Source organism: Carassius auratus, unplaced genomic scaffold (genome assembly GCF_003368295.1).
Source record: "Carassius auratus strain Wakin unplaced genomic scaffold, ASM336829v1 scaf_tig00014789, whole genome shotgun sequence".
NCBI lineage: Eukaryota > Metazoa > Chordata > Actinopteri > Cypriniformes > Cyprinidae > Carassius > Carassius auratus.
Genome location: NW_020524526.1, coordinates 287,156 through 359,244, shown reverse-complemented (window position 1 = coordinate 359,244; position 72,089 = coordinate 287,156). Strand labels below are relative to the sequence as shown.

The 72,089-nt window shown below is 36.9% G+C and overlaps 7 protein-coding genes across 7 annotated transcripts in view; 5 read left to right on the top strand and 2 right to left on the bottom strand.

Moving 5' to 3' along the window:
• Window positions 1-4,664: 4,664 nt before the first annotated feature.
• On the top strand, window positions 4,665-6,304 carry LOC113074491 (gastrula zinc finger protein XlCGF8.2DB-like). Its single transcript, XM_026247329.1, has 2 exons — window positions 4,665-4,849; window positions 5,177-6,304. Exons 1-2 carry the CDS (start codon window positions 4,795-4,797, stop codon window positions 6,115-6,117), a joined length of 996 nt encoding a protein of 331 aa, XP_026103114.1. The 5' UTR covers window positions 4,665-4,794; the 3' UTR covers window positions 6,118-6,304.
• Window positions 6,305-16,574: 10,270 nt separating this feature from the next.
• Window positions 16,575-17,388, top strand: LOC113074487 (gastrula zinc finger protein XlCGF49.1-like). The gene has a single exon (XM_026247323.1). It carries the CDS (start codon window positions 16,575-16,577, stop codon window positions 17,373-17,375), a length of 801 nt encoding a protein of 266 aa, XP_026103108.1. The 3' UTR covers window positions 17,376-17,388.
• Window positions 17,389-18,944: 1,556 nt separating this feature from the next.
• On the top strand, window positions 18,945-21,377 carry LOC113074486 (gastrula zinc finger protein xLCGF3.1-like). Its single transcript, XM_026247322.1, has 3 exons — window positions 18,945-19,253; window positions 19,922-20,020; window positions 20,601-21,377. The coding sequence occupies exons 2-3, from the start codon at window positions 19,966-19,968 to the stop codon at window positions 21,326-21,328; spliced, it is 783 nt and encodes a 260-aa protein (XP_026103107.1). The 5' UTR covers window positions 18,945-19,253; window positions 19,922-19,965; the 3' UTR covers window positions 21,329-21,377.
• Window positions 21,378-33,010: 11,633 nt separating this feature from the next.
• LOC113074485 (gastrula zinc finger protein XlCGF8.2DB-like) lies at window positions 33,011-36,299 on the top strand. The gene is made up of 3 exons (XM_026247321.1): window positions 33,011-33,093; window positions 33,962-34,139; window positions 34,645-36,299. Exons 2-3 carry the CDS (start codon window positions 34,085-34,087, stop codon window positions 35,433-35,435), a joined length of 846 nt encoding a protein of 281 aa, XP_026103106.1. The 5' UTR covers window positions 33,011-33,093; window positions 33,962-34,084; the 3' UTR covers window positions 35,436-36,299.
• A 14,297-nt stretch (window positions 36,300-50,596) lies between these two features.
• Window positions 50,597-55,911, bottom strand: LOC113074484 (NACHT, LRR and PYD domains-containing protein 3-like). The gene is made up of 8 exons (XM_026247319.1): window positions 55,835-55,911; window positions 55,527-55,732; window positions 55,337-55,373; window positions 53,481-55,257; window positions 53,022-53,369; window positions 52,358-52,519; window positions 52,009-52,055; window positions 50,597-51,681 (listed from the first exon to the last, which is right to left on the bottom strand). Exons 2-8 carry the CDS (start codon window positions 55,698-55,700, stop codon window positions 51,128-51,130), a joined length of 3,099 nt encoding a protein of 1,032 aa, XP_026103104.1. The 5' UTR covers window positions 55,701-55,732; window positions 55,835-55,911; the 3' UTR covers window positions 50,597-51,127.
• A 5,004-nt stretch (window positions 55,912-60,915) lies between these two features.
• LOC113074472 (CD48 antigen-like) lies at window positions 60,916-66,505 on the bottom strand. Its single transcript, XM_026247313.1, has 4 exons — window positions 66,469-66,505; window positions 65,899-66,228; window positions 61,418-61,744; window positions 60,916-61,067 (listed from the first exon to the last, which is right to left on the bottom strand). The coding sequence occupies exons 1-4, from the start codon at window positions 66,503-66,505 to the stop codon at window positions 60,916-60,918; spliced, it is 846 nt and encodes a 281-aa protein (XP_026103098.1).
• A 2,557-nt stretch (window positions 66,506-69,062) lies between these two features.
• The window catches only part of LOC113074471 (uncharacterized), an 8,371-nt gene continuing 5,344 nt past the window's right edge, over window positions 69,063-72,089 (top strand). Inside the window, exon 1 of the mRNA XM_026247311.1 lies at window positions 69,063-69,164. Coding sequence (XP_026103096.1) covers window positions 69,119-69,164 — 46 coding nt within the window. The 5' untranslated portion in view covers window positions 69,063-69,118. The remainder of the gene's footprint in view (window positions 69,165-72,089) is intronic.

Genomic DNA, 72,089 nt, shown 5'->3' with positions numbered 1-72,089 from the left:
AGACCGGATAAATGTTATTTAATTAACGCGCGGTATACAGTTGGAAAAATATGAGATGGACGGTTTTATTCGAAAATTTATTTTGCCAGTGGATTCTACTCGATTCCTCTAGCCTAAGACAGTCAGGAAAAGACTGCTTTTACTGTAAACAACAAACATTATGTTTACTGACGTTTGTTGATGGGTTATTAAACTTGCCTGTAACTTTTCAATTGGTAAGGTGTGAAATTCTGAAAGAGTTAGACGTTGAACTTTATATAGACAACATATTAATCGTGTCAAATGGAGAACGAGAACATTAAACATTGGCACAGAATTGTTGTAAACGACTTGCGGAGGCAGGTTTGAAAATAAATATAAAAAAGACCCAATTAATGGCTGATATAGTTGAACTTTTGGGATTTTAACAGGTAACAGAGGGGTAACTTCGTCCATGAAAGTCAGAGTAAATCAACTTGAGACCCCAAAAACAGTTACACAGAGCCAGCAAACAATGGGGTGACTGGGTTATGTTAGAGACTTAATCCCTCGCTTTAGCCAGATGTCTAAACTTATTTATGAGACTATCAAAGGTGGACGCTTGAAATAGGACCGGAAAAGCTAAACACGCGTTGATAGAAATTAAAACAGCTATGTTAAACTCAGGACAGCTGGAAGGAAGAAATGATGAGAAAAATGTAGAAGCTGACTTGGAAACAGACGACACAGGTTACCAATTAACAGTGAGAAATGGAAAAAATGTAACATACCTGTTAGAATTATGACTGGAGGCTGGGAGATCCCAGAACTTAAATTTACTGGTGTGGAGAAGCAGCTGGCAGCACTTAGCAAACGATATTCCGAGTTGAAAGGCCTGGCGCGGGGCCAGAAAATATTTATTTACACAAAACAGAGCAACAAGGTCATAGCTTCAAAAGAGGGAGTAGTGCAAGGCACAGAACAGTACGCAGAACTGGCAGTGTTCCAGGCTTTGAAAACACTGAAAAACTTGGATATTTACAGGCCATAATAGTGACGGATTGCAGTTGCAACAGGAATTAATGACAATTTGCAAATCTGGAATGAGAACGGTTACACCAAGTCAAAAGGTAAGCAAATTGAACACGCAACATTATGGCAAGAGATACAAAAAATAATAAGTGATTTTGACGTTACAGTGATACATCAGCCAGGATATTCCTAGGCAGACGAAGGAAATAATGAAGTTGATAAATTAGCATGCATGAGACGAATAGTAGTGATTAAAGAAACAGAAGGAAACGTAATACAGAAAATACATGACCAAATTATGCACCCAATTGTAAATTTAGTTGGCAAAGGTGTGACAGATAATAAAATACATATTTCTAACTGGAGATAGAAATATAGAAACATAAAGTTAAATTGTGAACAGTGCATGCGTAAAGGCTATAATAAAACAATACGAAGTGATTCTGTACCAGACAGAGTTAACCAGGAATGGTCTTTGGACATCGCTGGACCTTTGATCCCAAGGTCTAAAGATGGTAATAAATATCTATTGGTGACAGCAGATGGGTTTACGGGCCGAATTTGGGGAAAGCTTTTAAAAGAGACAAAAGAAAATGCAATTATTAAAGCTTTCAATGAATTACTGGTAGCTTGGGAAGGAAAAAAAAAAACGGGGTTGACAACGGCACATATTTTATAGGAAAACAGTTTGGAGACTTTGTAACTGAAAAACATATGGGTTTAATTAAATCTATAAGATACTGCCCGGTGTCAAACGCAATAGCTGAGATATCTATAGGGATTTGAAAAAGCTGGAAACGGGCCAATTGTAATCATGATAGATGGGATGAATATATGGAAGATTTAATGTTTTATGTTAATCTTACAGAGATCAAACGAACAACTATGTCAAAAGACCAGCCAGAAGACTTTTGCCGTGTAGGAGACCACGTCTGGATCAGGTTAGACAAACATAAAAATAAATGTTAAAGATTTAATTACTAAGAAGGATAAAATAATTAAAGTAGTTGATAAACATACTGTGGAATTAGCAGATAATGGCCTCTGGAGTAAGAGGAATTTGGTCTTGGTTAAAAACCATGGACGAGAAAATTGAATTCAAACAGGAAGATTATCAATGAAATTTGGATGAGCTCGTTAAATTGGTTGAGATTAATTACCAGAGAGGTGTGATTAGAATTGAAACTAATCTAATGACAAGATGCAACGCTAATTATATAGCGAAGGATATTGAGCATGAAAAAGCCAGACAGACAGGTAGATTGCATAAACCTGTTTAAACTGACTTTGTTTGATCTCTGCCAAGAATGGAATTAGTTTCCCTAAAGTTGAAGTAATAATGACACAGCGGCTTGGAGAAAAGTAAACCATTTGTGATTGTTTGTGGACAGGGAATATGTGATTAAATGCGATGTATGTCTCGATGACATTAAACACCGTAAATTGCTGGTACATGGCAGACATAACGTTTGGTCTTGGAACAAGACCTTTGGTGATTTATCTAGTTAATGCAAAATTGAAGGTTCAAGATTGCACGTTGATAACATGACTTATCAACAACAGCTGGGAAATTCAGGTGTCGATTATCTATGTAACTTTGTAATGGGGGATTTATGCCAGGAATGTTTTTTCAAGAATACATTCATTATGTGGATTAATGACTATGATGAGGCAGAATATAATGTTGGATCTTATGAATTGATGACTGGAGTGCATGTAGACATTTGAAAAAATAAATAAATAAATAAATAACTTACAGTCTTTTTGAACGTAAGGACTGGTACAGATTGGAGATCAGGGGATTAGATTCCTGTGCACTGCTTGCATAGTAAATTTACAGCTGAAGTTGTTAAAGTGGTCAAACTTGATGAACTGCTTTTAATTATAGGCAGAGAAATTTGTGGAGTTCCTGGAGAAGGAGGATTTAACTCCCACGTTTAACTTCACGTCCCAAAGTGCTAAGAATCAAACAAGCGGCTCGCACACCAGAAGGTATGCCTGGAATGCCAGATCCCCCTCTTTTGGCTTCTGAAGAGGATGTCGGAGAGGGGGGAAGAGCCGCACGTTTCTGAGTGAGGACCCCTGGGGGTGTCTTATTGGGGCCTGTGTACACACATTTACGAACTGACAATTTTTGAGAGCAAGATTTGGACAGTATCTTAGCATTGTCAAGCAGAGCACAAAGATTTGACCACCTGATACTATTGTATCTGGAAATGAAAAAAAAAAAAAGAGTGCAAGGGGAAAGAATGCTTGAGTTTGGGTTGAAAACTATATGGATGTGTTACATACCAGCTTACTGATGCATGATGGCACTGTGTATATAATGCTTGCAAAATATAACAAGTTTAAAAAACATCTGAAACACTACTTTAGCTTGAAGACGTTAGGATGAAATCAGCCAGCAAAATTGCAAAGCAGTGGGTGTTAATGGAGATGATGATTTTGCAATTGTACTGTCTTGATTAATGCTTAATTTGCTATAAACAGATGTACTGTAACCTAAGTAGTAATAATGCTTTTGCTTAAGTACAAAGATGTAACCCTGTGATTAATGCTTTATGGAAAATGTATTGTGTAACTTCACTAACATTAAGAAAACTGCTTACTTGCATGAAATGTATGTAGTGACTGATTTAGAGTAGAAACACGTATGTATTAGAAATAGTTTTTATGATAAATGGACAATATAGTAGTTAAGGTGTATTTCACAGATGGTTAAGAGGAAAAAGAACAGGAAAAGGACTAAAGCAAAAGTTAAAAGGTGTATAGATAAAGGAGACACCATAAAACAAAAGCTAAACAGTTGTTTCCCTTTGTATAATAAGTTACAGAAACTGTTAAACCCACCGACTTACACTTACCGGTTGTGGTCCAAAAACAACGCCTTCTCCAGACAAAGAGGGAACTGCTCCATCTTTCAAGAATCTTTCGGGAAACATACTCTTCAAACGCTACTCTTCCTCCTCCTCTGTGCGAACGCAACAAGACCACGCCCCCTTTTTGTGTATTCCTGTGGGCTGAGGTTAGTCAAAAAACAGTTTTAGTGACGTCATTACTGCAGGAAGTAGAGGGATGTAGTTCAAAGGGGTCGATTATGCTGATGTCTTTAGATGTAAACTTTCAGTTAAAGCTTATTTTATTGGTGTCATATTGAGGCCAACTTTTCATACCAAGATATATATCTTTAAATAAAATATATTTAAAAAAATTATAGTCTGTGAAAAATCAAGTTTCACGTAAAAACAAGATAAAAAACAACAACAACAATTAACAAAACCTTTTCTGAAACAGGGTTTCTTCAGATGTTAAAGGTTCTTTATGGAACCATTTAGACAAAAAGGTTCTTCAATGGCATCGTGAAGCGCCTCTATTTTTAAGAGCACCTCTATGTTTTATTATTCATAGTTTATATTTTGATTATTTTAATTGTGGTATGAATGCATATTTTTCTAAATCTCTTTTCTTTTGTTCATACGGTTGGTAAAAGGATAAAAATGGAATGAAATGTTTAGATTATTCACACATAAAACAGAAATGAGTCATAACTAAATGTTACATCTTCATAAATTGATAGATAAACTTCTTGTGATATACAAAACATAAATGCTTAAACTGTGTCAGTAACTCCTTTATTTTGTATTTTGGCAGATCTGCTTTTCATGCACAAGCCATCCAGCTTTTGTGAGTCTCCTCCCACAGCAGCTCACCAGTGAAGCTCCACCCACAATTCCCTGATGAATGTTGGAATATTCCCACCAGTCTACAAGTGAAGAAGACAGTTTCTGAAAGAACACTGAGAGCATGAGTGATCCAGAACCCTGCAGAATGGAACATGAAGATTCTGAAGAACAAAGAGGTTGGTGTTTAATCTTGATTCTACATTTATGATGCTGAAGAACATTTATATTATAAAGCTAAAAAAAAAAAAAAAAAAAAAAAAAAATTATGTACTGGGCACAAACTGGAGCCTGATTTATTTTTTTGCAAAGGATCAGTGAAAGGAGCAAACATTCATATTCATTAGAAGATCAATATATCCAATTAAAGTTCCAGAAACATTAATTTATATTATGTTATATTGACTTATGAAAACAATCATAAATTTCTGTAATGAATATTATTTCCCTTTACATTTTTGTCTTTGAATTTCTGTTTTGAAATTAAACTTTTATTTTCAATTTAGACATGATGGAAGAGAACGAGGAGAGTGAAGATCTGAGTGAAGCGGAGCAGAAACAGACTGAAAGCAGTTTCTTACAGAGAAGAACAGCAAAAGGGCAAAAAAAGCCCATTTGTCATCTGTGTGGAAAAAATTACAGAAACAAACTAGGTCTTAAACTCCACATGATAGTTCACACCGGACAGAAGCCTTACACGTGTGATCAATGTGGACGGAGTTTCACTCAAAAAAATGCCTTAACGGATCACATGAGAATCCACACCGGAGAGAGGCCTTTTAAATGTAGGAAGTGCAGGAAGAGTTTTGCCTACAAAAAAATTTTAAAAGTTCACTTGAAAGTTCATAGTGGAGTGAAACCATACACATGTGATCAATGTGGGAAGAGTTTCACACAGAAAGCGAACCTTACTGGACACATGAGGATCCACACTGGAGTGAAGCCTTATGTGTGTGATCAGTGTTGGAAGAGTTTTGCAAATCTAAGCAACTTAAAATCACATCTGATCACTCATTCTGTAGAAAGACCATATAACTGTGATCAGTGTGGAAAAAGCTTTTCTGGGGCAAAATCCCTGAAAAACCACATGATAGTTCATTCAAAGAAGGAACATCACAAGTGTTCTTTGTGTGAAAAGAGTTTTGCTCAGCTGCTACATTTAAAAAATCACCAGAAAAGACACAGCGGTGTGAAGAATCATATGTGCTTTGATTGTGGGAAGAGCTTTATTAGAGATGTTGAACTCAGACATCACCAGAGAATCCACACTGGAGAAAAACCTTACAAATGTTCACACTGTGACAAGACATTCAGTAGTTATGGATCTTGTAAAAGACATGAAAGGACCCACACTGGAGAGAAGCCGTATTACTGCTCTTCATGTGGGAAAAGTTTCACTCAATCATGTTCTCTTCTCCGTCATACAAGAAACATATGTCAGAAATAGGCATTTATGTATTCATTTAAGTGTACGCTAAGTATGTGTGTTAGATAAATAAGTGTATGTGCATATAAATGTAAATAGTGTTGTGTGTTCCTCATTTATTATAAAGTCTTCACCATAGTCTCAAGTATAAGATTTGTATCTTATATAAGAAGAATCTCAAGTATGAGATTAACTCAAATATTGATTATCATCCTATATATATATATATATATGTCATTTTGGTGTAAGGTATAAAATGAAAACATTGATTGTCATTATTAATTGTATCAACCTTTCACCTTTTATTGTGTTCTGATTCCATGGAGCTTTGATTTGTTATGAGATAGAAAGAAAAATGTGCTCCTCTGTCCGTTTCAAGCCTATAGACAGAGAAGCTCCTACAGTTATTGCAAATTGGTCAGAGGTTAATGAATAAAGCAGGAAAATGAAAACTTATCTTCTTGTATTGTCTATTATTTTCCCAGACTGGCAGACATCAAAAGGAAATCTTTTTTTTTCTCTTGTTCCATTGATTTTACCGTGTACCTCCATTTACACAGATACCTTGACAAAGGTGTTGTGCCTAAACGGTGGTAAAATCAAGAATCACCTGCAAGTGAGTGTGCAGTTTTATGTCTCTTATGCAACTTTTATGTCTTTTGACCGACACCTCGTACGGTGTGCGTGTGCTTAATCATTTTATTAAAGGTGCTATGTGTAAGTTTTTGACTCTGATAAACCATAAGAATACCTTAATATGTTTGCAGATATTTAAAAAACATGCTAAGTTAACATACTTGTTTACCTGAAGAACAATGTTACAATCAGTTATTTTCCTTTTAAAATGTGCGTTCTGGATCAGAATGTAGTATTAGTTTTGGTTTGTGAAACCCGCTATTATATATCTATGGGAGTAAAAATAAAAACGTAAAATATAGAAAATGCTAATAAACATCTGAAAACAAGCTGTGACGTTCATGCACCAGGAAAACACAAGGAAAGGGAGAGATCCAATTGCAGGTACGTTTCTTAAACAAAAAGGGTAATCCAAAACAACCAGTCCAAAGTGACAAACAAAACAAAAGAGGGAACCGGATGAAACTGAATGGGAACTCAGAGGACGAGATAGCAAGGGTAAGTCTCAGGAGACAAGAACATCGGTAACATAAAGGGTAAGGACTCCATACAAACAACAGGGAAAGACAGGTATTTATAGGGAGACTAATGGCAATAGATTGTCTGCACCTGTGCGATTAACTGGAGTGCAATAACTGTGAAGACAGGACCAGACTAGAGGAATTATAGTGCCTATGGTGAAGTGCCTAAGGAGAAGTGAGCTCACTAATGGACACCCAGGAAAACAGCTGCCTTCTGCCGCCTCCGATACAGCTCTGATTGCCAACCGCTGGCTCTGGCCCTTTATTCCCAGGTCTCTTAGCAGTCTGGTCATAGATGTTGCCACAAATGTCAGGTCTTAGGTGGTGTTTGCGATCTCCGGAGGAAACACAAGTTGCCGACCAATGTCAGCTAGCATTTTCCAATCGCGGGCCAAGCGCAGCTGGTCTCGCTCTGATGGTGTAGAGCTGCTCTTCTGTGGTTTTGCCCCTTCGCAGACAAAAGTCATCCGTAAGGGGTGTGATGCTGCTGGGGGTGGTAGGGAGTTGGTGGCAGCTCGCTTGTCCTCCAGGGCAGACGCAAGGTTTTTTAGGACTTGGTTGTGACGCCAAGTGTAGCGTCCTTGGGTGAGGCTTGTTTTACACGCTGTGAGAATGTGCCTGAGGTTAGCTGGCATGGAACATACGGCACATTCCGGATCTTCACCATACCATTGGTGAAGATTATCTGGTGTTGGAATGACATCATATGTTGCTCTGATGGAAAAGCTTAACCGCTTCGCTTCCATGGCCCACAGCTCCTTCCAGCTGATCTTCCTCTTTTTCACACTGTCCCATCGGGTCCACTGTCCCTGTTTGCCAAGAGAGACTGCCTTGGCCCACCTTGCAGCCTCCTCCTGATGGCGTACTTCCTGCACTACCATCATCTGCCGCTCTGGTGCAGTGGCCTTACTCCAAACAGCATGGCTAGTTAGCCCAAGGCCTCCTCTTCCTTGTTGAACATGACCCACAATGTCAGCATGTCTGAGGGCTGCTATTGCCTCCTGGACTGCCTTTCCTGGCCTCCATTTGCGCCCGGTTGCCAAGGTTGGTGCATTGTTGCTCACCACTGGATCTCGAGACTCATTCAGTGTCATCTGGAGCCTGGTTTTTGCACACTTGAATTCCTCTGTTAGACTGGTGAGGGGCAACTTGAGGACACCCTCTCCATAGAGGCCTATGGTGGTAAGGCATCGTGGAACTCCGAGCCACTTCTTTAGGTAGGCTGTGACTCCTCTTTCTATCTTCTCCCACTATTGAGATTGGAACCTCATACACTACTAGGGGCCACAACACCCGGGGTAGGAGACCAAACTGCAGACACCAGGCCTTTAACTTTCCAGGTAGCTGGGTGTTGTCGATGGACTGTAGGCTACTACTGATGTCTTTGCGCAGCTGTTGCACCTGGTCTTTATCCTTCAGGCTTGCATCATACCACCTTCCAAGGCTTTTTGCTGGCTGCTCAGACACTGTTGGGATTTGGTAATCTCCGATGAAGAATTTCAGGTCAGAGAGTACTCCCTTCACAATCGAGATGCTGCGTGACTTGGATGGTTTGATCTTCATACGGGCCCAGCGGATGTTCTCCTCAAGTTTTCTGAGCAGTCTCCTGGTGCATGGAACAGTGGTGGTCAGTGTTGTAATGTCGTCCATGTAGGCTCTGATTGGAAGGAGGCGGAAACCAGAGTCGACTCGCTGTCCACCAGCAACCCATTTTGAGCATCTGATGATAACCTCCATTGCCATTATAAATGCCAATGGAGAAATGGTACATCCTGCCATTATACAGTCAGGTCCATAAATATTGGGACATTGACACAATTCTAATCTTTTTGGCTCTATACACCACCACAATGGATTTGAAATGAAACGAACAAGATGTGCTTTAACTGCAGACATTCAGCTTTAATTTGAGGGTATTTACATCTAAATCAGGTGAACAGTGTAGGAATTACAACAGTTTGTATATGTACATCCCACTTTTTAAGGGACCAAAAGTAATGGGACAGATTAACAATCATAAATCAAACTTTCATTTTTTAATACTTGGTTGCAAATCCTTTGCAGTCAATTACAGCCTGAAGTCTGGAGATCAATTAGACATCAGCGTGCGCTGGGTTTCATCCCCGGTGATGCTCTGCCAGGCCTCTACTGCAACTGTCTTCAGTTCCTGCTTGTTCTTGGGGCATTTTCCCTTCAGTTTTGTCTTCAGCAAGTGAAATACATGCTCAATCGGATTTAGGTCAGGTGATTGACTTGGCCATTGCATAACATTCCACTTCTTTCCCTTAAAAATCTCTTTTTAAAAACAGAGCTTGACAAAAGCTCAACTGATACAACTCTTTAATTTCATGTTGGATGCTGAAAAAAACACATTCCGATGCATCTAAATTAGACAAGCGTTAAAAAAAAGAGAAAACCTTGGAACCATGGTACTTGTGCAATTAAAATATGTTGAATGAATGCAAACATTTCTTTGTTCGGTTAGAAGCCGCATCTGGATCCCTGTAATTGAACTTAGAAAGATATTTCGCTCAGATGTTATACACCTCAGGAGGGATATTACTCTAAACTTTGGTTTGGCAAAAAAAAAAAATCGTAATCTGTCATCTGGTTTAGTTGTATTTTAAAAACCCCAGCTTTTAGCGTTTTGACCCATGGCCAAAAGTGCTGACCTGGACTTTTGACCTTCTGAATGATGTCATTGTGTGTGTGTGTGTGTGTGTGTGAGGATCTGTTTGGAGTTGTGGCTTTCCTCATTTCTTAAATACATTCTTAGCAACATCCATATTTGTCAAACATGATTCTTTTGTAATATGTTTTGGCCTTATATTTTCTGGGAATTTAATTGAAATGGAATCTTTGTAGACAGAATTTACTTATGAACAGTGTTGGTTATAGTTACTTTGGAAAGTAGTTAGTTAGGTTACAACGTTACCATCAGTTAAAAGTAATCAGTTATGATACAGCGTTACCTATTCATAAAAGTAACGCGTTAGAGTACTCATGCGTTACCAAAAATTAAAATCCGTCTGCAGCGGCTCACACATGACAGACACAGCCCCCGGCCCCTTTAAATGCACCTAGAAGTCGTGACTCCCGACAATGAATAACGTCAGTCATCTGACTTAATTAACACTGCAGGATAACAATAACAGGAAAGACAGTCAGCAATAGGCTATTCCACATGGCGTTTTATTTATTTATTATCACAGAACATATTATTAATCAAAATTCGCACCTAACGTTACCCAGCCCGGGTAGCCTAGGCTACTGTATATTATGAGCACCACAAGATAACTCCTGATTTTTCTTTAACTTTAAATAATGCAGTTATCAAAGTACAAGTATGCTTACTTGTAAACACAACCTTAAACATGCTTGCAGATTTAAATCCATTTAGAAATGATGAACAACCAGCCAGCCAATGATCTAACAGAAATTAACAGCTGCCTGTCAAACAAAAATGATAACAAACCGAATTAAATCCTTCACTGCCACACAGGCAAATGACAAATCGCTTAATAGCCGAACTAATTATTATTAAAGTGTCACTCACAGTCACAAGCCTAAATTCGCTTTAACACAGTCCTCTTACATTTACTCTTCAATGTAGTGACTAAAACGTAGCGTTAAATTTGAGGTAACGTTAGAATTTTTGGCGGTCGACGGAAGCTTTTCACCAAAGCAGTGTGTGCATTTTACCGTTATGTTCTTTTCTTTTTCGTTGACAAATTGAAAATAATGTGCGTACTTCCATAAACCAAACGATGTCCTCTCTTCCATCTTGCCGGGAGTTCGAAAAAAAAAACCCCCCCACACACACACAGGGTCAGGCTCAGGGCACCGACGCATCACAGCCATTGACTTTACGATCACAGAGCTTCGGCTCCGCTGATACATCCGCAGGTGGCACAGTAGACCTAGGCCTACTGTCTGACAAAAAGTAGGCTGCAGTCGGGATTTTCCTTTCCTTAAAATAACGGATTACTTTTTTTAAAAAATAACGAAGTTACTGATTACTTACGCACGAAACTAACGCGTTAAGTTACACATTTCAGGAAAAAAGTAATTAGAGTACTCTAACCGCGTTACTTTGTAACGCGTTACCCACAACACTGCTTATGAAGAATCAAAACCTTTTTATTTTATTTGATAATTTTTTAAAATCACTCAGCCATGTTTGGACATCACTGCGTAAAGATCTACTGCTTAGCGCTCTGAAAGACATAATGCTTTTTTTTTCATATTTATTGTTACTTAAAACTGTTTAAGAGCCATGCTTATTTTTATATTGTTTTTATATATAGTCAAATATTCTATTTATTTCCATCTTCTTTACATCAGAAATAAGTTATTTTATACATCTGCTTGAATGGTGTGTGTGTGTGTACACGTTGTTCTACACTGCTGAGGACTTAAACCTGAATACACACCAACTTATAGGGATTTGTGTCACTGTGGAGACATAATTCAGGTCACCATGGGTACAGAAGCTTATAGATCATAGAGAATAAATTTTTTGAGATTGTAAAAATGCAGGAAGTTTTCTGCAAGGGGTAGGTTTAGGTGTAGGGTTGGTGTATGGCGATAAAACTAATACAGCTTGTACTGTATAAAAACCATTACCCCTATGGGGTAGCAAACTCAGACTGTGCTCAGACTGTGTTTGTGACATCTAATGAATAGCACCAAGCAACTTACAAGCAGGGGAATGGGCTGAGATAGCTCTGATATTTTTCTCTATATTGGAACCATATGGGTTATTGTATATCCCTGAAAGTAAAAATGAAAAAGTCTTGTCCAATCAGAAATCTCTCTCGCATCCTCAGGTCACGTAACGGTGCCTCTGGGGTCACAAATATCTGCTCAGCTTCAGACAGACACAGAAGACTTATGGTCACATATGTGTGTGAGGCTTCTCTAAGCATATAGAGGCTTCTCTAAGTACTTGAACAGCTGCCAGCAATTTTTTTAAGCATTTTCGACAACCTTGACAGTCTCTCTCAATCCTTTTAGTGGTGTAAATATATGGTAGCACTTTATTTTACAGTCCTGTTCCTCATGTACATACTATGTACTTATTATAGTAACTACAATAACTATGTAATAACTAGGTACTAACCCTGAACCTACCCCTAAACCTAACCCTTACCTTGTTTTACCAGAATTTTCTTAGATACACTGTAAGTACAGTATAAGTACATGTTAGTACACGTACTGTAAAATAAAGTGCAACCAAATATATTTAACATATCTAAATGCACTATATACACATTATGCTTCTGACATTTGAAATGTTATATTGTCCTAAATCCAGTATTTGGAATTGATTGGGCTGTGGTAACACATTCACAACAAACACGTGATATAAGTGAGGTTATATCATCAGCTGTATTATGTCACACACAGATAAGGCTGGCCCAGACTTCATTGCCATAAGGAGCAAACTGATGAATTGACCACTTATGTCTGGTCATGTCTTTCATCCAATGTCAATGTCAATTTTATTTAAATAGACTTTTAAACACAACCATGGTTTGGCCAATGTGCTGCACGACCAAAACATTTCAATAAGACAGTACAAAATAATTACTAAAAGAAATGTCTAGGTTATGTATGGTAACCCTCGTTCCCTGAAGGAGGAAACGGATCACATTGGTGACCAATGAATTGGGTTAATGAAATCACATCTGCATTCTCAGAAAATCAGAAATCATTTCAAGACGGCACCAGCAGCTACTGTGACTCGAGATGACTGGGACAGCTGTAGAGAGAGCTGAGGGAACTCCTCTTTCTTTTATTTTAGTTTCTTTACCATTGAGAGTGTTGATTCCTAAATTCAACCAGTTTATGACCCATTTATTTGATGGCTGAGTGATTCAAACATCACTTCTGTTGAAATTCATGCAAATTCAAATGCAAATACCCCTTGAGATTCCTTGACGGTCCACTTCAGTAGTGTCTGTTTTCACTTCATTCATTTCAGACCTGTAAACTGCCACTTAAAGCTCATTTCACTGGTGTCAAGAAGCTGAGCTCAGTTATTTGCTGCTTAGAATCTGTATGTTTATTTCTAAATGTCTATATTACTATTTTTATCCTCTTTTATTCTCTTCTTTGATTATTATAATATGGTATTTTGATATTATTAATGTTGCTCTATTCTCTACTTGTTTCCAGACATGAAAATATAAAATAAGGCTTTATTTTTTTTACATCCTTTGTTATAGTTTTTCCTCCTACATTATAATCTCTCTCTTTATTAAATCACTTTTTTTTTTTTTTTTACCTGAATAAAGAATGTCATACATGACATTATTTACTGAACAAGACACTAAAATGTAATTTACTGTCAGGCATATTTAAAACAAAACACTATACTCTTTTAGCAGCAAGGAAATGGAACTCGAAAAATCAGTTTCTACTACAAACACTTGTAACAAAGTGAGATATTTGGTGATAATCTCTTTAAACAGTTGCTAAGCCTCTTTATTTCATCTCAGTAGTTTCCTTTCACCTCATTCATTATGCTGATGTCTTCAGATCACCTGTAAACTGCCACTGAAAGCTGATTTAACTGATTAAAGCATAAGTTCAGAAACTGTTTTGTTTTATCTGATTTGGGCAGATCTGCTCCTATCACACCGCAATTTACCTTCAGTAAAGCTCCTCCTACAGGAATTCACCTATAAATGCTGGAATATTGCCCTTAGTCTAAAAGTGAATGCAGTTCATGAAAGAACAAGAGTGATCAGGAACCCAGCAGAATGGAACATGAACATGCTGAAGAACAAATAGGTTGGTGTTTATTCGTGATTATTCATTAATGATACTAGAACATTAAAGTTATAAAACGTAGGCTTTTTCACCAGCGGTAATGGTCAATGAGTGTTTTGGTTGAAAAACTATCAGAACTGTAAAACAGCACATCTGGGACACTTTCCATGAAATAGTTACCAAATGGAGCCTAACAAAGCCCACTTTAATTTTATGTATCTTTCAGATTGCTTCAAAGCAGCTACAAAATAGTAACAACTAATTCTTCTTCTTGCTGGTAGATTAGACAAACCCAAAACTCATAATTTGTTTGTTTCATCAAGTTTTAAACTCCTCATGTTTGAGCAATCCCCAAATGGGTTCTTATCATTTAGACATTGTCTTAAGTTTGGTTTTACCTAATTTATTTATACTAGCATATTGGAATATACAGTATTGTTCAAAATAATAGCAGTACAATGTGACTAACCAGAATAATCAAGGTTTTTAGTATATTTTTTATTGCTACGTGGCAAACAAGTTACCAGTAGGTTCAGTAGATTCTCAGAAAACAAATGAGACCCAGCATTCATGATATGCACGCTCTTAAGGCTGTGCAATTGGGCAATTAGTTGAAAGGGGTGTGTTCAAAAAAATAGCAGTGTCTACCTTTGACTGTACAAACTCAAAACTATTTTGTACAAACACTTTTTTTTCTGGGATTTAGCAATCCTGTGAATCACTAAACTAATATTTAGTTGTATGACCACAGTTTTTTAAAACTGCTTGACATCTGTGTGGCATGGAGTCAACCAACTTGTGGCACCTCTCAGCTGTTATTCCACTCCATGATTCTTTAACAACATTCCACAATTCATTCACATTTCTTGGTTTTGCTTCAGAAACAGCATTTTTGATATCACCCCACAAGTTCTCAATTGGATTAAGGTCTGGAGATTGGGCTGGCCACTCCATAACATTAATTTTGTTGGTTTGGAACCAAGACTTTGCCCGTTTACTAGTGTGTTTTGGGTCATTGTCTTGTTGAAACAACCATTTCAAGGGCATGTCCTCTTCAGCATAGGGCAACATGACCTCTTCAAGTATTTTAACATATGCAAACTGATCCATGATCCCTGGTATGCGATAAATAGGCCCAACACCATAGTAGGAGAAACATGCCCATATCATGATGCTTGCACCTCCATGCTTCACTGTCTTCACTGTGTACTGTGGCTTGAATTCAGAGTTTGGGGGTCGTCTCACAAACTGCCTGTGGCCCTTGGACCCAAAAAGAACAATTTTACTCTCATCAGTCCACAAAATGTTCCTCCTTTTCTCTTTAGGCCAGTTGATGTGTTCTTTGGCAAATTGTAACCTCTTCTGCACATGCCTTTTTTTTAACAGAGGGACTTTGCGGGGGATTCTTGAAAATAGATTAGCTTCACACAGACGTCTTCTAACTGTCACAGTACTTACAGGTAACTCCAGACTGTCTTTGATCATCCTGGAGGTGATCATTGGCTGAGCCTTTGCCATTCTGGTTATTCTTCTATCCATTTTGATGGTTGTCTTCCGTTTTCTTCCACGTCTCTCTGGTTTTGCTCTCCATTTTAAGGCATTGGAGATCATTTTAGCTGAACAGCCTATCATTTTTTGCACCTCTTTATAGGTTTTCCCCTCTCTAATCAACTTTTTAATCAAAGTACGCTGTTCTTCTGAACAATGTCTTGAACGACCCATTTTCCTCAGCTTTCAAATGCATGTTCAACAAGTGTTGGCTTCATCCTTAAATAGGGGCCACCTGATTCACACCTGTTTCTTCACAAAATTGATGACCTCAGTGATTGAATGCCACACTGCTATTTTTTTGAACACACCCCTTTCAACTAATTCAACTATTTGCCCAATTGCACAGCCTTAAGAGCGTGCATATCATGAATGCTGGGTCTCATTTGTTTTCTGAGAATCTACTGAACCTACTGGTAACTTGTTTGCCACGTAGCAATAAAAAAATATACGAAAAACCTTGATTATTCTGGTTAGTCACATTGTACTGCTATTATTTTGAACAATACTGTAAAGGGATAGTTGAACCAAAAATAAAAAATTGCTGTTAATTTACTCAACTTTAGGCCATCTGAGATGTAGGTTACTTTTTTCTTCAGTTGAACAGTAAATAATTTTTTTTTAGCCGAAACTGTGGTCCTTGGTGATTTAGTAGTTTAAGAAAAGAAAGTTATATTAACTGTGAATAATGTGAATGTCCATCAAAGCTGTTTTCTTGCCTGCCACCTGAGATTCTGTGATAGGCTCTAGCATGATAGCATCCCTTTGACCTTTCATAGAACAAGGAGTTTGGAAACTGAATGGAAACGGTGCTTAAATAATGGAAACAAATATTGGTAAATCCAAATAACGGCCAATCAATCGTTTGAATGCATCAAAATAATTGTTGTTTAGCAATTGACATCTTCTGCTGTTACGTTAGGGTTCTTTCCCTGCACATTTTTCACTTTTTTGTTAAAAAAATATTAAACCTGTCTTACTTTCATTTTAGACCTAATGGAAGAGAATGAAGAGAGTGGAGAACTGAATGAATTGAGTTCCTCACAGAGTGAAAGTACTTTGCTGAAAAGAAGTGCCAAGACATCTTTAACCTGCCCTCAGTGTGGAAAGAGTTTTGCTTACAAAAAAAGTCTTAAAGTTCACATGAAAATCCACACTGGAGAGAAACCACACACATGTGATCAGTGCGGGAAGAGTTTCACACAGAAATGCAGACTTAAGGAACACATGAAAATCCACACTGGAGAGAAACCCTACACATGTGATCAGTGTGGGAAGAGTTTCAGTAAGGCGAACAGCTTTAAATTACACCTGCGTTATCATTCTGGGAAAAGACCCTATACCTGTGATCAATGCGGTAAAGATTTTTTCAGGACAGATGCCCTGAAGAACCACCGGAAAGTTCATACACAGGAGAAGCCTCACATTTGTTCTCTGTGTGGAAAGAGTTTCACTGAGCTGGCTGCTTTAAAAAAACACCAGAAAAGACACAGCGGTGTGAAGAATCATATGTGCTTTGATTGTGGGAATGTATTTTTTGATAGTGCTCAACTGAGACGGCACCAGAGAACTCACACCGGAGAAAAACCTTACAATTGTTCACACTGTGACAAGAGTTTCAGTCAGTCAGAACATCTGAAAACACACGAGAGGGTCCACACCGGAGAGAAGCCGTACCCATGTGATCAGTGCGGGAAGAGTTTTGCCCGAAAAGGACACCTTAAGGGTCACATGAAAACACACACTGGAGAGAAGAAGTATCATTGCACTCATCCTTGTAGCATCAGCAGATCTTAAACAGATTCTTACATTTCTAATCCCACAATAGGCACGTCTCTGCTTCCTAATAAGTTGGGACTGCAAAATTAACACTGAAACTCTTTTATCATTGGTAACATGATTTGACTTCCATATAGGATACAGAAATTGATTTTGTTTGCTAACACTTGAGCCACTGTGTTTGTGGTTTTGTTGCAAGGGAAAACGTCAAAACTTAGGCCTTCCCTTGTTACTGGGTTGCAGATCAATGAAATCTAATTTAGATCATTTTATAGCCATGGTTAGATTTGACCTATTTACAAAATTGCTATAAGACTAATTTAGTTTGTAAATCAGGTTAACATTTCTCATTGAAGAGTTTTGCACAAACAGAAGATAAATAAGTTATTTTCTCACGAGTTTGATCATTATTCCTTTAATTTTCAATTCTTTATAATACCTGCTATTCGTCACCTTCTGTTCTTCTCTTTTCACAGCACTGCTACTTTCAACTTCTTTTCCTCTTTCTACATTCTGATCATTCTTCAACAACTTTCTTTCTTCTTCTAAATCAATGCTGAATCATCATGAGATTAAAGGCCACTCTTGGCCTTCGTAATATAATATATTATAAGATTGTTATAATAAAAATTCCATTACATTAAAAAAAGTATAAATTAAAATACTTTTTGTTACTGGTCCCTGTAGGTCCTCTTGAGCAGCTTGTTTAGAATGACTGGTTATCTTCTCACTGATCTTTCTGAAGACATACTATTGATTTGGTCCTGTGGCTACAGCAGTCCTGATGTGCATTTTGTGCACAGCAGCAGGCTAAACTGGAAACCAGCTACAGGTTTTGCTGCTGTGAACATTCAATGAACTGCAAGCACATATTGAAAGCATGGGTCAGATAATTGCTCAATCTGAAGATTTGTGGAATTGGACACAATTTTCTTTTGTTTCTGAGCTGGGATGTCACTAAAATAACGCCATACATTCTTTAGAGAATCGATTTGAGTGTGAGAAAGGTTGGGGGTTGGGCAAACCCAGAGCACATGCAAATGCAAAGTACACATTGTTTTAGATTTATGATCTCTTCATGCTTGTTCGTCTGCCTAAAGACAAATACTAAGAAACATACAGCTAAAATAAAACAAGCTATAAGCTATATTTGTTAAGACTGCACTTTGAACATTGTTGTTGAGATCAGAGATTTTACTACTGTTAAGTGATTTTCAATACATTTAATTGGACTGTTTGACTAATTCTCCCTCAGGAGAAGTTGCCGATGTCCTCGGAATGGGTTTAACCCTCAGGCTTGGTTACAAGCCTCTAAATAGCATCAAAATGATTATTATTTGCATTACAGTTTTATATTGTGAATTTCTAATGTCTCTTAGAAACAGAAGAAGTAGATTTTTTTTTCAAGCTAAGACCTGTGCTATTTTTTTTCTCCAGAGATTCACTGAAAAGAGTTTGTTGTTATGGATAATGCACGGGCAGCACTACTTCACTGAATGCAAACTGGAGGAGTTTATTCTTCTTCTTCTTCTTCTTCTTCTTGCTTTTTTACGGCGGATCGCAGACAAATCTGTGCATTATCGCCACCTATCTTGAAATGGAGTTTACTCTTCTGTTTCCAATGAGGTTTAAATCCTTGTCTATGAGCTTGACTGATGATTGATTGATTGACTGCCATCAGCTGGGCTTGGGGATTGCTCCTCAGCTGGTTTGTGTGCGTATCCAGGGGCATGCAAGCAAAAGAACACGTAAAAACTCTCTGCACAGTCTAATCACACACACCTGATCCAGCTAATCAAGCTCTCCAGGATTAAACTCCCAAACAGGTGTGAGCTGGAGCTAAACTGTGCAGAGCTGAGGCCTTCCAGGAATTGAGGTGGAGATCTCTGATATAAAGCAAGTACAAATTTTCTGCTGCTTTCATGTGGGTCCATTTGAACCTAGACATAGTTTGATTGTCCAATAACTACATTCATAAACAATAAAGGAATTATATCATTATATCTTCATCGACTCAGTATAAGGTATTTAATAATGCTTCAAGTATACAAATTCATTTGAGCAGCTTGGTAAAACAAGTATCTAAAGTGTATTTTATGGTCGTGTAAATCTCAGGGCTGTAGCATTAACCACACTAATGTAAAATGTAATGTAAAATTGAGAATACAGCGGTTTTGAACACTCCTGTCATCATCTATATTCAGACTCCGTTTATACCACAGATACTTTGAATAACAGTGAGATCTCTGTTGATCAAAGGCTGGTTTCAGGAGTCAGACAGATGCTGTAAAAGCATCTTTACTTCATGTCAGTAGTTCTTATTTAACCTCCATTCATTGCTGATGTCTTCAGATCATCTGTAAACTGCCACCTAAAACTTATTACATTGGCATCAACGGTGTAAATGCCTAGCTAATATTTCATACTCTATTTTTTTTGTTTTGTTTAATTCTTAGTTTGTTGTTGTTAACTTTAATTATTATTTAACTTAGTTAAAAAGTTTAAACCATTTTAAATCCAATTTATTTACGATGTTCCTACCACATATTAATTTGTCCTGTCAGCCTACACGTGAAGACGATCAAGTTAATTAAAGAACAGCGAGGACATGAGTCATCCAGAACCCTGCAGAAAAACATGTGAAGTCACTGAAAAACAAAGAGGTTGGCGTTTCTTCTTAATTCTCTACAATTAAAAATGAAAGGAAGAAAGTGGTGTCATAACAGGTTGAGTTAACCATGTAAGTGAAAATAGATTGAAAATGTTAAGACACTACTGTATTGTAATGATAACATGACATACACTTGTAATTCATCAAGCATTTAATAGTTCTTATAATAATATGAAAATCTAAGTACTGAAATTATGTAATTAAAGCCATACATTTGTATAGCTTTTGTAGTAATTGTTCAGGTTTCAGCTGCAGGGTTTACTTTTATGGTGGGCATGAATTCACCAAGTACAGCGTGTTCCTGGAACAACATTCCAATCAACCAATCAGAATTGAGATAACTTTTCAGGAAATATATGTTTTTAGGCTTAAAATCAGGGTTGAGTGCTTCTTCACCCTTGTTAATCAGCTATCATTTCCTTCTGGTTTTGGGAATAAATAATGGGTAGGGTTAGGTTTAGGGATAGGGTTAAGTCTATATTTTTGGACAATGATGTTGATCCAGGAACATGTATGTCTTGGCAGATAACCCTCCTTTTTTTATGACTGAATTCTTTAAACTTCCATTTTAGACCCGGTTAAAGAGAATGAAGATGGCGAACAACTGAATGAAGCGGGGGAAAAACATCCTGTCAAAAGTGGAGAAAGTAAGTTTTTGCTGAAAAGAAGAGCCAAAAAATCTTGCACCTGCTCTCAGTGTGGAAAGAGTATCTCCTGCAAACAAAATCTTAAATTTCACATGAGACTTCACAGTGGTGAGAAGCCACACGTGTGTGATCAATGTGGGATGAGTTTTGCCCGAAAAGACTCTCTTATTACTCACATGAAAATACACACTGGAGAGAAACCGCACGCATGTGATCAGTGCGGGAAGAGGTTTGCACTGGCAAGAACTGTCAGATTACATCTGCTTTCTCATTCTGGAGAAAGACCCTATACCTGTAATCAGTGTGAGAAAAGCTTTTCTTATCCAGATAACCTGAAGAGCCACCTAAAGGTTCACACTAAGGAGAAGCCTTATGTGTGTTCTCTGTGTGGAAAGAGTTTTCCACGACTGGGTGCTTTTAAATTACACCAGAAAAGACACAGCGGTGTGAAAGAGCATATGTGCTTTGATTGTGGGAAAACCTTCTTTACACATGATCAACTGAGACGACACCAGATGACCCACAGTGGAGAGAAACCTTACAAGTGTTCACAATGTGACAAGGCATTCTCTCGTCCAGAACATCTGAAAAGACACGAGATGACCCACACTGGAGAAAAGCCACACAGTGTGGGAAGTGTTTCACATGTGTAAATGCTCTTAAATCACATCTGCTTTCTCATTCTGGAAAAAAGACCAGTGTTAAAAAAAACATTTCTTCAAATGAGAAATTATGAAATTGTTTTGAAAAACAGGACTCAGATGTTTGTCAAACCACTTTCTAAATGTCAAAGAGACTGTAATTTAGTTTAATTTCAGTGAAGACTCCTGTCAGTTCAGTTACAGCCAATTCAATTGAGCACTGGGCAATTCCAGTGTTGAACCTGTTAAAGATCCGGTGAATTCAAATGTTTAATACCATTTGAGCTTCCTGTTAACTCTGATCAGTGATGCAATAAATTTTTTTTGAACAAATCTCACTTATTAGTTTCTGTTTTCATTTCATTGTTGTCTTCAGGTCATCCGTAAACTGCCACTTAATTACATTGGTGTCTACAGACTGAGGCAAACTGCATATCACCATACATGTTTTAAATGACAAACCATGTTTCATGTAGCACCCAAAAACTAAAAGTCATTGAACAAAAACTCTTAAGTTTCAAATCCTTATGATTTTATCAAGCTTTTAATTAGCATAAAACATGTATCCTATCCAAAGTTCTGTTATGAAACTTTAGATGGCGCTCTCTGAGAGGTCTAATGTTATTGGATATGACCTCATTATCAAATGGCACAGCTTATTGGTTCTCTTTTGTATCCGCAGCCATTGAGCTTGCTGCTCAAATTTCAAACGCTTGACTAGTGCTTGCTGTAGCAGTTGCAGTGTACTTCAGAAACCCTACACCAGGGATCCTCAAATCTGGACCTCGAGATCCACTTTCCTGCAGAGTTTAGCTCTAACCCTAATCAAACGCACCTGAGCATGCTGTCTTTGGGATCATTAGAGAATCCCAGACAGGTGACTTTGATCAGGGTTGGAGCTAAACATTGCAGTGCACTGGACCTCCAGGGCAAGATTTGAGGAAGGGGGCCCTACACCTTCCCCAGCTCCACCTGTATAGATCTACTATGGGGTAATTAATGTATGTTTTCAGAATTAAAGAATTAAGAAATGTCAACCTCTGCTCTTTAGGATCTTCGTGGTTCATTCTGCTGGTTTCTGGATCACTCATTTTCTCGATGTTCTTACAATAAATTCAATCTTCTTCACTTGTAGACTGATTGGAATAGTCCAGCATTTATTTCTGAAATTCTGTGAGAGGAGCTTCACTGAAGGTGAATCATTGTGTGGTAGGATGAGCAGATGTACACTTATTAAATCTGATTTTTAGACCAACACCTTTTTTGAAAAGTTATATATATATTAGGGCCGGGACTTTAACGCGTTAATTGAGATTAATTAATTACACAAAAAATAATGCGTTAACTAAGATTAATTAATTACAGAAAAAAAAATCCCGCATTTTTAATAACTTATTTTTGCACCGCGGAACGTTTCTCACTGGATGAGTTTCGGCGGGACCGATTATACTGGAGCACCAACTAGCGTTCGCATATCACCGCAGCACATGATCGAACCTCAAGTATCACCTCAACACAAAACATATAGCAGCTAGCGTGGACTTTACACTTTATGTTGAACTATGTATTATTTTGTTGGTGCAACAGTTTATGTTGAACTCTTTATTGTTTTGGCCAAGGTAGTTGAGAGTTGGACTTAGTATGTTATGGCCTCTGAAGCAACAGAGAGATGTTTTCTAATAGTCAGTGTTTCCAATGTTCTGAATGTACTTGACAGTATTGTGTTTTACTTAACACTTTACAGAAGGTTCCAGCACCTATAAGCTTCCTGAATTTCTGAAATGTACTATTTCTAAATTGTTTCTAAATATGCTATTGCTACACTTCATGGCAAAAATTGCACTGGTCTGCTAGACTTGGTTGAACAAAAATAAACAATATTTTGTTGCTTAAGCTTATGTATTCAGTCATTATTCAATGGTATACTATAAATCCATGTGAAAAAAAATTACTTCTCACTGTTCTCAGGTCAAATATTTATATGCGATTAAAATGCGATTAATTTCGATTAATTAATTACAAAGCCTCTAATTAATAAGATTAATTTTTTTAATCGAGTCCCGGGCCTAATATATATATATATATATATATATATATATATATATATATATATATATATATATATATATATATATATATAATATATATCAAGTCTCCTTTAGTGATGCAGTAAAATATAGAAATCGTACAAAGTAAAATTTCACCTGTAAACTACATTTAAATATTTCAATTGTCTGAACAGATTGAGACAAACTACACCACTGCCATATGTCTTAACTGCTTAACCATATTCATGTAAAGCAACCAAAAACCATTGAACAAAACAACCAAAAACTCAGCTGAAAGTTAGTGTCAAATGAGGCCGAAAAACTCAATTATAATGTATTATAAAAAACTCAGTTATAATATTATAAGCCAAAGACTTGCAAGATGACACGATGAAAGGAGGAAAACCATTTCAATGCAGTGTGTAAGAAGAACACTAGACAAGTATGGCCTTTATGTTGAGACATCTTGATGAATACTACTCTTGATCAAGAAGAACAAAGGGCCAACTTGAACTTGATAAAATTAATTTGTTTAGACCCGAGGAGCTCTGCAAGAATGGTTTATGGAATGATGTGACCAAACTGGAACTTTTTGGACCCATGGATCAGCCGTATGTCTGCTGCAAAACAGGCAAAGCTCTAAGCAGCCATCTCCATCGTCAAACTTTGGAGGTGGATCAGTCCCGTTATGGGGTTTCTTAACTGTAGCAGGAAGTGAAAATCATGACTGTGTGAAGGACATCATGGATTCTTTGAAGTATCAGGCCATTTTGACAAGAATTGTGATGCCTTTGGTGCAAAGACTGAAGCTGATGATCAACGGACTTTCCCGCAGGACAGTCATACCAAAGAACATTATCCAAATCTACTTCTGCTTGGTTCAGGGATCAGTCATAGTTCAGGGATCAGTCATAGTTTACTTGAGTGACCTGTTCAGTCTCCAGGCTTAATTCTCATTTCAAATATCTGGTTGAATTTAAAGAAAGCAGTGGTCAATGTGAAAACCAAAGATTATCAGTGATCTGGAAGCTTTTTCAGGCGATGAATGGGCCAAGACTGTAGTAGAGAGGTGACAGAAACCTTCTAAACACTTACAGACAGCATTTATTGGTGATTTTAAACATTCTGCACAAAGGGGGTTGAATAATTTTGAACATAAATGTTTAGAGCCAATTTGAAATTTATCATGATTCATCAATGTTCCATTCTCAGAATCACCCAAAAGTGTATTAACAAACTTTCTCTAATACTTTACTGACGCCTTTGATGAATTGTTTTCATAAAATGTTGTTCTCTGCAGCAAAATGTCTTGCAGGAATAATTTTGATTGCAACTGTATATATATATATATATATATATATATATATATATATATATATATATATATATATATATATATATATATATAATGATTATTACCTTTTTTTTTCACATTTATTTTTTCCATTAATTTATTTCAGATCTGCTCCTCCTACCATATATCAAATCACCTTCACAGAAGCTCCTCCTCCAGAAGATCAGCAATGAATGCTGGAACATTTGCCCATTTGTCTACAAGTAAAGAAAGCATTTATTAAGGAGACTGAGAATATGAGTGATCCAGGACTCTGCAGAATAAAACATGAAGATACTGAAGAACAAAAGAGGTTGGTGTTTATTCTTGATTCTTTGTTATGCTGAAGAACAGTTATTTTCATGCTAACTTTGATAACAGAGTTGATGAATGCACTCAACGCTACACAAATGTTTGTCTACTTCTTGTTATTACATCAGGGTTTACGCTCTTTGATTATTTATGATTTACAGAAAATTTAAGCTTTTTACATTTATTTTAGACTTCATCGAAGAGAGTGAGGAGACTAAAGACCTGAGTGAAGCAGAGGAGAAACATCATCATGTCAAATCTTTGAATCATTCACAGACTGAGATTTTTTTTCCAATGAAAAAAAATCCCCAAAATTTTTTCACCTGCCTTCAGTGTGGGAAGAGATTCACACATAAAAGAAACCTTAATGAACACATGAAAATTCACGCTGGAGTGAAACCACACACATGTGATCAATGTGGACAGAGAATCAGACATAAAAGGAACATTATTGAACAGATGAAAATTCACACTGAAGAGAAACCACAAACATGCGATCAATGTGGAAAGAGTTTCAGAAATAAAAAAAAAACCTTAATGAACACATGAAAATACACACTGGAGAGAAACCACACATGTGGTCACTGTGGAAAGAGTTTCAGACATAAAGGACACCTTAATGATCACATGAAAGTCCACACTGGGGAAAAGCCACACACATGTGATCAGTGCGGGAAGAGTTTTGCACATTTAAGCACTTTTAAATCACATCTGAATTCTCATTCTGGAGAAAGAAAATATAAGTGTGATCAGTGTGGTAAAAACTTTTCTCAAGCAAATTCCCTAAATGACCACCTGAAAGTTCATTTAAAGTTGAAGCCTCGTGTGCGCTTTTTGTGTGGAAAGACTTTTAGTCAGCTGAGTTATTTAAAGGGGGGGCGGGAGGTGGGGGGGGGGGTGAAATGCTATTTCATGCATACTGAGTTTTTTACACTGTTAAAGAGTTGGATTCCCATGCTAAACATGGACAAAGTTTCAAAAATTAAGTTGTACGTTTGAAGGAGTATTTCTGTTCCAAAAATACTCCTTCCGGTCTGTCACAAGTTTCGGAAAGTTTTTTTCGAGTATGGGTCAGTGTGACGTTAGATGGAGCGGAATTTCCTTATATGGGTCCTAAGGGCACGTCTGCCGGAAGAGCGCGCGCTCCCATATAGCAGAGCACTGAGAGCACAACAGACATTCACTGATCAGAGCGATTCACTGATCAGAGCGAGAGCGTCGCGAAAAGTCACAAAAGAAGTGTGTTTTTGGTTGCCAGGGCAAGACAACCCTGCACAGATTACCAAAAAAAAAAAAACAGCATTAAGGGACCAGTGGATGGAGTTTATTTTTACAGAGCATCAACGGAGTTGTGCAAGTGTTTTTGTTTGTTCCCTGCATTTCGAAGATGCTTGTTCACAAGGCCCAGTTTGACGACGGATTTGCGTATCGTTTATTTCTTAAGGATGATGCAATCCCAAGGAAAAAGGGTCACGATCGTGTGTTGGAACCGAAGGCGGTGAGTAAAACTGCTTCAAATATATCTGCCTCCTTGTTAGTGCGTCCCCTCCCATGCCAGAGACCCGGGTTCGAGCCCCGCTCGGCGCGAGTCGTTGCTGCTGCTGCTCTCGTTCAGTTTCAGCCTCTGGATCTGATTCTGCATCATAAATAAACGGCTGAATCTGACTGTTAGCCATGGTTCGTTTTGGATGGTGGGTTTTTCCTCACGGTAATGTCACAGCTTCCAAACGCTCTCAACGCAAAAGCCTACTGGCGCTCGTGATTCTTTAGCTCCGCCCACACGTCACGCCTCCAGCCGGTCGTGTTTTTTCCGGGAAAAATTGGTACAGACTATCTTTCTCTTATGAATATAATAAAACTAAAGACTTTTTGGATTTATGAAGGATGCAGTACTACTCTATATGTACTCAAGATTAACAGGATATTGAGTGAAAACGAGCATTTCACCCCCCCTTTAAGGATAATGCAGTCCCAACGAAAAAGGGTCACGATCGTGTGTTGGAACCGCATGCGGTGAGTAAAACTGCTTCAAATATCTCTGTATTGTTAACTTAGCTATCGGCGTGTAAGCACATCAAGTAAACAACATGCGATTTTGTCATCAAACTGCACTTTCCACATGTACAGCTTAAAAAAAAAAAAAACGACAAAGTGGAACTTAGTCATTTTCCAAAACCACTAAGCAAATATATACAGTTTCAGTACATACCACATAGAGACATTGTTGCAGATGCTGCTCTCGTTCAGTTTCAGTCTCTGGATCTGATTCTGGATCATAAATATACGCTGAATTTGACTGTTAGCCATGGTTTGTTTTGGTTGGTTTTGTCCTCACGGTAAAGTCACAGCTTCCAGACACGCTCAACTGCAAAAAGCCTACTGGCGCTAATGATTCTTTAGCTCCGCCCACACGTCACGCCTCTAGGCGCTCGTGTTTTTCCGGGAAAAATCGGTACAGACTATCTTTCTCTTATGAATATAATAAAACTAAAGACTTTTTGGAGTTATGAAGGATGCAGTACTACTCTATATGTACTCAAGATTAACAGGATATTGAGTGAAAACGAGCATTTCACCCCCCCTTTAAGAAGACACCAGAAGGCACCATTGGTGCATTTTTAGAGCAGGGTCAAGTCACTGGGCCAATGAAGAAATATGAGCTCTTGTAAACAATTGTGTGTTCTGGTAGTAATTTGTTTACTGGTCGCATAGATGTGAACGAGGGCTCAATTTTCACTATTTAAATTCATTAAAAAGCTACAAATGCCATTCAGTCAAGAGCAAGGAATAATTTTCTCCTCGTCTTTTGTTGTTTGATTATCATTAATGCTGACACTTAGCTCAAGAGACGAGATGAGACATGAGATTGGGATCACAAGAATGAGACGAGGGGGGATTTTTACACATTTAAAAAACATTCTCAATGACGAAATTGGCTACATGAGTGTAAAAATAGTCTGCAGGTGCATTTTCAATTGTTTAAGCTAATCATCTGGTAATAATGTCATTTCAGTTCAACTTTCTGAATATGAATTATCAGGTGTAGTAAAAAAACAACATGTACATACAACACCGTATGCTTTCATTTGAGTCTCTTCTGACCTTAAAACTGTACATTAATTATGAGCTTCTTGAAGTTCTGACCTCCTAACTGAACTCCTTTTCACAAATTGAACATAGAAATAAAATTACATAAATAACCAAAAATAAACGACAGAATTCCTTCTTAAATGTATATTAAGTGCAAACAATAAGTGCAGTCATAATCAAATACGCTACTCAGCATCCAAAGTGCAAATAAATAAAAACCTTTTCATGACACAGAGCTATAGACAACTGCACAACCTGCATACTAATAACAGCCTACAATTGTATATCTTATTTTGCGCCCATCAGAGAGTCTCTCTCAAAACGCGGAGTATTAGAATCGCTTTTGAATTCGCGAATTAATGTTTTACTTTCGGTTTCAATTTAGAGATTGCGAGAAATACAACACATTCATTCACGCTCTGCAAAGAATTCGTATGTACATGTGTTACATTTTTGTTAACGCAAAAAAAAAAAAAAAAAAAAAAAAAAAAACCTTGGGGACTCTAGGCTGCAGCCGCAGAAAGCATTTGCGTTAATCGATGCCTGCATTTGGCCAGGAAACCTGAAATCACACGAGAGAGCACGCACTGGCAAGAAACTGCATGTATCACTACTGTCATTCATGTGGGAAAACTTTCACTCGATTTTAATTATCTGCTCAGTTATAAAACAAAAAAACTAATTCAGAAAAAAAACACTGCATCTTCACCAAAAGCGCCCCAATCACGTTTCCCAAGTCCGACTGGATACCGTGACCTTTTTTTCTATCCCTATTACAAAGCTATTAATTATTATTATTATTTTTTTAGTTTTGGTTTTTAACTGTCAGTGTCCTCCTGACCTGACCTCCTTTTTTACGTTGGTTTCCCAGACCGCCAAAACACCTGATGAAGAAAGAGGAGGCGAACTGCACTTTCAAAACAAACGATTTTCATAGTTTTTGAAGCATTACAAATCATTTTTTTAAAGCATTCAGTATTTACATATTCAAGACATGTATTCAGAGGACCAGGAAGAACTTAAATCGGTAAAGACTGAGTTTATTGAAGATTACAGTGAGATCAAAAGTGATCCAGACACCTTCAGAGTGAAACATGAAGATACTGAAGAACCAAGTTGGTGTTTATTCCTGATACTTTAGTAATGATGTTGCATCTCTCCAGTCCTAATATGGATTTATAATATTAATTAATTAATTAAGTGAAGCTCCAAAACGAAAATCCAGAGTTAAGAGTTAAATATGATATGATCTCGTCTGGTATAAAGAGCACATTGACATATAAAGTATGTGACAAAATAAATGTGCTGTTTGATTGGTAATGGTTAGTGTTTATAGCCCTTTTATTGGATATAAATAACATAATTCTGCCTTATAAAGTGATGATAATCCACATCGTATCACAAACAGAAGTTATTTCAAACACGTATTCCTCTCTGAAAGTGAACTTATAGCTGAGTGACTTTAAATGTCTAATGCCGATGTTAGTTGATCGTAATGTGAAATAATCAGAAGTGTTGACCCTCTTCAGCTTGATTTGGTATTTGATAGCCAAGACACTCTGGCTGTTGGCCCAGAGAAAGCCCCGAAGTTTACTGTAGAAATGTGACTGACCAATAGGTGGAGTCGATCTGCAAAGTAAATCTGACAGGAGAAGCAGATGGAAAGGTGAGTCAGTGCATGTTTGTCATATTTTTAATTGCTCAACTATTATATTTAAATCAATCATATAACAATTAGATTATATATGGAAGCGATGCACAGCTACATTGGATATGTTTTTTTTAAAATCCAATTAGGATTGTCTTGGATTGTGCTAATCGAAATCAACAGTCTGGCATTCATTTTTTTCATGAATGAGGGAGAATTTACTGATATATGTTGTACAGGCACTGTTATAATCTATATATTTTAATTTTTAGATTACTTGAGATGCATCCTTTGGATGAGACGTTTAACCAAGGTCCTGACTCTCTGTGGTCATTAAAAATCCCAGGATGTCTTTGAGTTGAGGTGTGTCCTCGGCATCCTGGCTAAATTCGTCCATTGGCCTCTGACCATCATTGCCTCCTAACAATCCCCATATCTGCTGATTGGCTTCATCACTCCGTCTCCTCTCCACCAGTAAGCTGGTGTGTGGTGGGCGTTCTGGTGCACAATGGCTGCCGTCGCATCATCCAGGTGGATGCTGCACACTGGTGGTGGATGAGGAGATAACCCCTGACAAAGCTCTTTGAGTGCCTAGAAAAGCGTTATGTAAATGTAAGAATTATTATTATTATTATTATTATTATTACTCCTCCAACAAACTCCAAAAATGATTTGTAATTAAAAAGATGTATAGTAAGAATTTTATATGTTAATATTGTTTTTTTGTTTTTTTTCAGAGTTTATTGTGAAATGATTCATGCAATGGAAATGTAAGTATTGGATTTTTATTACTTTTTTATTTATTTTGTGAAAAGAGAGCTCTCCTTTCGAAGCATTATTATATTCTTGATCAAGTTAAATATGTGTTATGCTTCTTGCTTAAACTAAACTGTTTTAATTTCATATTAACTAATATATTAGCTAATTTGATATTTCATTCTGTTTAAAAAAAAAAAAAATCAGAGCACTGTCATTGAATTTTAAACATACATATATTCAGACTAATTTGACATCTCATTCTGTGTTTTAACTTTTTTTTCCAGAGCACAGCAGCTCTTCATGGCCTTCCTCTCAGAGGAGAAACCTCTAATGTTTTTTTGTTTTTTTTTAAATTATAAGTCAAAAATCCCACACACATCACATATAGGCTATCGATCACACTGCATTCAACTCTTATCTTGCACCACATTAGCAACCTCAATTTATTTCATTTTTTAACTTAAGCCCTTTTACATTTTGTTATATGCATGTTCTGCTATAATTGTAGTATTCATTTTGTCTAATTTCTACACAACACTTAACGACCATTCTTTATCTCTGTTAGTTGTACATAGAGCATAAGATAATGGTCCAAATTCTTTTAAGTTACGTGTGCATTTGAAATGTAACATGAATTGTAACAACTTCTTGAGCTCTCAGCGGAGGCGGACACATTTCTTCCCTCTGCTCCCTCCTTCGCCTGCTCTCTTGTCTTGTCTTATACTTCTGAGAGACTCTCTCTGCACTGCTCTCCTAACCTGAAATATGGATTTGATCAGCTGGTCTCTCAACGCAACTGACACCATCTTCTCGACGAGAAGCTTGGGTCCGGGGGAACCTGACTGCCCTGCCGGGACGTTCGCAGCTGGCTACACGATGGACATGTGGGGGAAATGGCGGGTCGTGTGTCTGGCGCATCTTTCCGTGGAGGACATCGAAGATATCTACTTATTCGTGACCATGATAACAGGTCTTCTGCTGATTGGGTTAGGCTTTGCCCTGGGTTATCTGAAAATTCAGAAAATGGGAACAACTGTCCAAAGCCTCACAAGGCTGCCCGTCATGATTGAAGCAGTGGGAAGAGCGGTCAGCATTGAGACTGAGACTATTAACCGCAATATGGAGACCATCACGAAGAAGCTCACTGCTTTGGAAGAGAAATTGGAGAAATTGGTGAAAATGGATGGATTTGGAGACCAGAATGGAAAAAGAGAGTGACCGTAAAATTGGAATGTGGCTATTCGACCAAACAATTGGTATCTTATCTTCTTTCGGCCAACATTGGCCTTGGCTAAGCTGGAATGACAACTACCCCCCCCCCCCCGTCCTTCCAGACACCTGCTGATTGTTGACTCTGTCTAGGACCTGACCAAGGCTGTCTCCATGGCAACTTGCTGTGTCACTATCACAATCTGTGGACTGAGGCTCTAGATTTGAATACCAGCTCTCCAGGCCTACAAGTACACAAACTCTTACAAACATACACACACACACACACACACACACATACGTACACATATACAGATATGCATTCACCTCCCCACCCTCCATCCCTTGCCTTCGCTGCTTTGGACCGCCAGTCTGACAAGCGGGTCTGTGACCAGCACCGTAGGGCTGATGGACCGGATGACTGCTTGCCTGCACTGGATTACCTCCACCCTCCAATTTCCATTCGGCGTTGCAAAGTTGTGTGTTTATGGTGTATTGATTATGTTCTTTTGTTGCTGAGGTGTTCTTCCTGTTCTCAAACCATAGTCTGGGTGTTGTTTTTTCTCATCTCTTTCCTAATGTTTCCTAATAAAGTTGAATCTAATCTAATCTTGCTGTTGTTTTTTTGGACTGTGAATGCGACATACCCCAGATTTCCATCGGATTCTGACGGTGTTGGCAGGAGACAGCCAGGAATTTCACAAATTAAGATAATTTTGATCAAATCCGAGAGCTTTCTGACCCTGAATAGACAGCAAGGTAACTACCACGATCAAGTCTAAGGAAAAACTGTATGTCTTCCACTTGCAAACAATATTGGAAATAGACTAAAAACTGATTCCTGGAAACTACTTCTCCAGCTTTATACAGATATCAATGCCAATTGTTGTTTTTCAGCTTTATATCTCCCTAAAATTTATAATGATATGTTATAACAATGCAATGATATAATATTAATGCAAAGTGAGTGAACTTTGTTTTTGGCCATGCAGTACACTTTATTATGCATTCGCTTTATTTATTTGTTTTATAACTTTCTGAAAGCAATGTAGGTCCAAGTAATGAAGTGAATTCCAGGCATACAGAAAAAAACTTAACTTAAAATATAGCTCACAGTTAAAAATATTAATAAAATATATTTAAGTAACATGCAAGTAAATATGAATAAAAACATTTAATATAACTCTAATTGGATTCGTCTGAAATTCTTTGCCTATAATAATAATAATAATAATAATAATATGATGGCTGCGACTACTATAGTATTTACGGTAGTTCTGTTTGATAGGGTGAGGACGGTAGTTTCGAGGCTTTTGGAGTGATGGCGGATTGAACACTGAATAGATAATAGATGGTGGCTGTAATTTATTTCTTTGAGGTAAATACAGGTTTTATTTGTTGTGGTCGCTGTGACACCTTTTAAATGCGCGATATTTTGTAATCACATAGATTAAAATATGTTGTTCAGACGGTTTGAGGCAGAGTTGAAGTAGAACTGTTGTACCTGGTGCTAATGTGATTGATGTGCGTGTTTTATATTGTGCTGTATTTACGTATTGAAACGTGTATTTTTGTTATGAGATGCGTTATAATAATGATCACAACAGTGAGGTTGTTTTGAAATAAGACAAGCAGTTTATGGTGCTTAAAGGCACACATGAAAACTGATACGTTATATTTATTCTATCACAGTTATAGAATGTAATTGACACTGGGAACATTAAAATATCACTTTGTCATGGTCTTTTAATTATCTTGGCAACATGTAATACATTTTTTTATTACTATGAATGTAGTCACTATAAAGCTGAACTATGCACATTCTATGTTGCATGGTAGTTATATAATTATTATTTATTTTAATATATTATTGATCATCTCAGATTGTTAGAAAAATGTCAAAGCAGTTTTATATTTTTTTCAGCATCTAAGACTCAAATAATGTGCTTACTACAAACATTTAAAATGAAGAGAGATCTCTGCTGAAACAGCTCTGCTAACAGCTGCTGGAATATCAGTTTCACACGTCCACTTAAAGCTCCATTCACCAGTTTTTCATTAAAAAAATCATGTTTCATGTTAACAACTGCAAACTACCAATTAACAAAGATTCATCTAAACTTATTATTTGATGCGTACAAATCTGTAAATGTATTTTTGATTAATCCTTTTAAAAACAAAGTCAGTAACATGAATAAAATGTGTGAAAACATGAATAATTTTTTATTTTTATTTTATTATGACAGATCTGGTCCTCCTACAATCACAGTTCACCTTTACTCCTCCAGCAAATCAGCATTAAATGCTGGAATATTTTCCTATCAGTCTACAAGTGAAGAAGAAATACTTTATGAAAGAAATGTGAGAACATGAGTGATCCAGAACCCTGCAGAATAAAACATGAAGATACTGAAGAAGAAAAAGGTTGGTGTTAGTGTTTATGCTTGATTCTCTTTTATTTCTGAAGAACAACAGTTCGTCAGATTAATATTGCAGTGTTTTAGAAAACAATAGGAGCTGTGAATACAAGACACTTTTCACATGAACTGATTACAAATGGATTTTGACAATTCAATTTCTCAGTGTTTTCTAAAAAGAAGAAGAAAAAAAAAAGATCAGTGAAAATACTGTCTAACTTTATTTGTCTTTATTTATATTTATTTTATATCTGGGCTGGGGCACACCTGAGTATACATAAGTATTTTACAGTCACACAGTTGTAATTTTACTAATTTCTAGAAATGAACATCAAAATAAAACAATGTATCAAATAAATAAACTGTGCTAGAATGGGTAGCAGGCCTGCAAATTTAGTGTAAATAAATGCACTCAATGCTATACAAATATTTGTATGCATATGTCTTTTTAATACATCAGGGTTCACTTTTATGTCCTTTCCCTTCGTATTTCTCTCTTTGGACTGTTTCAGACTTGATCAAAGAGAATGAGAAAGAGACCGAAGACCTGAGTGAAGAAGAGGAGAAACCTGTCAAATCTTTGAGTCACCCACAGACTGAGAAAATGTTTTCCCTGAAAAGATCCAAAAAATCTTTAACCTGCCTTCATTGTGGGAAGAGTTTCACGTGTAAAGGAAACCTTAATGAACACATGAATATTCACACTGGAGAGAAACCACACACATGTGATCAGTGTGGGATGAGTTTCAGACATAAAAGAAACCTTAATGATCACATGAATATCCACACTGGGGAAAAGCCACACACCTGTGATCAGTGCGGGAAGAGTTTTGCCCGTTCTAGGTATTTTAAATCCCATATGCTCTCTCATTCTGGAGAAAGACCATATAACTGTGAGCAGTGCGGTAAAAACTTTTCTCTGGCAAATTCCCTGAAGAACCACCTGATCGTTCATTCAGAGGTGAAGCCTCACCTGTGTTCGTTGTGTGGAAAGAGTTATAGTCAGCTGGGCTTTTTAACACAGCACCAGAAAAGACACAGCGGTGTGAAGGATCATTTGTGCTGTTATTGCGGGAAGACTTTTATTACAAATAAAGAGTTAAAACAGCACCAGAAGATCCACACTGGAGAAAAACCTTACAGGTGTTCACACTGTGACAAGAGATTCAATCGTCCGGGGATCTTGAAATCACATGAGAGGATCCACACCGGAGAGAAGCCGTTTCACTGCCATACATGTGGCAAAAGTTTTACTCATTGTAGTTCTCTGCAGAATCATAAAAAAAACAAATGTCTGAAATAAAGCTGAATTTATGGAAATACCAAGCTCTTGCCAGTACAATGATGCATCTTCAGCAAACGTGACAGTCAATTTGCTTTATTTATTTAGTAACCATTGGGTTTTTTCACCCCGTAATATATACAACAGTTATGTTGCATTATGAAGGAATTATTATTACAGTTATTTAATATACATGTTCCTGTGTATTTTGGGAAGCTGTAAAAGCATCTTAACACTTTTTAGTGGTATACGTATCTGGTGTTTATTTTTAAATTATCTTTACTGTTGTGCTTAGAAGATCTAGTTACTCTACCACTTATGACATATTTACTAAGTGTGGATGTTATTAATAATCTTGTAGCAACAACAGCCTATTTTTTTTTCTTTTTTTTTATTAATACGTTTTGGCTATCTTGTAATTCAATAAAGAGAGATACCTACCTTTTTAAAATATATTATATAAAGGTGCAACAAAACTAAAAAACAAAAAGGGGTATCTTTATTTTTTGTAAAAAGCAAGCTTTCTTTTCTTGATGAGCTGACTCCCGCTTCAGTCCACTGCTTGTGAAGGTCTTCCGAAGTTCTTGAATCGTCTTTTTCGACAATATTTCCAAGGCTGTGGTCATCCCTGTTGCTTGTGCACCTTTTCCTAACACACTTTTTCCTTCCAGTCAACTTTCTATGAATATATTTTGATACAGCACTCTGTGAACAGCCAGGCCTTTCAGCAATGACCTTCTGTGTTGATCATTGTCTTCTGGACAACTGCCAAGTCAGTAGTCTTTCCAATAATTGTGGTTATATTGTGGTGACATAATATTGTGTGTATTTGCTCAAGAAGATGCAAAAGTGAACTCAATTTGTAACCCTGATAGTTCAGCTGATTATATATATTTTTTAGGGGGGCTGAGAAGACAAATAAGATTATATTAGATTCAATTTATTGTCATTATGCAGAGTACAAGTACAGAGCTAATGAAATGCAGTTAGCATCTAACCAGAAGTGCAAGAATACAGTGTTTTATATACATAGAAGTGCAGAGTAAGTGAAGCTATGATTTCCAGAATGTACAGTGGAGCTGCTATATACAGTATTGAGCAGAATATAAATAGGAATGTAATGTAGGGATTGTATGTACATTATGAACAGAGCAATGTTGGATTATATAAACATTATGAACAGACTCAATGTAAGAACAGTGGTAATACAGTTGGATGAGTGTGCAAAGGTATTGTTAAACAATGTATTGTATGTAAAATTACAGTAGTGCAATGATATTTTTATAGAAATAGTTTACTGTGCTTTGTACAGTTTACATTAATAGCTAGAACAGTGTGCAGTCTGTGCAAAATATGAGTAGTGCAAATACATGTATATGAAGGGGCTGAAGCCCACTTAAAAAGGTTCTTGAACTGCCCCTGGTTGTAGCAAAAAGTAATATACCGCAATAACTGTAATGTCTTTACTTTTGTACTGCATTACTCCCAACACACAATTAAATCCTTTCCCTTTCATTTTAGCCTCAATAAAAGAGAAAGAGACTGAAGACCAGAGTGAAGCAGAGGAGAAACATCATCATGTCAAATCTTGAGTCACTCACAGACTGGGAACATTTTTTCCCTGAAAAGATCCAAAAAATCTTTCACCTGCCTTCAGTGTGGGAAGAGTTTCAGACATAAAAGAAACCTTAATGAACACATGAAGAGAAGCCGTTTCACTGCCATCCATTTGGGCAAATTTCACTCATTTAAATTATTTGCTTAGTGATAAAAAAAAGTCTGAAATCATGTCTTATTTTATTTTCTATTAGATATATTGGAAGCCCTGAAATAGGATTTACTGTGGCTTTCCATGTTTAAGATTTCTTTACAGAGCTGCATAATAAATTATATTTCACCCCACACATCAACATATCTAAATCAACTCTTTTAAGTTTTTGTTACTTTCAGTTTAAGAATAAAGTTTTTCCAATGGATATATATATATATATATATATATATATATATATATATATATATATATATATATATATATATATATATATATATATAATAGTTAACAAGTTACAAAAGTTATAAAAGTTAAGTTACAGCACTTAAATTACTGATGACCAATCAAATTAAAGAAGGCAGGTTTTATATTAATAAACATTGCATTACATTAATATTTCGCCTCAAAAAGGAAAAGACTGTCATCATTTACTCACCTCCACCTCTGTCTTCTACTGAATATGAGAGAAGTTATTTTGAAGAATGTGGGAAGTTTTCTGTCACTTTCTGGTTCCCAGTGTATTTTCCCCCTCAGTGCAGCAGCTGTTTGGTTACCCATATTCTCCATGTTTGAAATGACTTTTTCATAGTGTGATTTTATATTAAAACAAGTTAGTTTCAGTTTGAATGGCATACTGTATAATAATTTCCAGATAAATAAGAATAATAATAACAAAACAATAACAATAATAATATACAGAGGCCTGGTCATCTTACTTAATATTGAACTAAATAGAATCATTTCTCTATACAGTGGCTAAAGATTCAGCTGTTGTAGGATATAACTAATACTAATGCTGCTGAATCCTCAGTTTGTCATAACGCTTGATTATATCATGTGATCTGCTGTCGGGTTCCTGTAAAATAAAAAAGGGGTTAGTTATAATATGATTTTGTTGTACAAGAATGCCAAAGGAAAGACAGAACAATAGCATCATGTCCATACATATATGCAAGCAAAAACAAATACTGATCACATCTGCGATGGAGCTGAACAGAGAGACACAGTGTTTACAGTAAAACTGTATCTTACCGTATTGTGTACACAGAGTACCCAGAACAGAGCTGTAGCCTAATGTACTGTACCTGGCAAAAGAAAAGTGTTCAAAAACATATTCAAAATGTTGTCTCAACTCTCAGACACATTGTGGCATGCATTTGAAGTACCAAAAATGATCCAACTACAGCATATGTTAAAACCATGTCAGTTTTTATGCACCTGTTGTAATGTTGTAATGTTTATAGCACTGCTTTAAACAATTAAGCCTAAGTTGTGAATATTAAAGTTGCAATCATAATTACCTTCTTGTTTGTTCACAGTTTCCGCTGAACAAGGATGTCATTTTAAAAATGATGGCCAGGAATACAGGAAGTATTAGTACTATTAGAAATAAATAGTGTCTCCATTCTATAATAGAAATAGACAACAGCACTTGTTTTACATCGGAATCAAGCTTATGACTTTGGCATTATTAGTGCTCTGCTCTACGGTTTGAGTCACAGGAAAGTAGCAGTGATACAGTACTACAGTACAATACATATATCAGTCTTGTCCTACAAAGAACAATAGAGCAGCCTAGACTCTATTACTACCCCTGACATACCTGCACATGGCTGACAGAGTTGAGTGATGTTGATGTTGTGTTGAGTCTGGTTTGTGATGGGATTGTTGATCACACAGCTGTAGATGTTGTTCTCCTGATATTCCACCTCCAGAGGTAGAGAGAGACTGATGCTGAGATCAGACACACTGATGCTGGACAATAAACTGTTTCCTTTGTACCAGGAGAGAGTCACAGCACTCACATTCACAACTGAACACAACAGTGAACAACTGTGATTTGAAGACAATGAAGATGATGGAGAACACTGTAAAGAATCCCTACTAATGCTGGGAATGGGTAGCAATTCTGAAAAAAAGAAAAAAAAAACTTCATGAATGAACCATTTATAGTTGTCTGCTGAGGATGTGATTGCTTGCTTTCACTAAAATAAGCCAAGTCAATATGGGAAGTCCAAGCTAATGCTGTGGGAGCAGTACATAAACACACACAAAACGAACCCTTAAAGGAATAGTTCACACAAAAATAAAAATTCTGTCATCATTTACTCACTCTCAAGTTGTTCAAACCTGTAAAAGTTACTTCTGTTTAACACAGAAGAAGATATGTTGAATAATGTTGGTAACCAATCAGTTGGTCCCCAATGAAAAAAAAATACTTTGGATATTAATGCATATCAGCCAATGTTTGGTTCATCAAAACATCATCTTTTGCGTTCACCATAAGAAAGAAATTAATAAAGTTTGGAACAACTTGAGGGTAAGTGCTTGAAGTGATTTAAATTATGGGGTGTACTCTTTATTCAACCGTCAACCGTTAAGATTTCTTAACATACTCACCATAGACAGTAACATTGAATCTCTTTACTGTTATTTGGTGACTGATGATCTGAAGTCTATAAAGTCCAGACTGTGTAATACTGATGTTTGTGATGGTAAGAGATCCAGTTTGGTTGTCCACAAGCAGTTTGTCTCTGAATTTCCCATCATACATAAAGCTCAGGTTAGCCCTTTTTATGATTTCAGCTACGAGAGTTTGAGGTCCATATTTCCACATTAATATGTGATCCTGCATATTGGATAATCCAGTGTTTAGAGTAACAGAATCTCCCTCCATCACTGATACCGACTTCACGCCTCCTGTACCACCAAACACACCTAGAACAAAACAATTTATTAAAAAGACTTAATAAATCTACTTAATATTTGTCTTAGTATTTTAATCTGTTCTATAGCCACATTATTTAGTTTTAATTGATAAAACACAAAGGGCAACCTACCATCTGAGATCATTATACACAGCCAAAAGACACAAGTTTTCCAAGACATATTCTTCCAAATTTAGATTAGATTAGATTCAACTTTATCGTCACTGCACATGTTAGGTACAAGGCAACGAAATGCCGAAATTTGCAACTCCTGGACTCCACAATGTGACGTGCCGTTAAAACGATCCAACCTCACACTATAAAACTCCAGTCAGTTTGAAATGGGAAGACATACAGTTCAAAAGACACTCCCTATGCACCTGTCATGTTTAACGAGACATCTATGGCCAATTATGGTCATAATTTTTATGCTGGTACCAAATCACAAGTGTGTCTTCCAAAACTGAAACTCCCTTGAACGCTCACAGACTATTGTGGATCCTCCTGTTTTGCAACCAGCCCTACAGAAACCAGAGAAGCTATGAGATTAGTTTACATGTCAGCAAAGCGAAAAGAAAGACCATCAAGTATTTCACAAACAGCTAACAAAGCCATGTCTAGCATAAAAATTCAAATTGTGATGGTAAAGATGATATGTTTAAATAGTAGGCCATTTAAAAATGCTAATGAAATAAAGTCCTTCAACGATTTGAGAATATTATTTGTAATAAAAAAACAAAAAAAAACAATGTTCTTTAATTATTTGTAGATTATGAGACATGACATTACATTCTTTATCCATGATCCCAGTCTAACTAAAGGGGAGCAAGGGAAGCTATGGAGGAAGTTGTTTACTGCAAACACTGTAACACCCATCACATGTATAATATCTGGTGATACAAGAAAAACCAGGTGTCATTAGATATCAATGGAATTTTTTTTTCATTATTTGCTATTAGAGTAAACACGCCTTTATCTAACATAAATACGCAACCCAATACACATGACATCAGCCATAAACATTATAATACCGCCTAACTAATATCATGCTAGGCATCAGGTAAAACAGCTCTAATGTATAGACCGATCTTTCAGATCTTTAGTGGAGAGAAACAAAATAACATATTTACAAGAATGCTTTATTTACCTGACAATGAACTGTAAAATAAAATAAAAAAAATTGTTGTGCTTTTTTCCCACTAGATAGCTGCTCATGTATGAGATAAGGCAATATATGGAAGGGAAAACATTGATGTACTCAAGCATTAAGATAATTTAAGATCAAACAGATCACACAGATAAAAAATATATATATTGTTGTGGGCCAATACCATGAGTTTGCATTTTACTTGACCTGATGTCAGTGCAAACATGTCACTCTTAGTCACTGCTCTCGTAATTAACCTCATGTCATAATTCACATCTGGTAAAAAGAAAAAAATAAAGCAATAGCTGTAATATTGGATGAAAATCAAACCCATTGTATTTGAAAAGTAGCCTTTATTTCTAGTGATAATCTGTTCATTATTGAAAGGCTTAAAGCTAATTTCGGTATAACCATTCTTTTTTGTGAATATAATATGACGATAGTTTTTCTCAAATGAAATGGTAAAATGCTTGTAAAGAAACTCTCAGAGCAGCTCTGAAGATTAAGTTTTTAATGCCGTTACAGTCATATTGTCAGTGAGACACAAAAACAAAAAAACCTTAAAGTCATGCATTTTTGAGTTTACGTAGAAGATAAATGGCGTTCAGGAGTATGAATAGTTGAAGAGTTAACGTGCTCCCATCAGCTGTTCTGATGTTTCTTAATCTGAAGATCATACCCGTAAACTAACAGAAAAGCTGTACTAAATGTTAATATAAGTGTCTTAACTTATAGATCATGTTGTTAAAGCCTACCAAAAGACAATCCAAAAAATGACTACTAGTGGAGAAATGCACCATGTGTAACACGTGAGTTGTGACAGTGTCGGAGTGCTTCTACACTAAATCAAACACCATACACCCCCCACTGACTGGGTCAGTTGGATGTTCTTGTCACTTTTTTTTATTTTTACATCTGTGTTCACATTATGTATTCATAACTTATTTTCATAACTTATTATGTACATCATTTTACTAGATTGACTGTGAAAATGTCAGCTGGAAACCTTTATATTGAACATCTATGTGGCTACCAAATGTCAATTTTTTTTGTTTAAGAGCAACAAATCTCACAGTACTGCCGTGGCAGGTTTCAAAAGTGAACTTCAGCCCAAGTGAAACTGGAAAAAATGACAGAATATATATATATATATATATATATATATATATATATATATAGAGAGAGAGAGAGAGAGAGAGAGAGAGAGAGAGAGAGAGAGAGAGAGAGAGAGAGAGAGAGAGAGAGAGAGAGAGAGAAAGTGTCCATGTGTGGTTTGTGTTCATGGAAGAGTGGTGTCTAGTTTGTTATTTAAAATAACTGCCCTGGGGTGTATTTCCCAAATGCACAGTTGCTAACTAAGTTAGCAACTTTGTTGGTTGCAATACAATTTCAATTTCCCATTGCCAACCAACTAAGTTAGCAACTATGCGTTTGGGAAACGCACCCCTGATTGGCTCAAATGTTCTCTGAAATGAAAGATTTTCACTTCAGTGTTTATCAAACTGTTCAAGCCAGTAGGAAAAAAATAATAATGCAAGTTTAAGGATAACTGTTCAAATAAACTAGAATTTAATTGATATGTGTATTCCTGTAGTTTATCAGTCCCTTGACTGTCCCTTTGCAGAGCTGTGGAAGCACTTAATGTCTAAAAACACATATGCCACTAAAAAAATCATACATACATTGGACATTGTTTAATATAGATCACTTTGTTTTGTTTCATGTAAACCGCAGATTTTGCAGCAGATACTTTTCACAAACGATCTGGCATCAATATTCATGTAAGAGCACACACTGCAGCAGGATTGGACACCAATGCATTAGTTCAAATATCAACAGGGAAGAGAAGAGCACTCTGTTCATATGTAAAATGAAGTGCTCATCGATGCAGGGGACACTGTGGCTAAAATGACGTATTATTGAAATGTAATATTAGTATTTATTTGTGAGAAACAAACTGATGGAGCTCACATCTTCTAGATTTACGAAAACTAATTTCTGGTGGCATATTCTTTAAAGTTTCTCAGATGCTTCTCTGAAACGCTATATGGTTATGAGACAACACCCATCAGTTTCCCTTGCAATCACAAAGAGTTGTTTTGTCTGAATGGGATTTAAGGTCACAACTGTTCTCATTATGTGCTTGCCTCATCGTTATAGATCTTTTCAGGGTTATATGCAAGCATGCCTTTCAAATAAGAAACATGTCAAGCAATTTATCATCCAAGAGCAACAAATCCAACAGTACTGACATGGCAGGTTTCACAAGTCAAACGAACAAACTTGATATAGAGGGAATAAATGAATAGGGAGTGCCTTTGTGGTATAAGTGTTCATGCGAGGACTGTATACCTTCAGCTGTTTCTTAAAAGTCTCAGACACTGAGGAACAGAGAAAGTGAAGATTGCTCTAGACAGCAACGTTGTACTTTAATTCAATGGAACCACTAGGTGATGCACATTGACTGATCGCAGAGAAAGGGAGAAACCTGGAAGGGTGCAGATCCGGTGTCCTGAAGTCCAGAGTTCAAGTTAAAAGATGGTTGGTGAAGTGACACAGTAATAATCAGCATTATAGGAAACTGATCATCTATCAAGCTGAGGTTGGGGATGTCTCAAACTTTTTTTAACACCAGTGAAAGCACCTTCAGGAGTGAACATCAGCCAAAAGAAACAAATAGCAACACACACAAATTAAAAACCATATCCCAAATGAAAAAAAACGAAATAAAATACATTTCTAAAATATGTCAAAATTCATCACTTTAACTTAACACACAAAAAAAACAAATACACACACACACACACACAAACACACACACACACACACAGGCCTTGTTCAGACTGTCAGCAAAAAGCTGATTTTTGCATCCAGATTTTTTTTTTTTTTTTTTTTGTAAGTGAGAAAGAGATGAAGGATTATATGACACCCACCCCTAAAGCATTATATAAATAAAAAATATATAAAAACATACAAAACAATACTGTGAAAGGTGGAGTGAAGCAAAAAGATACATATTTACAATAACTAACTAATTTTACAACAGCTGCTCCCAAATGAAATGTAATGAAACATATATAAGTAGGGGAAAAATTGCAAGAACTCATGGCATTGACCTACAGTACACCAGTAAATACAAAGTATGTTTGATCCTAAATTCATGTCCTAACAATTGCGTTCAGTGTGTGATTCTCCTGCAAGAAAACAAAATTACAATTAAAAATAAAATCAAGCTGGTTTAAACACATGTGTCATACTAATTTATATAAGCAAAGACAGAATAATAGAAAACTACAGGTGTATTTTTTAAAGCACAGCAGGGTGATCATGTAAGTACATGCTCAGACACATACACTGTAGACTACAGGAATGTATAAAAGCTGAGAGTGTTTTTACATGGAAACAAGACACACATCACAGTAACACATTATATCTTACCATACTCTGTCTGAAACCCATGTGCACAGTATGATGTATCAACATAATATATCTCTTCATCCTTAGTATGAACTGTTTTAATAATTATCAGACATTTAATAAACCTGACTCCAATACTTGCCTCCATTTCCTGGTTGTTTACGCTTTCTGAGGTACATAAACCTGCAAATGCAAATGCAAATGCAAATGCAAATAGCTACTACGAACACTAGAATTACAACTCTTGGCCACATGGGACGTGAACTCTCATCCAGTGCTGTAATGCACAGAGAGAACAGTCATTAGTGTTATCTGAATACAGTACAGTTAAAACTTGAAAGAAAACAATTATTGTGAAAGATGCAATCTGTCATTGAACATATTACACTTCAACAGGTATTCAAGTAAAGTAGGCATACTTGAATTTTTTGATGTCTACAGCTCACAACAGGTCTGATATTCTGCAATCTTTACAAGCATTAATATTGCAAATCATAAAAAAAGGTGTTTTTTTTAAACTCTGTTAATTTTTTTCTTTTTGAAACATGATGTTTAACGGGGCTAAACCAACATTTGTACATGATAATATCTGTTATCAATGAACTGTCAGTATTTAAGATAACATTACGGATGAGAGAACACATACAGATAACCTTAAAGCCTATTGAGTAAATATTATAAAACACAATTTTGATTAAATTAACCCAATTAGACAAAAAGAGATACCTGGACATGGCTGACAGAGTTGAGTGACGTCCAGATGTGTGGTCTGGTTTGTGATGGGATTGTTGATCACACAGCTGTAGATGTTGTTCTCCTGATATTCCACCTCCAGAGGTAGAGAGAGACTGATGCTGAGATCAGACACACTGATGCTGGACAATAAACTGTTTCCTTTGTACCAGGAGAGAGTCACAGCACTCACATTCACAACTGAACACAGCAGTGAACAATTAGACACTGAAGATGATGATGATGAAGATGATGATGAAGAAGAACAGATTGAAGCGTTACTGGAGATGACAGGAATGGGTAGAGGAGCTGGAAAACAAATTAATAAACTAATTACTAAAAACCGTACAATTTCATAAATGTTGTCTGATGTATTACTAAACTTTATGAAACTTAAAAACATTCTCACAACATCAGTCAACTCTCACAACATAAAAAATCATAGAGGGGTGAAAACGACATGAGAATAAGACAGAATGTTCATATTTTTTTTTAATGAAGTCTCACTTGTAAGACAAATCAATTTATAACCAGCATGAAAGTGTTGAAGAAAACTGCATACCATAGACTTTAACACTAAAACGCTTGAATGCCTCTATATCTCCATTTCTGATGATGGTAAATTCATAACGTCCAGGGTCATTTGTGCTGATGTTCCTGATGGTGAGAGATCCCGTCTGACAATCAAGCTCAAATCTGACTCTGAACTTCTCATCACATTCAATCGTTTTCTTTTCATTGCTGTTAGCTCTACATAGATGATATCCATCTGCAGACTTCCACAGTATCAGATCATCGCTTTGTATTCCAGTAGCATTGGGGAAAAATAGCACGCAGTCTCCCTCCATCACTGAAACATACTTTTCAACTCTTACACCTGTAAAACAAATAATCCAGTTTAAACTTTATACTCATTGTAAACTGAATTCTTCTCATCCTGTTAGCATCATTAGCCAGAATTTCCAAGGGTTAGCATGTTCTACTCACAGGTTCTGGAAAAGAACGGTAGTTGAGTTTGAGTGTCGCCAAAGCTCCAGATAACGTGTGCTCTGCTTTGCTTGTCTCTAAACCCCTCATAACTTTCTGCGATGATCCTTTCATAGACTTCAGGGGTGTGAATATTTGGGGACCCAAACATCCACAGCACGTGATCGACTTGCTGGGTTTCAGTAATATCTTTGTGAAGGATGATGAAATCTCTCTCAGCCACACGTGTCACCATTTCATCCCTCGCAAAATCATTCACATCTAGTAAAAAGTTGAATTACAGCAATGTTATGGAAAGTTGCACTATTTGCAGTGGTGGTAAGTAACGAAAGTAAAAATACTTTGCTACATTACTTAAGTATTTTTTTTCGGGGATCTGTACTTTACTTGAGTATTTTTTATTTGCATCTACTTTCACTTTTACTCCACTACTTTATTAAACACAAAATTTACTTTTTACTCCGATACATTTCCCCATGCCCGCTTCAAGTATCTATTACACTGATTTTACAAACCAATGAAAAATTTGGTTTTCTTTTGAAAAAAAAGAACGCGCGACTTCGCGAGTTCTTTGCAAACATACGCTCACGCAGCAGTTAGTTCGAGGTGGAAGATGATCGCTAAAAAAGGTGATAGTGCAGCTCTTGCTGCCTGCAATGATCCCGAGATTCCCGACAGGGATCACCCATGGCCATATCTCAAGGATATGTTTGAATTCACTGAAGTCAAGGGAGATTCTTATTGGCTGAGATGTCTTCTTTGCCTGCCACAGGTGAATGGAATTTCAGTAGGGCTGTGTCAAATGCGATTTTCATGCTCATCTCATCAGTAACGCTCCTGTAATTGGTAGTATATATTTCCAGCACATGCGTTCAGATCAGGGTTGCCAGGTTTTCACAACAAATCCTGACCAGTTGCTTCTCAAAACTAGTCCAAAACTATCCAAAAACGAGTTTCCAGGAGGTTCCCAGATAAAAATTGCTTCCTGGGGTTAAAATATACGTTTATTGGGAGGGTTGCCTTTGTAAAAGTCACATTTTAGGCACTAAATATCAAGTAATTGGGATTGGGGTTTTTTCGACTGGTGGACATGAAAAACAACTGAAGACTTGGCAACACTGGTTCAGGTGGAGCGGCAGTTACTACACAGAGCCGTAGTCCACCGACAACTAACACAAAATCGCTTTCAAAATCGATTTTGTGTAGATTGTCAGTGAATAACGGTAGTATATGCCAACCAGTGTTGTCTAGTCTGTGGTTGTTTTTCATGTCCGCAGGTCGAAGCGACTATACCAATAACGTGATATTTAGCCCCTAAAATGCGAATGACAAATAGTAGCATTTTTGGGTGAACTAACCCTTTAAAGAGGTGGTTCTTCCTCATTGATATACTGAAACAGTCTTACCTTGTATCTAGCACATCTTCTGTTTGATGCAGGTATGATGTTATGGAACATGTCTATTGAAAGTTCAATCCCTATACTGCCATAAGGTGCTTCATTGTCTCTTTTGATTGTAAATCTAACAAATTCTAAAGTATCTAATTCTCATCATTTGTTCAATTAAAACACTGCATATCACTCCCAAAACAACTGATCTGCTTAATTATTGATATTTACAGTTAATTTGAATATTTACTTTTTACTTCCAGTACTTAAGTATGTTTGAATGGAGGACTTTCTACTTTTACTGGAGTCTTTTTTTATTTAGATACATCTACTTTTACTTGAGTATAACTTTTGAGTACTTCTACCACCCCTGAGTATTTGTGTGTGTTTATGTGTGTGTGATCGACCATCTAGCTAGCCTATTAGTTATTCAAAAGGACAAATCTCAGTTACTCTTTTGGTCACCAAAGAGTTTTTCAAACGTTCCACTGTTTAGTATAAGCATATATAAGCTTCATTGGTTAATACAGAAACGCATTTAAATAGTAGCTTTTATATTCACAGACAAGTTCATGTCGCGATTTGATTAAGCGTACTGATCTACTTTTGATTTTCTTATCGATAATTGGATGTAATTTCGTGACAGTCCGCGTTATACAGTAAATTCCAGTTCGACTGGTTTCCGTGATTCCGTTCGAGTTTAGCGCATCGCTGAAATCACGACACCCTACGTTTATTTCGCGGATCCCCTGACTCTGGGTCACGAACCCCACTTTGAGAATCCCTGGTTTACAGTAATAGAAAATATCGAGTAGAGTTTTTAAAAGTGCATCACTCACCATTCTTACACAGATTAAAACAGAACAAAGCAACAAGAAAATTCAAATTCTTCATATTGAATAGATGAAGAGTTTCCATCATGCTTCCATCGGCTGCTCTGCTGTCTCTCATTGTGAAGATCATACATGTAATCTAACTGGAGAAAGCTGTAGGCTACTGCGTTTGTAAGTGTCATAACTTAAAGTCATCTTCTTCTACAAGACAAACCCAAATGAAAACGAAAAATGCACCTGCGTATCACGTGAGTGGTGACGTTTACAGATGTGTCAGTGCTTCTAAAGCCAGCACCATTCAAGAGGTTAGTGGAGAACCTACTATAAGACTCAAAAAAAAAAAAAAAAAAAAAAAAAATTCCAAGATGATATACACACACACACACACACACACACGCACACACACACACACACACACACACACACACACACACAGACACAGTCTAAAGGGAAAAATAGCCTAAAAAGAGAAATGTCTTAAATTATGTTTAATGCGTGTTTAATTTCTTTTTCTTTCTTTCTAGAAATAAAGTAGCCTACATTTACGAGCTGCTAAATAAATAAAATGTAATTAAATAACAAATATTAATTAAAACCATTTTAAAATAAATCATATTCATAAACCATATAATCATAAATAAATAAAAATGGAAATAAGTCACGGGTAGGGTTAGGTTGGAGGGTTGCGGTAGGGGCAGGGTTGTGTCTTTGTCAGTTTTTGGTCAGTAATGTTGAAGGATGAGTGAAAGATGCTGGAGAACGTCTTAGCAAAATCAAGGCACTCATGAAAGTTGCACATGGCAAAATCACGTTCACCTGTGTTTTTCTTTACTACTATCGCTGTGCATGCAAACGTGTTTGCGTTTGTCACAGGACTATTTGGATACGCAAAAGCAGTCAAATTCATTCATTTTAGTTTCACCTTTTCCAACAGCAAAAGAGAAACTAAGAAGAGAAGAAGAAAAAAATACTTTTTTAAAACATTTAGAAAACTTCATGTTTTGAACGTTTTGAAACATTCAGAAATAAATTTTTCATAGCTCAACATGAACATTAGCACAACTAATTTAGTCTTTTTGTCTCTAATTCCAAGGTCATCGTAGCCACCAGATCCAGTCTGTGTCCAGATCAGAGGGTCACTGCAGTCACACGGATCCAGTACGAATCCAGACCAGATGGTGGATCAGCACCTAGAAAGGACCTCTACTGCCCTGAAAGACAGCGGAGACCAGGACAACTAGAGCCCCAGATACAGATCCCCTGTAAAGACCTTGTCTCAGAGGAGCACCAGGACAAGACCACAGGAAACAGATTCTTCTGCACAATATGACTTTGCTGCAGCCTGGAATTGAACTACTGGTTTCGTCTGGTCAGAGGAGAACTGGCCCCCCAACTGAGCCTGGTTTCTCCCATGTTTTTTTCTCCATTCTGTCACCGATTAAGTTTTGGTTCCTTGCCGCTGTCGCCTCTGGCTTGCTTAGTTGGGGACACTTCATTTACATCGATATCATTGACTTGATTGCACAGATACTATTTAAACTGAACTGTGATGATGACATCACTGAATTCATTGATGAACTCAGTGATGTCATGAACTTTAACTGTCATTTTACATTATTGAGCCACTGTTTTCCTAATGAATGTTGTTCAGTTGCTTTGACACAATCTTTTTTGTTTATAGCGCTATATAAAAAAGGTGACTTGACTTGACCACCAAATGTCACAATTCAACATTAGAAACGTTGCTGGTTGCTGAACCGGAGCATGTAGTGGACTGGAAATTTCTCTGAATACTGCTTTAAAGGTTTTAAGTATGATACTAGCAGGCTCAGTGAATGCAAACCCTCATTTCATGGCAACACAAGTATCCATGTATTATTACCAGTATTATTATAAAATCTTTGTTTAATTTAGTTGTTTTCATTGTATTGGACACCTTTGTGAAATGATGTTAAATCCATACATATTTTGCTGTCATTACTGGGACAGTTACACTCTTTGTGGTCTAGGGGGCAGCATTTAACTTCCTTGATTTCAGCGATCAGCAGAGTGAAGAAGAGGACTTTATTCATGTGCACATGCAGGGGCGTGATGCGCTCATTATTTCTTGAAGGGGCTTACTCTTGTAATGCACAGAAAATAGCAGTGTAAAAAAAAAAAAAACAAACAAAAAAAAACATTATGATTACGGATACGTGATTATTTATTTATTAATGTGTGTATTTATTCTAGGGAACATAAAATAAAATACTTTGCAGAAATGTTGGGAGCCACAAATAATTGGACCCCATTAACTTCCACTGTACAGAGAGGGGGAAAAAAAGTGTCTTCAAAGTATCTTCTTGTATTGCTCCGCAGAAGAAAGTAAGTCATATAGGTTTGGGATGTCAGGTTTGAAAAATCAGCCCAGTACAAAAAACACTGCATCAGATCCAATTAGTAAAGCTCTATTTTTGATTAAATGAAACCAGTTACACTGAGATATTCAAATCTAAAGACATGTTAACTGATATGAGACAAAAGAATGCTGGTACTGTGGTTTAGAGTTTATAAAGCGCACAATAATAAAGATGAAGTCATGTTTCAACACTTGCTGATCTTCTACAGTAGGTGCTTTTCCCAGCAGGCTTCTTTCAGTAGGTCTGCCAGGTTTTTACTGTAACAATCACACTCTCCTAATTTGAGGCATCATTCATGTCTGGAGCACAAACCGTAACTGTAAAGTTATAGTTATAGTGATGCTTGCCTTAAACGGACTGAGCTGTCTGGTTCCTGAATACTGAACGCAGCGTAAAGTTCCTGGTCCCGAGGAAACTCTGCATCAAACATGTGCAAGAGTTCAGGCTCTGAGTCTGGGCTCAACTTATAGAAGGAAACAGAACCAGCCTCCCGGTCCATGAACACACCGAGTTTTCTGGTGGACTCTGTTTGAAGCGGTTTAGTTAGTGATTCAGTTATTTTGTCATGAGCCACACATACAGTTTTGGAGCAACATAAACACCATGACATCTTATTGCGTCCCAGACGTACGGTGTCATCTTCACCTTTCCTCTTGATTCCCTTACAGGCCACACCAATGTTCACCCCTGTCCCGATCACGTCCACCGTAAAGAAGCAACGTCCTGCCAGCGGCTGGCAGCACAGGACCTGGTTGCACTTGTCAAATCTTTCATTACTAGCAGGAAACTGTTGCCTCTCTCTCTTACGAACAGCTACAGTGTTGTCCTCGCTCAGACAGAGGTATTCGTTAGCCGTCTGAGGGTCAAAGGTGAGCATGACAGCATCTAAAAACAAAGAGATTTATCAGAAAATGTCAGCTTAAATATCTACAATTAGCAATAGCAGCATATTGAGTGTAGACTATGTTAAATAGTTTAGGGAAGTCACATGCTATACTTTAAACAGCATTTTGGTAATTCTTTCATTATTTTAATAAGAGCAGGTTTTAATGAACTCATGTACAGTAAATTAAAGAAACAGTATTTGCACTGCAATAAATGTATTGGTCACACCTCAAGACCTTTTCAAATGAAATGGAAAAAGGTGTTAAAATTGGTGAAGCAGTTACATTTTAAGCTACAATCTTTATGTTGGCCCATGTTTAAACTCACATTTGTACAGTCCTGGTTGGTGGTTGCAGACTCCTCCAGTGTAAATTCTAGTTAAGAGTTAGAGTTAGTATGGGTCAATATGTTAAGACAAGAATCACACCATTGCACATTTATTGAAGCATATTTTAAACATGAATGGATAGTCTCTTGTTCGAAAACTCTTCTAATTTTTAACTTTACATTAGTGCTTGTGTATCAAAGTTGTCTAAAGGAAGTATACTTGAACGCAACAGCGAGCAATTCACTGAATGGCTAAGAAGAATCAAAGTCCTCACTACATGTTTCATGGGATCCAGTGATGCTCATTCCAACCTTCCAAATGAACCAATACCAGATAAAAGCTACATACCTCAGTAAGGGAAACTTATCCTTCAGTACACGAACTTTCACACAAACTTTCTTTTCCAAGATCTTTCCGAGGACATTATACTGCAGGTCCAGTTCTCTCAGACTTTCCTTCAAAGATGACAGCAACTTCAAAACTCCTTCTTGAATCTGACAGCCTGAGAGTCTGTAAGGCAAATCAGAATTTTGTTTAGATCAACTGGCCAAGGAATGACATTCATGACATTTGCATGTTTGCCTAGTTGAGGGACCATGCAGAATAGTTTGGTTTCTGTATATAACTTATTCACCAATTAGGCAAATTACTTTGTATTCAAGGTATACATTTTAATACATTTATGGTCATGTGACATGCAGCTAAACAAATTAATTATTTCATCTTTGTCTTTGATTTATTTTTGATTGACAGCAAGTGCCTTTGTTAATTAATATTATTATTATTATTTGCAGATACAAGTCAATTAGTTACCAACAACATGAAAATATCAAACAAATATTACATTTGATGTTTTTTTTTTTATAAAAAGTCACACTATAAAATCAATGTTTCAATTTCAATTACGTTCTTCAAACACCTAAGCATCTTTTCGAACTTACCATAGATGTTCTTACAAAATCTATTTATCTCACCTGTCTGGACCCTGATGTTGTCAGTTATTTTGACTTACTTCAGAACTTCAAGATGACTCTTTGCACTCCGCAGCCCAGCAGAGAGGACTTTTACTCCTTCGTCCTCTAGATTATTGTCACTGAGGTCCAGGATTTTCAGATTCACATCTGATCCTGAAAGCAAATTCTTGATGAGCTCCATGTCCTGACTCTGAAGGTTGTTGTGGCTGAGGTTGAGCATCTGAATCTGGCATTTGGGATCACAGAAGGCCCTAGAAAGTTGCTTCAGTGCAGACAGTCCCAGACTATTGTGGCTCAGATCAAGATGAGTCAGGTGAGAGTTTGGCGAGGTAAGAAAAGGCACCAGGATTTTACAGTGTTTCTCTGTAAAGTCGCTTCCTTTGAGCCTGTCGATATTATTTAAAATGTTCCATATTAATTCTGTTAGACTGAACGTTGACTGGGAATATTTTATGATACAGTATGAAGATGTTTACAGATGGTTTCATAATACTTACATAGCCTTTCTGAAGCATGTAATGGCTGGAGAGAATCTCTGAAATCCTTCTAAAGTGATGTTGAATTTCCTGAGGACAAACTCATCATGGTCAGTATCTGAAATCACGAACCGGAAAGCCAGAAGCGTGCACTGGAACAGTGTGAGGGGCTTTGTGGTCCGTGAGCTTTCAAGATCTGGCATCTGCAAAAAAGATCTGTCTTTGAGCTCCACGATGCAACGGACGAGACTAAAGCATCTCTCGGGGGACAGATCTTTCCTCCTCAAAGACTTAATGTACTTGGTCACTTTTTTGTGATCTTCTGAACTACTGTCTTCCAAACGAGGCAGGAATCCTTCGAGTAAACTTCTGCTGGAATCACAAGAAATTCCAAAGAGGAAACAGTTAAAAAGATCCAAGTGTTCATTTTTACTCTCGACTGCCATATCAATCACGCTTTTGAGAAAATCAGACAAATTCTCCCCGTTTTTTGTTTTAGTTAATTCCAGGGAGTCTTGGTTTCCTGATAAAAATTCATGAAAAGCAAACAAGGCTGCAAAGAATTCCTGGACGCTGAGATGGACAAAGCTGAAAAACTTGGTCCTGTTATATCCAAACTTGCTCTCAGAGACACAGGTGATGATGCCAGAATATCGAAGAGCTTCATCTAGATTGATATAATATTTCCTCAAGTCGTCTTTATTGAAGATGGCATTCTGTTTCTTCAGCTCCCAGTATGCCAATTTTGCCAGTTTCTTAATCGGTTCTTTGTACTTTACGAGAGCGTCTTCTGGTGGCACGTTTTTCCCTTGATATTTGTTGTGGCTTAACCCAGTCTGAATGAGCAGATAGTGGATATACATTTCGGTCTGATTTGAGGGCATGTCCCTGTCTTTATTTGGACTTTTAATGATGGTTTTCAGAACAACTGATGAAATCCAACAAAAGAGAGGTATGTGGCACAATATCCACAGGCTCTTATGAGACTTCAGGTGACGGGTGACTGTTTGGGTTAGATCTGGATCCTCAAACTGCCTCGTGAAGTACTCCTCCTTTTGTTCATCTGTGAATCCTCTGATCTGCGTGACATATCCCTGTCTGAAGATCTCTGATGGAAGCTGGTTAGCTGCCACAGGCCGGCTGGTGATCCACAAGTGTGCAGATGGAAGCAGTTTTCCTCTTAGAAGGTTTTCTAGAAGAACATCCAGCTTGGCTTCTTTAGCAACATCTGACAAAATGGTGGTTTGAAAGCTCAACTCATTTTTATATTCATCCAGACCATCTAAGATGAACAGAACGTTTCTATCACAGATCCAGTCAGAGATCGGTCTAGCCTCTTTGAATTCTGGGTAAAAGGCACAAAGAAGGTCAAGAAGACTATGGTTCTCTCCCTCACGTAAGTTCATCTCCCTGAATGGGAGCAGAAAAACAAACTCTAGCTCCTGATTGGCTTTTCCACTCGCCCAGTCGTTGACAAACTTCTGCACAGTGACTGTTTTCCCGATTCCAGCGATTCCTTTTGTCAAAACCATCTTCATTGTCTTATTTTCACCCAAGGGTGGTTTAAGAATATCATTGTAGTTTATGACCGTCTGCGCTGATGTGTTGAAATCATTTGTCGTCTCAATCTGCCAGATCTCGTGTTCTTTATTGATGGGGTCTGACTCGTCATTGATGATGAACAGTTGAGTGTAGATCTTGTTTAGAGAGACTGACTGTTGTAAGCTTCCCTCCAAAATCCTCTCAGAGTCCTCCATCATTCTTGATTTCATCTTATTCTTTACGCTCTGAAGAGTTTCTAAAAATCAGGACAAAGTTATGTGATTAACTGAATATTGTGCTTACGAATTAAGATTTTTATAAGCAACAAATCTTACCATTGTTGTTTATTGAGGTAAAGCGTGGCACCTGTTGCTGAAAAAAAAACAGCAACATACAAATCAATATAAACTATATATATATATATATATATATATATATATATATACCCTTATATAAGCCAGTTCTTAAATGCGCAACTCAGCAAAATGAACAATATTACAGTATTTTTAATGATCAAACACTCACCACATTGACATTCACTGTAACATCACCAGCTATTGTGGATCCTAGTATGTTTGGAGCAACTACTGTGCCACCATTACTCAGGTTAATTCTGAAATCTTGAAGATACTGGTCTGAATCTTGAATTGATGATCGTCTGAGCGATGTGTGTTGTGGAATGTCGTCTTGCTGTGCCATGTTTCCAAACTGTGTTTTAATGCTGTTACCATCTGTTTTAAAAAAATAAATACATAAACAAAACTGTGCAAATTTTGCGGTAGAGAATATTGAGCAGGTTCTTATAACAAAATAAGTGAGAAATATGTTCCTACTTTCGATACGTCTGTTTTATCTTTTCCATATTCATTCTCTTTCAGAGGATCTTCCAACCTCCCAGTTCTTCTGCTGTTTCAGGATAAACAGTTTATGACTGCTATGCTTTATAATTAAGGTTTATTTGACATCAAAAATCAAATATATATTTTAGTTTAGGATCTTTTAATGTTTTTTAAACTTTAAATGTTTTTGAATTAAGTCTTTCATGCTCACCAAGGCTGCATTTAGCCTATTTTATAAAAAATGCAGATATAAATATTATTATGGAAAATGTCATATATATATATATATATATTTTTTTTTTTTTTTCTCGATTCTTTAATGCATCCAACAGCATTTACTTTAAAACCCTTTCATGCATGAATTATTAAATTACAAAGTAATATTCTTTTACATGTTACTTTTGAACAAGTGAAAAATTATGCCAATAACTTTTTGGTGGCAGGCTATTCATACACAGGTGAGCACAAATAAAAAAACACACACCCTCCCACCACACACACAAACACAATCAATACAGACATATACATGCACTCAAACAGTATATATGCCTACACTTTTATACGGCCTAATACATAAATATAGACTGTAGCCATTTAAATACATTATAAAAAGACTATTGTTGCTTTAAAGGCAGGGTAGGTAAAACATGTATAAAAAACTTTTTTTCCAAATGTGTTTAAACTTTATTTATTTATCAATACATAATTAAAATGTAAGTACTCTGAAAAAGAAAGTATAAAAATCGAGTGTCTGTAGACCTCTAACGACTGTTTTAAAGACAGCTCATTATTTCCATTCACACCACCCCCTCCCTTCTGGGCGCCTTCCAAAGCCACGCCCCCAAAACATATGAACGCGCGACTCCGACCACTGAGCTGGAAGACGCATTATTTACCTGAGACGAGCGGAGAGGAAGGAGCACAGTGCATGTAGTGAAATCATGTCAGAATCACATGTAATAAAAATAACTTTATAATTATGAAGATAAACAAACAAGATGTATTTTAGTACTCACTATCAAGCTAGCATATTGATATTGGTAAAGTTTAAAATATATATTTTTTGATTTGCTAACGAGCTAGTTATCTATAAGGCAAAACTAAAAACAGGTTGCATGATACACGTTTTTCCATTACCATCATTTACACTGTGATGAAGATGAATTTCGTGTAAGATTCATAACATATACGTAACGTTGTTCTGCATGTAAGAGTTTCCATGATGAAAGCATTGTTGACTCTGATGAGGACTACACTCCAGAGAAGTACCGCATCGTCAGCTCGAGGACAGGTCCGGGGTCGAGGGCGAAGCAGAGGAGGTCGTGCAAGAGGCCGTGCAACTAGGGTCCGAGGAAGTAGAGGCCGAGGACGGGGTGGTCGAAGTGCAGGGCAAGGAGCACTTGAGTTCCCTCAGTTCTCGCCATCGCTGGAAAGGCACGCCGATATTAACTCGCGTTTTATTTCTTTGTTTATCCAAATACTTTTTGTTCATTGCCTTTTCTTTTACTGTTACTGTCTTCCTTTTTTTGCCTGGTTTGCCTTCACTAACTGCATAGGCCGGTACAGTGAATTTTGCTTGCTGTTTCTCTGCCATTGTTTTGGTATTCCTAGGATCCGTGCCTCTTTAATTCCTCTAATCAAACGTGCGTATGCAAGTGGGCAGGTCATGTGTGGCAAAAGGGTGGTTGCCATGGTTGCGAGAGAGTGACAGTCGCCTAAGCCAATCCTATGTTTCGTCCCGAAAGGAAATAATGAGCTGTGTTTAATACAGATTAAACGGTCTAGAGTCACTCGATTTTTATACTCTTTTTTTATCAGAGTACTTACATTTTAATTATGCATTGATATAAATAGAAAGTTTAAACAAATTTGGAAGAAAGTTGTTTATAAATTTCTTACCTACCCTGCCTTTAAAGTGTAAATTATATCATAATTTTGATAAAACATCCAAAACGAGAATCTATATATATATTGGCTCAATAGGCAAAATATACTCTAGGAGCATGGTGTCCACAGGAGTGGAAAGATATAATTTCTGTCACAGAAAAAAACATGTAGAAGAAAAATATTGTTAAAATCTGGATTGTGCCTGTCTGTTTTATTTTTTTTTTTTTACAAAAGGATTTAACACGTATTCCTGGCGTACTTGGTGCATCTCCTCTTTCCTTTGCCTTTTTGAATATAGTATGCAATATCTAAAAAAAAAAAAAAATTAAAAGCCAAATCAGCATGATCAAATTCGCTGACAAAATACAACATGGGTTTCTCGGAAGGGAAGGAAGGGGTGGTACTGAGCGTTACAAATTGACAAGTTGGAAAGAGGGGTGCTGCAACAACAGTATGTAAAAAGGTTACACTTTATTTCTATAGTCCACTTTAGAAATTCTACTGACTATAAGTAACTTTGTAACTACATGTCAACTACATATCAAGTAAATCTCAGAAATTTGCAACTAAATGTCTACTAACTCTCAGAGTAGACTGTTAGGGTAGGTTAAGGGTTAGTTTAAGGGGTAGGTTTAGGCTTAGTATAAGTTGACAATAAGTTGACAAAGAAAGTGTTGACAAAGAAGATATTAAGCAGACAGTCTACTAATACTCTACTAACTGCTAGTTGACATGTAGTTGCAAAGTTACTTACTGCTAGTAGAATGTCTAAAGTGGACTATCAAAATAAAGTGTTACCTGTAAAAAAAAAAAGTGTACTTTGAACATATGTGATATGTGCATATGTGAAGAATTAATAACTATATACCCCCAACCCCCCTCCCCCCATAATATCTAATAATCTTAAATAAATATATAAATAAATACATTTAAAAGTTTCTGCCTCCATTAATTTTTACCATCGGATTTAATACACATTCAATGTTATCTCATATATGGGTCTTAAATAGCCTAGTTTAAATTCTATTCTGGCGATATAATAACATCAAACATCACACGTCTGCACACACCTCATTTACAATTATATCGCTGCCTTTTCTCTTAACAGTCCTGAACGGAAATATACCGGCATATACAGTAATAGTCTACCTGAAGGCAAGTAGCGCTTGATCGATTTCTTCTGTAATAAAGGGCTCTTCTTCTCAGACATACTCTTCATGTTGATCATGTTTACAAGCTGAATCACTGAATATCCGTTTCCGTCTCTTTAACCCAAATAGTAAAAACGAAAGCGCCTGTTAAGCTATGGTGTTAACAGCGGTGCACGTGACTGAAGTCGATCGGTGTCAAGAGGGAGGTCGAAATAAGGCTCTTCTGAGATGTAGTGATGTTAAGTTCTCTGCCAAAGCCTCGGAGCGTGTGTGGAGAAATCCCGGCTGCTATCGATGTCGAGGCTTAGCTATATCGCTTTAGAGCAATAACATCATTGATTTCCGAAGCCTCGCTTGGCTACACTGCTTCAGGAAGCTGTTTAAATCATGCAAATTCAGTTCTCTGCCCTGTTAAATTCAGCAACTTTCCAGGTTTTAGACTAACAATATAGCCCCTCCTGCCTATAATGAGCAAACACTTCAGTTTCATTTCAAGCAAATAGGTTTATATCACACAGTTATGTTATATTACGTTATACATATACCACTAGAAAATACACATCATATTAATATAAATAGATTTGTCTCTGTGGAAATGTATTTATTTTCTTCAACTTCATCTGCAAATTATATGCATATGGCTGCTTTAGCTGTTACAGAGATGTGTAAGATAGATGTGCAAGGGTAGTTTACAGTTGCTTAAAACAGTTTTCCTCAGTACTGTATGATTAATTAGTGTTGGATCAGAGAAAAAATAAAAATAAAACAGTACGTTCTGATGAAAGGGTAGCCTATATAGAGGCCATGTCTAGACAGGTGTTTGAAAATATTATTTTACAGAAGAACATTTATTTGCGTGTTTGCTATCCCCCCATCTCCATCCAAAGTTTTGATGACCCTCTAAAACATATTTGTATAAGTCTGTAAACTGTGGTGAGCACATATAAAGATCTGGAAATCCTTCCAGAACAAAATTGTACATGAGAATATATATATAGGACACCTAAGTCTTGGTATTGAAGGTTCCTTATCACCACCTTCCTTAACCACTGCTCTATAATCCAGTGAGAGATTGAACACAATAACAAACTTTAAGTGCTGGTATTGCTGTTAAATTATATCCAAAAGGCTTTATAAATAAAGTGTAAAACATGTAGCCTTAACGTGTTTTAAATCAAGTACACATTACATAGCAATTAAACAGTTAATAAGACAATGAAGAAAAAATATCTAAATAATACAAAACCAAAACCAAGAGTACTTTGGCGTGGTTTCCTAGCAAGCATTTTTACTAAGTGCATTTTGACTGCTCTGTTGCACTCAGACAACAGCAAACTGGACAAATACATATACACGAATATTTTAAAACATCCTTGCATAAAGCTGCATACCAATTTGCTTGTGTTATCTGTTAAACCACTAAGAAATGCCCCACCTGCAACATGGAGTCAGAGACATTCGGATCCATATGCAGTAGTTTATTATCGAGAATGGTCAAACAGGCAGAGATCAGAAAACAGCATCAGGTATATCAGGGGATATCCAAAATCAGAAACAGTAACAAGCAGAGGTCGGGGCAGGGAGCAGAGAATCACAGTCGGTATAAACAACCCAAGATGAGATACAGAAGAAAGAAACACAGGGAAAACACTCTGAAATGTCAGACTAGGCTAAACAAGACTTAGGTTATGTAGGGGAATGGTAATGGGGAACACCTGGCTTTGATTAGCCCTAAGAATGGGACACCAAATACAAAAGTCCAGAGTGGAGAGCCCTCTGCTGGAGTTCATGGGCACTCCAGCTGATGATCATGACATAGCCCCCCACCCCCCATGCATCAGAACAGGACCGCAGCCAGATACGTACATTTGCAGCCCCCCAAAAAGCAAGGCTTAATGCTTAGAGGTCCTTTGGTCAGAAAAGGCTCCTACGGGAGCTGACACTACTGCAGCAGTCAAGAAATACAGAAAAGGCTCTTGCGGGAGCTGCAATTTCGGCAGTTGTAGGGAAAGACAGAAAAGGCTCCTGCGGGAACAGCTATTTCTGCAGGAGTAGGGAAAGCCAAAAAAGGCTCCTGCGGGAGCTGACACTGCTGCGGAAGTGGGAGAGCGATATACACACAGCAGAGACAACCAATCGGATGACAGCTTCAGTGAAACCACAACACTGGACAGGGTCTGAGGGAGGAGCTAGAAGAAAATGGAAACATTACTTCATGTACATGTACATGTACATGTAACTCTTTTAAACAGATACTGACTGAATCTTTTGTTTTGGTGTGACTTAAAACAAACCAGACAAACAGCAAATCCAAAAGGGTAAAAGGGAATGTTTTATGCTGGTTACCTGCACAAATGCAACTCAGGACATTAGGTAATAATTAAATTATGTTAAATTATGTAGAAAATCTAGAAATCTGTAAGTAATCTGATTATTTTCATAAAGTAAATTTAGCATTTTTCATGAATAAACCTTTAAGAGCCACAGATCATCTCTAATATAATCAGCATACCCTGTATTTACATCACTGATGATGTACCTGCACATGGCTGACAGAGTTGAGTGATGTCCAGATGTGTGGTCTGGTTTGTGATGGGATTGTTGATCACACAGCTGTAGATGTTGTTCTCCTGATATTCCACCTCCAGAGGTAGAGAGAGACTGATGCTGAGATCAGACACACTGATGCTGGACAATAAACTGTTTCCTTTGTACCAGGAGAGAGTCACAGCACTCACATTCACAACTGAACACAGCAGTGAACAATTAGACACTGATGATGATGATGATGATGAAGATGATGATGATGATGAAGAAGAAAAAGAACAATTTGAAGTACTGGTGATGACCGGAATGGGCAAATGTGCTAAAAAAAGGCAACATTATTATGTTTTTATGAGAAGTATTATTGTTATATGAGCTTTTCAGTGCAAAAGCAAAATTAAGTATAATCATGACATAAGTTAATGAACAATTTTCAAAACAATTCTCACCATACACAGTAACATTGAATCTCTTGTATGAAGTTCCTCTGTGACTGAAGATCTGTAGTTTATAAAGTCCAGAGTGTTCAGTTCTGATGTTTCTGATGATCAGATCAGAGATTCTTCTGTAATAAAGGATTCTTCTTCTCAGACATACTCTTCATGTTGATCATGTTTACAAGCTGCATCACTGAATATCCGTTTCCGTCTCTTTAACCCAAATAGTAAAAACGAAAGCGCGTGTTAAGCTATGGTGTTAACAGCGGTGCACGTGACTGAAGTGGATCGGTGTCAAGAGGGAGGTCGAAATAAGGCTCTTCTGAGATGTAGTGATGTTAAGTTCTCTGCCAAAGCCTCGGAGCGTGTGTGGAGAAATCCCGGCTGCTATCGATGTCGAGGCTTAGCTATATCGCTTTAGAGCAATAACATCATTGATTTCCGAAGCCTCGCTTGGCTACACTGCTTCAGGAAGCTGTTTAAATCATGCAAATTCAGTTCTCTGCCCTGTTAAATTCAGCAACTTTCCAGGTTTTAGACTAACAATATAGCCCCTCCTGCCTATAATGAGCAAACACTTCAGTTTCATTTCAAGCAAATAGGTTTATATCACACAGTTATGTTATATTACGTTATACATATACCACTAGAAAATACACATCATATTAATATAAATATATTTGTCTCTGTGGAAATGTATTTATTTTCTTCAACTTCATCTGCAAATTATATGCATATGGCTGCTTTAGCTGTTACAGAGATGTGTAAGATAGATGTGCAAGGGTAGTTTACAGTTGCTTAAAACAGTTTTCCTCAGTACTGTATGATTAATTAGTGTTGGATCAGAGAAAAAATAAAAATAAAACAGTACGTTCTGATGAAAGGGTAGCCTATATAGAGGCCATGTCTAGACAGGTGTTTGAAAATATTATTTTACAGAAGAACATTTATTTGCGTGTTTGCTATCCCCCCATCTCCATCCAAAGTTTTGATGACCCTCTAAAACATATTTGTATAAGTCTGTAAACTGTGGTGAGCACATATAAAGATCTGGAAATCCTTCCAGAACAAAATTGTACATGAGAATATATATATAGGACACCTAAGTCTTGGTATTGAAGGTTCCTTATCACCACCTTCCTTAACCACTGCTCTATAATCCAGTGAGAGATTGAACACAATAACAAACTTTAAGTGCTGGTATTGCTGTTAAATTATATCCAAAAGGCTTTATAAATAAAGTGTAAAACATGTAGCCTTAACGTGTTTTAAATCAAGTACACATTACATAGCAATTAAACAGTTAATAAGACAATGAAGAAAAAATATCTAAATAATACAAAACCAAAACCAAGAGTACTTTGGCGTGGTTTCCTAGCAAGCATTTTTACTAAGTGCATTTTGACTGCTCTGTTGCACTCAGACAACAGCAAACTGGACAAATACATATACACGAATATTTTAAAACATCCTTGCATAAAGCTGCATACCAATTTGCTTGTGTTATCTGTTAAACCACTAAGAAATGCCCCACCTGCAACATGGAGTCAGAGACATTCGGATCCATATGCAGTAGTTTATTATCGAGAATGGTCAAACAGGCAGAGATCAGAAAACAGCATCAGGTATATCAGGGGATATCCAAAATCAGAAACAGTAACAAGCAGAGGTCGGGGCAGGGAGCAGAGAATCACAGTCGGTATAAACAACCCAAGATGAGATACAGAAGAAAGAAACACAGGGAAAACACTCTGAAATGTCAGACTAGGCTAAACAAGACTTAGGTTATGTAGGGGAATGGTAATGGGGAACACCTGGCTTTGATTAGCCCTAAGAATGGGACACCAAATACAAAAGTCCAGAGTGGAGAGCCCTCTGCTGGAGTTCATGGGCACTCCAGCTGATGATCATGACATAGCCCCCCACCCCCCATGCATCAGAACAGGACCGCAGCCAGATACGTACATTTGCAGCCCCCCAAAAAGCAAGGCTTAATGCTTAGAGGTCCTTTGGTCAGAAAAGGCTCCTACGGGAGCTGACACTACTGCAGCAGTCAAGAAATACAGAAAAGGCTCTTGCGGGAGCTGCAATTTCGGCAGTTGTAGGGAAAGACAGAAAAGGCTCCTGCGGGAACAGCTATTTCTGCAGGAGTAGGGAAAGCCAAAAAAGGCTCCTGCGGGAGCTGACACTGCTGCGGAAGTGGGAGAGCGATATAAAGGGTCCTGAGGGAGCAGACTGCCACCCGCTTGCCGCTCATTAATTTTGTATTATATGAGCATCAAATGACTCAAAGCATTTGATCCACAAAGATACATTTTCCTGTAAGAATCTTCTGTGGTGTATTCATGCTTCTCGTTTAAGTTCTCTTTATGAACACTCATGTCATGTTCTACATTTTGATATCCTATTTTTAATTGCTTCACTTCCTTAAAATATAGTTTGACTTAACCTCATATTGTTTCTAATCTGTATGGCTTTTTTATGACAGATGTTTCATTTTTGGAGCCCTTTCATTCTTTAAGTGTATTCTAAGTAAATACCATATACCTATGATGGTGCATGAGGCTTTACCTAAAGAAAAAAATAATCCAAGCTGTAACTAAACAGCAATCAAATAAAGACTGTACAAACTGCAACTGGACCATCTACACTTTTGCTGACGTTGTCATTTCTTTTTAAGCCTTGAGCATCAGCTTTGACATTGAAGCACATGGTGAGCTCCACCTGCTGGCATCTCTAACACTTTTTCCAGTAGAAACTTTCCCCCTTGTCTTGTATTAGATATTTATGATGAATCTTCTTTAAAAGAGTTCCCTCCTTAGTTAACCGCATTGATATGAATCTTAAATGGCAAATCAAACCAAATCTACATGATGCAGTGAACAATAAAAAAAAAGAACTGAATTAAATAGACCTAGATATTCTGAACTGCTGCTATGTCTAAGCATTGTGGTTAAATCTTTCTACTATCTGCCAGACACATTTTCTTTTGTAATGTTTTCTGATACTTTTCTTATAATATTCATCAACATAAACCTGACATTAGAGCCTTTTTCAGAAACACAGTTTGTTAGAGTCCTCATTTGTGCTCTCCTCTTCTGTTTAGCTCAGGATCTGATGTCATAAACCACTACAGCAATAGCTGCCACGCCCACCACAGCAGAGACAACCAATCGGATGACAGCTTCAGTGAAACCACAACACTGGACAGGGTCTGAGGGAGGAGCTAGAAGAAAATGGAAACATTACTTCATGTACATGTACATGTACATGTAACTCTTTTAAACAGATACTGACTGAATCTTTTGTTTTGGTGTGACTTAAAACAAACCAGACAAACAGCAAATCCAAAAGGGTAAAAGGGAATGTTTTATGCTGGTTACCTGCACAAATGCAACTCAGGACATTAGGTAATAATTAAATTATGTTAAATTATGTAGAAAATCTAGAAATCTGTAAGTAATCTGATTATTTTCATAAAGTAAATTTAGCATTTTTCATGAATAAACCTTTAAGAGCCACAGATCATCTCTAATATAATCAGCATAGCCTGTATTTACATCACTGATGATGTACCTGCACATGGCTGACAGAGTTGAGTGATGTCCAGATGTGTGGTCTGGTTTGTGATGGGATTGTTGATCACACAGCTGTAGATGTTGTTCTCCTGATATTCCACCTCCAGAGGTAGAGAGAGACTGATGCTGAGATCAGACACACTGATGCTGGACAATAAACTGTTTCCTTTGTACCAGGAGAGAGTCACAGCACTCACATTCACAGCTGAACACAACAGTGAACAATTCTGAATTGACGAAGAAGAAGCAGAAGAAGATGATGATGATGATGATGATGATGATGAAGAAAAAGAACAATTTGAAGTACTGGTGATGACCGGAATGGGCAAATGTGCTAAAAAAAGGCAACATTATTATGTTTTTATGAGAAGTATTATTGTTATATGAGCTTTTCAGTGCAAAAGCAAAATTAAGTATAATCATGACATAAGTTAATGAACAATTTTCAAAACAATTCTCACCATACACAGTAACATTGAATCTCTTGTATGAAGTTCCTCTGTGACTGAAGATCTGTAGTTTATAAAGTCCAGAGTGTTCAGTTCTGATGTTTCTGATGATCAGAGATCCAGTTTGACTATCCACGCTGAATCTATCTCTGAATTTTTCTTTTTTATCATAAACAGAAATCCTCTGCTTATAGATTTCAGCTATACGAGTGTCTCGAGGTCCAAACATCCACAGAATCTGATCGTCTCTCTGTACTTCAGTAACATCAGTGTTTAAAGAGACAGAATCTCCTTCAGTCACTGACACTGACTTAACAGCATTTGTATCCACATTATACACACCTAAAATAAAAACGCTGCTTAATAACTGGAGCAAATAAATGTGAAGGACTTATTATTTAGTGTATTGGTAACAAGTTAAGTAACAAGTGTAGGTAAGATATTACAACAGCATGTCATTTAATGCTTATTTGGAATGATTTACAAATTATTAAAAGTTAATTTTCTGTTAACTAACTAGACAAAAACAAATTATTAATCACACTTTACAAAAAGCAGTATAAATAATAAGAATTATCTTACCTCCCAAACAAATGGAAAATATGATATAAAGCCACATGTTGGTTGAGGTCTGACTGACTGTGAGTCTCTGTAGTGGTGGAATGAAATGTAGCCAATGATGGTGACATCATTACTGATACTGCTATGGGCTGGATTCAGTCTGAAATGAAACATGCAGATTTTAGCTAGGCTTTGTTCAGCATGAACTTTAAGAGTAGATCTGGCCTTATGTATAGTATAGGCTACATTCTATCATGTGTACAAGATGGAGAGTAGCTTGATTATTACTGAGTGTTAGATTTATACACAGGCCTACGAGCAGATTTGTATTATTATTATTATATTTATTGTAAGCAAGCTTTCTTCATACAATTACATTTTCAGTCTGTTTACATTTTAGAAATAAAGCAGCATTTGAATGTATTCATTTTTTAACCTGTTTATTGTGGTTTCTGTTAGTCTGGTGTTGTGTATGTAAAACAGCATTAGTGGTTAGTAGGGATGGGGAAGTGAAGCCTCAAAACCCGAGATGTTCCCCTGACTGTTCCGGGAAAAGACTATGTTTCTAGAGTGTCAAAAACAGCTGGTGGTTTACTAGAAAATGAAGCACCCAAAAGCCTGTGAAGCTATGTCAGATGGGCCAGATCACGTAAATTGTTAATACTGTCTATTTTAATATCAGCATCAGGTAAAATTACTAACGTTCCTTTATGCACTCAGTTACATAATGTTTTAAGAGAAGTTTTTTTTTTGGTGTAAAGTGTATAACCGAGAACCTTATGTCCGAGTTCACCCTCCTCCAGGCCATGGAAGAAACCTGACTAGACATAACAGTAAATGCATGCCAGATTTGGATCAGGCATGCACAAGGACACCTGAAAAGGCAACCCAACTTTATGGGTTATGAAAATGTTGTTTTGAATTTATCTCACCAGTGTGTAAGACTGTTGTAGTGTGTGTGTTTTTGAGGGCTTGTGATGCCTGAGGGAAAAGTTTGTTTTTCAGCAAGAGTGAATGGTTTTGAGCCCGGCTACCGATCGTGACAGTTATAGAGTCGATCCAAGGCTGGATAAGACACAGCAGACCATGTTTTCCCCACTGCCTTACAAGGAAAAAATACTTTCTGTGATGTAGGCTAGATGAAGCTATGTAGCCTGATCCTGCCTAGACATGTGATTCTATGGGTGCCGAGGATGCTTTGAGTAACTGATCTTTTTTTTTATTTAACTGTACTGTAACTGATAAAACGGTAACTGTCTTTTGTTGCATACTGAGTTCATACTCTGTTCTTTACACTTGTTTATATGTTAATTTATTTTTATTTTTTGGAAAGTGTTTATAATATTATAGTCCTATAATAAAAAAAGAATCTAAATGCTGCTTGTATTTTATTGTCCTTTCACTCTTCCACTGATTTGGTTTTAGTAACAGTTTTTTGAATTGATCTTACTGGTGTTTTCGAAGCAGTAGTCTGTATGTATTATAATTATATTGCATATGTAAGTAGCATTGAAACCTTGATGAGCCTGTAGTCCAACTTCCCCTTAATGGTCAGTCCATGCAGAAGACCATGGTCAATTATAGTGCTTTGCTTTTCATCAGGAACAAATTACCTTTGACCTCATCCCCTTAATTTTTTATTTCCCCTCCTATTCTTTTTTTTTTTTTTTTTTTGACTATCATGATTAATTTTCCAATCACTTGCGCTCTTGTTCATATTATCCTGATATTCTGACCTGTGTGCCATCAGTTTTGCTACTGAATGTTCACTCATGGATAAACGTGTGCTGTTTGATGCTTGAGTTAATTATAGTGTGTCTTGTGTTTCTTGAATGAGAACATGGTTAAACCTCTGTGAAATGATAGTGTTTTTGTGTAGAGTTTTGCAGAAAACACTGAGCAAACTGGAGCATGTGTGCAAACAGGTGAAATGGGTTAAAAGTTTTGAGAAACGTGTCTATGTTTTGGAAACTGAATGAAAGTGTTAGGAAATTCGGCTAAACGAATCAGTTAGAAAATGTAAGTAATCTTTTAAATAAAAATAAAATAATATATGAAAATTAAATTAAAAATAAAAATAAACCTCCATTGTATTTTTATTCGTATATTATTTAGTATGTTAATTTATTTAAAATACCAGTTTTTGCATCACAGATGCTGATGGATGAGTGCAGAGGGATGATGAACAGGACGAGCAGAAAGAAGATGATGACAGATTTCTCATTGCAAACCACAGGTAAGAATTCCAACACATTGGAACTGTGACTTGGGACTAAAAAAAGACCTTTTAATTAACAGCCTATCACATATGCACCTTCTTGGGGTAAAAACCTGTGTTTAAATTTAGTTTAAAACCTTTACCTTTCAGGAAGGTGTACTCATTTTTGCAACAACATTTTATCGCTGATAAGAAACTCATATTTTCCTGATTAGTACTGCATGCTTCTTTGATAATAAATGATTAAACAGACTTGCTAGAACATTATATCTTCAACGAAGCCTCTTTTGTCTTCTACATAAACAGAGAATGCTTTATTTGCTTCAGTTAGGCATATTTATTGCCTCAAAACCTGTTCAACAGGGTTGCGTAACCCGTTTTGGCTGTGCATATCCATGTGGGATTTGATGAAGAATGGACTTGTTTCCCTGTTGGAAATAACTTTCTCTGAAAATGAAGAAACTGCTTGTATTAACTCTGTCCTTTTTAGTTGTGCATGGTAAGTTGACCTTGCTTTGTTTTTCTCACTTTTCTCAAAGGCTATAAGAATAAGTAAACACTGTTAAGATTTGTTTTATAATGCTGTATATGAAGTCACCAAGTAAGAAATGTTAGAACTTGTTCGTACTTTGCACGCCCATAAGCTTTATAATCTTTTATACAGTAGCAACGCAGAAATGGTTATACTTTATTTAGTGGAACTACTTAAAAGAATAAGAACTGAAACTAAAGAGCACGTGTTCTTTCCAACCAACATGTTTCCCGCTAATCACCGTATGATATGACTGGCTGGGCTACCTGACTTTTCCTCTCTCTTTTTCGATTTTCATATACTTGTTGATTAGAAAAGAATGTTTATGATGTTGTGATATTAGAGCATAAGAACTTTTTTTAATAAAATGTGTAAAAAAAAGGCCATCAATGGGCCATAACTTCCGTTTTTGGGGAAACTGGGTAGTGTAGTTTTTTATTTATTTTTTACAGTGCAGAGGTGAGCTATTTTCTGTGCTATTTTCTGATTCATTAGCCACTACAGGTAAATAGCTAGAAGAATAAAGTTCAGCATATTGTAAAAAATGTTATTCTATAAATAAGTGTGTTTATAATTCTTACATTGAAATTATATGATAATAAATACCATTTTGGGAGGTCAGGCAGCATAACAATACATTTTGTAAAGCTTAAAATAACTGGAAGCGAGTGACACTGAAAGCCTCATGCATTTAAGCTACAAATGACGGCACCCAATCTTGAAAGCACTAAGAAGACAAGATGGTCCTTTGCTTAAAAGTGGCAGTTGCTCTGGTTATGGAGTCAATTTCCCATCATGCTGTGTTTTTATTAATGTCTGTCTTGTTCAGCTGTATTCCATTTCCTGTTTGGGCCTGTGTTTGTGTATATTAAGCCCTGAGGCCCATTCTTCGTATGTTGTTAACTCAGATACAGTAGCTGGATTTGAATGTTGACGATTTGGCGTGATCTTGGATCATTTGGTTCTTCGAAGCTCATCGCGGAACTGCTGTCATAGCAACAGGTCCATAAGCTTAAACCTGCTCGGGAGCAGGCTTATTTCATGTAAACAGGATTAGATCGCTTCTTTTCAACCAGAACTGATACTCTATAGAACATCACAGTCCCGCCCACAGCCGGTGCCGGAAGTAAAAATTCAATACAATTTCTGCATTGACAGATGGGGTATAAGCCATAAAACTGTAACCATACATGGTAGACTTAAAACCAGCTACGGCTCTATTAAGCGATAGTATATGCTCATATAAATGCCAAAGGTTAATGGGGCACTAACTTTGTTTTGAGATAAATGCCTTTTATTTTACGATGTCTTGGATAAGTACTTCATTACCCACAATCCCACAATCCCACAGTGATGCATCTGATTGGTGGAACTCGTGTAACCATCTGGTTCAACCCTGTGAAGGTCTGTGAAGACTGAAGATCATTAATAAAAATAAATAAATAAAATAAAAACCTGCGTTAATACTGAAAGAACTGCTATTACTGCACATTCACTATATAAAATAAAATTCACTGAGGAAAAAATTCGAGCGGCAGTTATCAGATTTGGAAGTCGCTCAAAAGGCTCGTACGTGGTTGTGGCTTCAGTCGAATTCAATGAGGCGCGGTGGTTTATGGGATGAGTAGTTCCTGCGCTCGAAATGAAAATATGTACACAGTCTTGAATTTTATCTTAATTTTTTCACTCGAAATGATATGTTTTATGCTTATGAGTTCAGCCGTAGCTGGTTATCCTTAGACATGCTCTAAAACTCTTTAGATACGTATTTTCCGAAAGTAAATGGGAAAAATTAATGGGAAATTTCTGGCACCAAAGCTCTCTCGGGCTGTGGGCGGGACTGTGATGCTCATATGTCTGCTACCGCCGCTACTTTATTACAAGAGTATCCTTCTGATCCATGGACAATAATTTAAAACAATAATAATTTAAAAATGTATTTTAAAATCTAAAAATGCCGTGTAGTCCATAACAGCCAGTTTAACTTCCTGAAATATTTATTCGTCATTAAAGTATTACTTCATAATTGTATTAGAGTCTTACACACATGCTATATAATGCAGATAATAGAGGTTGTGCATTATTAGGAGTGGCATGATGGAGCCCAGGAGATGCAGATAACATGATATTGACCCTTAAGAAACTTTCATTAATGCTGTCACGTAACAAATCTGTCCAAATATAAAATTAAATGAATAGATAATTTCTACATTGAAATAAAAAAAGATTAACAGACTGCACAACTATATAAATTGTGAATCTAAATAATTAGGAATCATGTAAAAAAAAAGTATAATAAAATAAAAACAGTGCATATTTCATTTATCTATTATAACATTTATGTAGTTTTGCTTGCTTGGCTGTTTCCGAGTTTTTCGTTGAGTGTCGTTTTTAATTATATGATGTCATTACATTGCCGTTTTGCCACCAGCCAATTGCTGTACTGCTGATCGTGGTTTCGAGTATCGATACATATCCCCTTTTAAACCAACCCATGAATGCACAATTATCTCAGATAACTCAATCCAGCGATACCAATCATCAACAACAGGTGCGTTCGAACCTAATTAGCCAGATCCTGATTAGCGCGATGATATCATCTTGGATGTGTCATTTGATCTCGGATGTAATAAGCGACGTACGAAGAACGGGCCCCTGGGGTTCTTCGAACCACATGGCTGTCTTAAAAGAGGATATGTATCGATACTCGAAACCATGATCAGCAGTGCAGCGATTGGCTGGTGGCAAGACGGCAATGTAATGACGCCATATAATTTAAAATGACAACCGACTAAAAACTTGACAAATTTCTGGACTTTTATAAGGAAACAGCCAAGCAAACAAAACTACATATATGTTGTAATAGATACATGAAACAGATAATAGATACAT

Coding starts and splice junctions, on each gene's coding strand:
- LOC113074491 (XM_026247329.1), top strand. CDS start 4,795: ATGAGTGATCCAGAACCCTGCAGAATGGAACATGAAGATTCTGAAGAA. Junction 4,850..5,176: donor AGATTCTGAAGAACAAAGAG/GTTGGTGTTTAA, acceptor TTTTCAATTTAG/ACATGATGGAAGAGAACGAG.
- LOC113074487 (XM_026247323.1), top strand. CDS start 16,575: ATGGAAGAGAATGAAGAGAGTGGAGAACTGAATGAATTGAGTTCCTCA.
- LOC113074486 (XM_026247322.1), top strand. CDS start 19,966: ATGAGTCATCCAGAACCCTGCAGAAAAACATGTGAAGTCACTGAAAAA. Junction 20,021..20,600: donor AGTCACTGAAAAACAAAGAG/GTTGGCGTTTCT, acceptor CTTCCATTTTAG/ACCCGGTTAAAGAGAATGAA.
- LOC113074485 (XM_026247321.1), top strand. CDS start 34,085: ATGAGTGATCCAGAACCCTGCAGAATAAAACATGAAGATACTGAAGAA. Junction 34,140..34,644: donor AGATACTGAAGAAGAAAAAG/GTTGGTGTTAGT, acceptor GGACTGTTTCAG/ACTTGATCAAAGAGAATGAG.
- LOC113074484 (XM_026247319.1), bottom strand. CDS start 55,700: ATGGCACAGCAAGACGACATTCCACAACACACATCGCTCAGACGATCA. Junction 52,520..53,021: donor AGTCATCTTGAAGTTCTGAA/GTAAGTCAAAAT, acceptor TTTGCCTTACAG/ACTCTCAGGCTGTCAGATTC. Junction 52,056..52,357: donor GATAAGTTTCCCTTACTGAG/GTATGTAGCTTT, acceptor ACTCTTAACTAG/AATTTACACTGGAGGAGTCT.
- LOC113074472 (XM_026247313.1), bottom strand. CDS start 66,505: ATGTGGCTTTATATCATATTTTCCATTTGTTTGGGAG. Junction 66,229..66,468: donor ATTTTCCATTTGTTTGGGAG/GTAAGATAATTC, acceptor TTTTTATTTTAG/GTGTGTATAATGTGGATACA. Junction 61,745..65,898: donor ATTCAATGTTACTGTGTATG/GTGAGAATTGTT, acceptor GCCTTTTTTTAG/CACATTTGCCCATTCCGGTC.